We start from the raw sequence: 72,089 nt of genomic DNA, 5'->3' as shown, positions 1-72,089 counted from the left end.
CGCTAGCTGGGGCAGATGGCCGGAGCTGCCGGCGAAATAAATCTAGATGGGATAATCAGTAATGGCAGGCTCAACCCTTCCTCCTCCAGGGCGCCTTAGCCCCTAGGCTGATGAAAGGGGCGTAGACGTGTAGTCACGACCTCGCCGGTTAGCACCGATGAAGGCGCGCGGACAACCCGCTCGTGGCATTGCCAGCTGAATTGTATGCCCTACCGAAAGCAAAGGGCTAGTCCACGCTGGAGAGTGGAGACCGCGGTTTGGTTGCGATGCATCTCGCCATCCTTGGTCTCGTCCACACGGGAGCGCGGTCGGTGCACGCACGCTGCCAGGGCGGCCAAGTACGGAGTACAACATGAACGGCGTTGTGCCAGCGTCAATAAGGTGCTCCGATGCCGGCTGCAGCTAACATGACAGACGCGCACTGCTCGTCTGCTGCAATGGCTAGAGGAAGCCGATGGAATGGTTCCATTCCATCCTATGATGTGCTGCATGCGTAGCACTTGCATTTGTTTTGCAGGGGAGAGCATTTTACTTACAGAGAGACAAATGAAAAGGAAGACAAAGCAAGTTGCTTGATTGTAATAAGCTCCTGGCCTGACATCCGCAAGGATCGTTACGACCTCGCTTTGCGGTAGATATTCAGTCCCTGAATGGCTCTGCTTGTAACTGATTTTTTTTGAAAGATGGTTCTAACTCAACTAAAACGCCAGTTATTATTGCTAAGTTTAATTTTTTTTGTTACTGAATCCTTATATTAGACGGTGAATTATTATCATGTCGGAGTTTGCTAGGCTGGTCAGCAAACTCCGAATCTATTTTTATAATTAACCGTCTAAGGATTTATTTTCTTCTGCAAAACAGAGTTGGCTCGTCGAATTCTCCTGTACTATTATATTGTTCAAAAGAGGCATGCCACACCATCATAAACCAACTTTAATTTAGTATATATTCATTCTGTATCATTGGCCAGCACTTAATTGGTTTTTTTTTGAACGAGACTGTGGGGGAGTTCCCCACAGTATAAAAAGCAATTTTATAAAAAAAGCGGCCGAAGCCAAAGAGCAGAAGGTCTTACATAGCATTTAGCTGAAAGCATCTAACCAAAAGCAGAAGGCTGATCTAAGATCTTCCTTAAATCTAACAGATTGAACAAGACACTGCTTTTTGAAATTACAAAACCATCTATTACAACAGGCGTCCTACCTACCAATGACTTTATCATTTCTTATCTTCCATAGCTCCCAACTTGCTATTAAGGTTGCCTCTGTAAAGAAGTCGAGCCCACTTCTCTGCTTCGCATCTGAAATTTTGTCCTCCAAGCTAAGAGAAAGGTTCCAGTTAATGTTGATTTTTGCCCAACGTTGTCTTGCAAAAGGGCAGGTGAAGAAGAGATGGTCAGTTGTTTCTTCAGCACCTGTGCTACACATCACACAAAGGTTATCATTATGAACAAAGATATGCCTCCTTGTCAGCATAGGTTTTGTGTTCAGTCTGTCCACAAATAGCAACCAAGCAAAAAACTTGACTCTGGCGGTGCATTTTGACTTCTAAATGGATTTGAAGACCGGATGGCACTCTAAGTTGTCAAAAGTATGTTTGTAGAATTTTCTTGAGGCGTACTCTGCTCCCCAGATTGGCTGACAATGATCATCAATGTCTTCGTCATAGAAGATGTTTTGGATGTGTATCTGTAACTGTTCAAGTTAATCAGTTGCTTAAGATGATAGGGGGAGGAAGAAAATATTGTCCAGGTCAGTGGATTGTATTATTTCTTGAATTGAGGTAGAGCTTAACTTTGCAAAGGATGCAATTCTCAGGAAGAGTGTTGTGAGGGTTCCCTCAGCCCATTGATCTTCCCAGAAGCATGTTGTAGCACCATTTCCAATAGTGCACCTTGAGATTGTTCTGTAGATGTTGTTTAAACGCATGACATCCTTCCACCAGAAAGAACCCAATTCTCTAGTGGCATGTGGCACTTTATTTTGATAACATTTGTGCCAAATTAGCTGCACCCAAGGTATGTCAGCTTGGTTATAAAATTTATGGAGGTGTTTCAGCAAGGGCGCATCATTCTGCAATTTTAGGTTGATAACTCCAAGTCCTCCTTTTTCCTTTGGCTTTTGGACTGTTTCCCAAGCAACAAGATTTCCCCCTCCTTTCTTTTCTGTGTTGCCCCTCCACAGGCATTGTTTTCTGATTCTATCAATGTTGTTGATGACTCCCTTAGGCAGTTTGATTGTTGCCCCTCCACAACTCTTAATTGGTTACCAAGAAGTCCTTATATTTGCTTTGCCAACAAAATTCAAACACCATTAGTCCTTATATTTACCAACAAAATTCAAGCACCTTAAGTCCTTATATTAAGGCGGCTGGAGAGAGAGTACATTACGGTACCACACTACATAGAAAGTTAGGAACTTCCAAAACAGGTAAGTTCCAAAAGAGGAATACTCCATATACAGTAGGTCCCGAAACAGGAAACTTTTAGAAATTAAATATGTACTGTATCCATGGACCATAGCGAGGTAGCTGACCGTTTCCTTTCCTTGAGGCGTTGTTGTGGTGCTCTTTTAAGATCAACGGCCCTCCGGGTTCGGCTACCAACATTGTAAACATCAACGGTCCTATGGTTGCTGCATTTCACAATACAGGCAAACAACCATATTTCTATAAGTACATTCAAAAAACTACTGAGACATCAGCAAAGAAACTACTAAGACAACAGCAGGTTTACCTTTAAAATTGATAAAGTCATCATAGATGTTCACAGGAGCCAACTAATTTGCAAACATATCCGGTGGAAACCACAACCTTCGTGAAAACTCGTGCAGACCACGGAAAAAAAGTCGTCTAAACTCAACAAAAAAATCACAAACGTAGATGATATGATGATACACAACCTTGTAAAATATCTTGTCCAAATCTTGTCTCAAAAAGACACGGGCATCACACATATGAGATGTTTAGGAAAAGCCGTAGATGTTGGTACTACCCACATACCAACGTGCGGAACTATTCTTTAGCAAGTGTGGTAGATGACATGTTGATAGCGAGACATCTATGTCATGAAGCTGAATTTGCGATCGACCACACAGGTTCCTGAATTTACAAGGTTGTATATCATCATATCATCTATATGTGTGATTTTTGGTGAATTTAGTCAACTTTTTGCCGTGGTTTGCATGGGTTTTCACGAAAGTTGTGATTTCCACCAGACATGTTCCCCAGGAAGACAAGATGAAAGTAAACGTTAGATAGAAATATTCCTATTTTGTTTAAACATAAAAAATGTGTTTGCTTGCATTATATAATTAAATTTGAACGAAATATGTTTTTTTAATGATCATTTTGACATATTCATGGAATTAAGAATTTTTAGGAGAGAAAATTTGGATAGCTTTCTCCCGATGGAACCCGAACACTTAAAATGTAAGTATCTATGTTGGTTCTTGCATTTACAACTAATAATTGTTTCAGCAGGAAGCGATTTGCTTGTTGACGGCGAGATACTTGCTCTAGTAATTTTGTTTTAATTTTATTCAAGATCTTTCGTCCTAAATCCTTGTACAGTGGTTGCACGTCTGTTTGAGGCGTATGAGTTTTCTGTTTGCGCTATTTCTTTTAAAGAAAGGGTTTTTGGATTTATGACATTACAATTTTTAAAGTTCTCAAATATACTATTATAATTCATCTATTTTGAAACTTGCCATTACAATTCTTTCTTTTTTTAAACCGTGTCATTTTATATATCTTTGATGTTCTTGGATCCACTCGTAGACCCGTGTATTTTCGTATGGCCTAAAATATCCCTACTGCTTCTCACCTTCACTCACTGACACATGAGGCCCACATATGAGCTTCTTCAACCTCCGGTGCTTCTTCTTCCTTCTATCTCCAACACTGGGGCTGGAATATTAAATAAAATCTATTTAAATTTTTTTTGCACGGATGGGTTGTAAATCACGAGATGAATCTAAGAGCCTACTTGATCCATGATTTTGGAACAATGATGCTACAGGAACCATCCGCTAATTATGAATTAATCATTGATTAATTAGGCTCATTAGTTCGTCTCGTGATTTACAACTCATCCGTGCAAACTAGTAAGATTCTCCAAACTAGTAAGATTCTCTTTTAAAAACTTTTGGTAAAATGATCTAAACACACCTTTTACGGCTGTGTTTAGTTTGCGAAAATTTTTGGGTTTGGGTACTGAAGTACTTTCGTTGTTATTTGGCAATTAATATCCAATCATAGACTAATTAGGCTTAAAAAATTCATCTCGTCATTTACAATTGAACTACGTAATTAATTATTTTTTCAACTATATTTAATGCTCCATACGTGTATTCGAAGATTCGATGTGACAGATATTGTAGAAAAATTTTTTGGAACTAAACCGGGTCTTAGATGAGTGGTGACGCTTTTGATTTTTTGCGATGCCAATTCAGTGATTCCGTTTCTGCCAGCTGCCCAGCTGATGGCGAGATCAGCAAGACCAAAGCGTTTTGGCGGGAGATTAGGGACCTGGATTCCGCAAAGCAGACAATAAGCAGCAGCCAGCTGGGTATTCAAGCTTGCAAAAAGGATGCCGAGAAGAAATAGCCAATTTCGGTGATTTCGCCCTCCTCCGAAATTTGAAAATTTCGGAAATAATAATTTAAATATATTTAAAAGTATTTTTAAAAATAGTCTAAAAATGAATTTTAGTTGACATTTTACAAAATTTCGTGAAATTCGGTGATTTCGGCCATGTCCGAAATGTTTTGACAAACGAAATTCAAAACCCTGGATTGAGACGACCTTCGGCATGCGCCGGATTCTCTCACAAACGGGGAAGTGGGGTAAGCTCGTTGGTTTGCCATCCCCGCTCCCACTCGCGCGGGGGATGGTGATTGACCACGAGGTGGTGGCCTTCGCCGGCCGGATGTGGTGGGTCGACGTGAGCTGGGGTGCCGTCTCAGTCGACCCATTCAGCGACCGACCAGAGCTCCGCTTTGTGGAGCTGCCGAGGGGAAGCGTGACGGAGCCCGTGACGGGGCTGCGGCAGCTGGGGACGTACCGCCGCATGGGGGTCAGCGAGGGGAGGATGCGTTACGCCGAGGTGTCCCAGAGGAAACCTTTTGTGCTCAGTTCCTTTGCCCTTGACGACGACGGCAGCTGCTGGACGCTGGAGCACCGGGTGGCCCTCAGCAGACTAGGGGGCTGGGCGGATGGAGGCTGCCAAGGGCAGGACAATGAGGACGCACCGCATATTCACTACTACAGAATACATCATCGCAAACGCCCTATCACCGCCGGTTCGTAATATGACCCGGCGGTGATGTGCTCTCCACCTATTTTTTTCATTCTCCCCTCCCTCTCTCTCCGGTATTTTTTCCTCCCCCTGGCGTCCGCCCACAGCCCTCCCTCCCTCGTGGCGCCGCCCTCCTCCCCATTCCCCTTCCTCCTCCCGCGCCCTCCCATGGCGGCGGCGCCGGCCCTCCGCCCCGTCCTCCTCCCTCGTCCCCAACCCGACGACGACGGCCGACGCCTCCCACCAGCCCCTACCACAACACCACAAGCCCCTACCGCCCGGCCATGCCGTGCTCGCTCTTCCGCCCGAACCCCCACCCGCGGACATGACCCCCCGCGATGGAGGATCCGGGCCCATCGTCCGCCGCCACTGAGCCTCCCCCGCCCTCGCCCCCGCTGGAGGAGGAGGACGGCTGGGTGATCCTGCCCCCCAGCGAGGTCGAGGGCATCGGCGATCCCAAGGTCATCCACTGGGAGGACCTGCAGCAGGAGCTCGCCCGCCTCTGGAGCCTCTCCGCCGCGCTCCAATCCGGCAGGGACTGCAAGGCGCAGCTCGCCGCGCGACTCGAGTCCGCATTAGAGGTAATAATAATCACTAAGGTTGGGACTCGATTGGCGCCCCTCCTTGCTCGATCCCTAGTGGAACTGTCGGATCCTGTGCGCTCTACCAATGGGTGGGTGCTCGGATCTTGGTGCTTTCCTTTTCAGCCCGGAATTATTCCTGGGAAAGGTTGGATTCGTCTCCATACCTTCGGTTGTGCTTCGAGTGTCAAAAGGAGGGTCCTGCAGCGGTTTTGTGTTTGGAATCGTGCAGACTCGAGCACCTTGGCCGGCGACCTGCAGAGGATCCTCTCCACCATGCGCGAACTCGACGACAGGGCACATGGTGATGATTTCTCCCCATTTCTTCGTTTTTTTGAAGAATTGTGTTTGTATTTTTGCTTCTCTTCTGTTTGTGTTTGTAACCACTGATATGATCTGAGTTTTTACAGTTATTAGTTACACAAATTCAAATGCAAGTAGCAACTGAATTTATAGAAAAACGATAAGCAAGATGAAATTAAATTTGAATATGTTATGAAAAGCCTCATGCGATTCATATTATTTGATATGCCACCATATATCTAAGGTTAAATATTTATAATCATATGTTATACCCATATATGGAGGTATCTATCTAGAATCCTCCTCCCATTTGACTGGTGAGTTCAATGGATGCTATTACTCCTGAGCTTGATCCAGAATTGGAGTTTTTAGTCTTACCATTTTTTTGAGTCACTTGCTTTGTGTGGATATCTAATTATAAGCACCTTGGACATTATTGTACAGATAGAGAGCCATATCAAACGCCTTGATGAAGACCTGGGCCAGTTTGCAGAAGATTTAAAGCATGGTATTAGCAATCAAGGCAGATTTTAGACATTATTGTGGGATGCCATTCTTAGTTATTTGTCAAACGGATTATTGATCTCTCCCTCTCAATTGCAGAAGGAAAGATACCTCCAGATGAGCCTCCTGTCCTTCCTCCAGTTCCGGTGGTTAGCAGAGATGAGAAAAGGAGGCTTGGTTTTAGTACACCTCAATCATCAAAGAAATTTAGAGAGAGGGAGTGGGACAGGGAAAGGGGTATGGACTTCGATTTAATGCCCCCTCCAGGTAGCAGCAAGAAAGCAGGTACATCTATGGATGTGGATCAAATGATTGATCCAAATGAACCGACGTATTGTATATGCCACCAGGTGAGTTTTGATTTTTGAAACAATAGACCTCTTAATATTTCCTGGAACTTATATGTGCATGTTATCTAAATTCTTTTTCCACAAATGCTCGCTGAATAAAATTCTTATTAATCATTGGTATTCCAGGTTTCATATGGTGATATGATTGCCTATGACAATGAGAATGTAAGTTGTTTGGTGCCAGATAATCATGACTCATGAGTTATTTGTCAGAGTTAAATTATAGTTTCATTTCAATTATAAGCTTGTCAGATCTCAGATAAGGCTTAAAACTTTTACGGAGGTGGTTTTGCTGGGATTTTAAGACTTCTTTGTTTTCATTTCAAACAACAAAATTTAGCGTTCACTTCAAACATATATTGTTTTCATTTCATGCTCTGTGGTATGTTTGAATTTGGACTGCAAACATATATTGTGCTATTGAACCTAGCTAGCTTAGTAGTAGCTGATAGGTTGAATGCATGTTTAAGTAATGAGATGAGATTACCTAATATAATTCAGTTAAGCTAATAACTGAATCTGCTTGTTCTTGAGCAAATGAGGTGTTCCACAATGATGCAATATTATTATATGAAAATATTTTTTTATGGGAAAAAAGGTCTTCACCGCCGGTTCGTGTCTTAAACCGGCGGTGTTGATGTCCCCATCACCAACGGTTCCAGATACGAATCGGCGGTGTTGATGTCCCCATCACCAACGGTTCTGGAACCGGCGGTGATGGCCCTGCTATCACCAACGACTTAAATCCAACGGTACCCAAAACCGCTATCACCAACGACTTAAATCCAACGGTACCCAAAACCGTTGGTGATGGGGTTTAAGAACCGGCGGTGATAGGGGTGGCTGTAGTAGTGATTGGTGTTATTGATCCACTAAACTCAAGCGTCATGATTCTCACCACTACTAGAAAACACGCCAAAGGTCCTGCATCAGTACCGGTTGCAAAAGCAGCTATTACCTTTGGCCAGCGGCGATCAAAGGTATGGGGTTTGATATCGGATTAAAGCATTACCCGGTACCAAAACCCCAGTGTAGGCACCGGTTGGTGCCACCGACCGGTACCCCTCCTTGTTCTTTTGGTACCGGTTGGTGGCACCAACCGGTACCCCTCCTTGTTCTTTTGGTACCGGTTGGTGGCACCAACCGGTGCCTAAAGGGTGGACAATGGCACCGGGTTTTGCCATGACCCAGTGCCGCCACGTGCCCACAACAAAGACACCGGTTGGTAACTTCAACCGGTGCCTATGCCTATTGTTTGGCACCGATTGTTGAGCACCAACCGGTGCCTTTGAGCCACGCCTATAAATACCCCAACCCATTCCCCCTCCAAGTTGCCGTGAACTCACTGTTCATGGCAGCTGAGTGAGGGGAGGGGAGGGGAGGCGAATTTTTTTTTTCAAAAAAAGTTAGTTATTTTTCTCCATAACTTAGCAATTGGTTTTTAGAAGCAGTTATCACTTAATTTAGTTTATACATGTGATAATTATTTTTAGTTGTAGCATTTTATTGTAGTTATATGTGTTATCAATTTATTCGATATGTGAATACTATCAAATTATTGTATTTATATGTTTTACCAATTTATTTGATAAGTGAATAGTATCTATATATTATAGTTATATGCATTATCAATTATATATTTGAATTCAAATTTTGTATGGAAATATTATCAATTACATATGCAAGGGTGCTTTATTTAGTTCCCTTCAAAATTCCAAAACTTTACAAGATTCCACATTCAAGATGCATGCTGCGCCAATTCGAGACCCGCAGCTCAGCTAGGCCAGAAGGCCACATGCGTCGTTTCTTGTACAAAAATATAAAGTTCCATATAGAAAATAAAGTTTTTACATAGTCATGCAGCCAGAAGACCATATACATCATTAAAATTTTGTAGTTCAGTTTTATTAATAGCGCATTCAATATTAGTTATAAATTGGTAGTATGAATAAACTATTTGTACACTACAATGATGTATATAAATGTATTGTGGACCCAGATGAGTCGGCAATGGATGTACATGGCCGACCGGCGTTCAAAGGAGTTCATTGATGGCGTGCATGAATTCATAGAAGCGGCCGAGAAACACAAGTATGGCGGTTTCGTTTGTTGTCCATTCAAATTCTGTAAGAATGAGAAGGATTACTCATCATCAAGAATCATCCACAGTCACTTGTTCAATAGTGGTTTCACGCCGAACTACTATGTTTGGACCAAGCATGGCGAAAGAGGAATTATGCTGGATAATAATGTAGAAAAAGATGACAGGATTCCTGACTTTGCAGCCAATTATAATGCCTTTTTCAATGACACTGCAATGGGTGAGCCTGAAGAAGATACTAAAGGATACGTTGTAGAAGATGATCTTGGTCAGATGTTACGCGAAACTGCGGAAGGTTGCGAAACAGAAAAGGAATCGAGAGATCTGAAGCGTATGTTGGAGGACTACAGAACATTGTTGTACCCTGATTGCAAACAAGACCCAAAGAAGTTGGGTACGACATTGGAATTGTTGCAATGAAAGGCATCAAATGGTTTGTCTGACAAGGGATTCGAGGAGTTGCTGAAACTTATAAAAAACTTACTCCCTGAGGATAACACCTTGCCGGCGACAACATACGAGGCAAAAAAAGTTGTTTGTCCTTTAGGATTAGAGGCACAGAAGATACATGCTTGTCCTAATGACTGCATCCTATATCGAGGTGAGTATGAAAATTTGGATTCATGCCCTGTATGCAACGCATGCCGGTATAAGATCCCTCGAGATGATCCAGGCGACGTTGAGGGGATGCGTGTCAAGAAGAGGGTGCCTGCCAAGGTGATGTGGTATTTCCCTCTAATACCACGTCTAAAATGTTTGTTCATGTACAAAACGAATGCGAAATTGATGCGATGGCACAAAGAAGAATGTAAGCAAGACAATATGTTGAGACACCCCGCTGATGGGTCGCAGTGGAGAAAAGTGGACAGAACATTCCCAACATTTGCAAATGATGCGAGGAATATAAGGTTCGGCTTAAGTACGGATGGCATGAATCCTTACGGTGAGCAGAACAATGGCCATAGTACCTGGCCTGTGACACTCTGTATATACAACCTTCCGCCCTGGTTGTGTATGAAGCGGAAATTCATTATGATGCCGGTGCTTATCTCCGACCCGAAGCAACCCGGTAATGATATAGATATGTATCTGAAACCACTGATTGAGGATCTTCTATTATTGTGGAAAGAGGAGGGTGTTCGTATGTGGGATGCGCACGCCGAGGATCATTTTAACCTTCGTGCATTGCTTTTCGTAACCACCAACGATTGGCCAGCACTAAGTAACCTCTCCGGACAATCCAATAAGGGTTATAGGTCATGCACCCATTGTTTAGAAGAAACTGACAGCACGTACCTCAAGTACTGTAGGAAGATCGTGTATATGGGTCATCGTCGATTTCTTCCGATCAAGCACCCATTAAGGAGGAGGCATGCTCACTACGATAGAAAGGCAGATCATCGTACCAAGCCTAGGCACCGTTGTGGGAAAATGGTGTTTAAAATGGTCAAAGATATAAAAGTAGTATTTGGAAAAGGACCCGGCAGCAGATCAATGCAGAGTGATGACGGACGTGCACCTATGTGGAAGAAGAAGAGTATTTTTTGGGAGTTACCTTATTGGGAAGTCTAAGACGTCCGCCACGCAATTGATGTGATGCACCTAACAAAAAATCTTTGTGTGAACCTTCTAGGCTTCCTTGGTGTCTACAGTAAGCCAAAGGATACATTGGAAGCGCGGCAAGATCTTCAACGTATGAATCAACGGGCCGCCCTACATCCAGAAAAAAGGGATAAAGGACGTCATTATCTAGGTCCTGCGTGCTACACACTTAGTAAGGAAGAGAAGCAAAGTATGTTCGACTGTTTGAATAGTATCAAGGTCCCATCAGGCTACTCTTCGAATATAAAGAGGCTACTGAACTTGAAAGAGAAGAAATTCGCACACGTAAAGTCCCATGACTGTCACGTGTTGATGACGCAATTGATTTCAGTTGCACTTAGAGGTATTCTACCAGCTAATGTTCGAGCAACAATTATGAAGCTATGCGCCTTTTTCAACATAATTTCTCAGAAGGCAATCGATCCATCGAGTTTAAGCAAGCTACAAGAGGATGTTGTCCAAAGTTTAGTCAGTCTTGAAATGATATTTCATCCATCATTCTTCAATATTATGACGCATCTTATAGTTCACCGGGTCAAAGAGATTGGTATTCTCGGTCCTGTTTTCCTTCATAATATGTTCCCTTTTGAACGATACTTTGCAGTCCTAAAGAAATACGTATGTAATCGGGCTCGTCCAGAAGGAAGCATTGTGAAGGGTTACGTCACAGAGGAGGTCATTGAGTTTTGTGTTGACTATGTGGAAGAACTCTGCCCAATTGGGATTCCAGTATCACGTCATGAGGGGCGGCTGATTGGAAAGGGCACACTTGGAAGAAAATCAGTAAATGCCATCGATCATGCCATGTTGAGCAAAGCACATCTCACAGTTCTGTAACAATCAGCCTTGGTGGCTCCATACATGGAAGAGCACATGCAAATTGTGCGAAGCATATACCCTTTGAAGTCTGAGCCATGGATTACAAAACATCATAATGATACATTCGCCACCGGGTTGCAGAAGGAAGTCATGGCCAACGATCAAATTCATGAGCAGCTAACTTGGCTGGCCAGGGGTCCGGCAAATTCAATCTTGATGTACCAAGGATATGAAATTAATGGTTACACATTTTATACAAGAGCCCAAGATAATAAGAGCACCAATCAAAATAGTGGTGTTTGTATAGATGCCACCGACTCTAGTGGCCAAACGAACTCATATTTTGGTTACATTGAAGAGATCTAGGAACTCGACTATGGGCCGTTGAAGATACCTCTATTTCGTTGTCAATGGGTTAAACTCACAGGAAAAGGTGTCGATATCGACGACTACGGAATGACAATGGTAGACCTCAAAGAGCTTGGCTATCGAGACGAACCATTCATCCTAGCCAAAGATGTCACTCAAGTTTTCTATGTGCAGGACATGTCTAGCAAACCGAGAAAGGACAAGTTCAGGAATAAATCAAGTTTTGTAGGTGTCGGAGATGAGCCAAAGCGCCATATTGTTCTGGCAGGAAAAAGGAAAATTGTAGGAGTCGACGATGTCACAGATGAAGAAGAATACAATAAGGTTGAAGATATGACTCCGTTCGCAATGGAGGTTGACACAAGTATTCTTTTAACCGAAGAGGAGGCTCTGTACGCACGTCATGATCATAATGAAAGGACGATTGTAAAGCGAACCGTCATTAATATTACCTTAGTTGAATGATTATGTCTTGTAATATTTTCTGTGAACATTATCAGATTCCTTATGCAATGAATTGATTTATTGAGCAATTAAATGATTTATTATTCAATTATTTGATTTATTATGATTTATTATGCACTTAAAATGATTAGTTATCACCTAAATGATTTATCATGTAGTAATTAGAATTATTATGCATTTAAATAATTTATTATGCAATTATTTGATTTATTATGCAATTAAAATAATTAGTTATGCACCTAAATGATTTATTCTGTAGTAATTAAAATTATTGTGCATTTAAATGATTTATTATGCAATTATTTGATTTATTATGATTTATTATGCAATTAAAATAATTAGTTATGCACCTAAATGATTTGTTAGCTAATTATAAGAGAAAAAGAAAGACGAAAAGAAAAGAGAACCAATGGTACCTTAGCGGCCTATTTGCGTAAAAAAAAGTGGGGCGTCGCGCGAGAGTCGAACTATGGCCGCGGAGCCCAAATTACATCGCGTTACCATTGAAATACTGAAGAATTCCATTAAAATCCGATCAAAGTAGACAGAAAAGTTAACTTTTGTAGCCTGTAGCAAGCCCCAGGGGCCGGCTTTTGTAGCCTGTAGCAAGCCCCAGGGGCCGGAATTCCATTAAAGTCCACGAGCACCGCACCGCCCTCGCCGCCGTACATCGCCGTCGACCCCTCTGCACCGCGCCATCTTTCGTGTTGAGCCTGGTGAGCCTCGCCTCCCTCTCCTCTTCCTTTTAGGCCAGCTTTTGTAGCCTGTAGCAAGCCCCAGGGGCCGGAACACCGGACGCCGGTGCCTCGCCGCCGCACCCACCGTGGATCCGCCGTGGCGGACCTCACTATAGCACAGCACAGCGACGCGCGGCCCTTGTTTTGGCCCGCGCTAACCTTGCGCATGCTCACTGACCCGGTTACGCCCAGACCCGAGCACTGGCGTCGCCCAACCGCTTGCACCGGCGAGATCCGCCACTGCAGCGCCGCCTCCGCTGCTGCGCACCACGCTCCGACCCCTTCAGAACCCCGCTGTTGCCCTAGGAGGGTTACACATGTCGCGTACACCACCCCTCACCAGAACTCGGGTCGAATTGGACCCCTGAGCATCGGATTTAGCCAAGTCCGGCGAAGTTCGCCCAGCGCCGCCGTGGGATAGCTTGTCGGCGTCGTATCGCCACTGCCCCGCGCGCCCAACCAACCCTGGCCGCCCGATCCGGGACACGCGGCCCAGATTAGATCCCGCGTACCCCTTCGCTCAGGATCGCACAATCGCGATCCAACGGCCCAGAACCGTTTGACCCGGCCGTGTACCGGTCAGCCCATGCAGTTTTGCTAAAGAGCCCCTCTGTTTATTAGAAATCAACCCGCCGTCCAGTGTAGTTCAAAAATAATTTCAGATCAGCCCAGTTTTTAATGTTTAGGCCCCTGACCTTTTTGAAAATAGGACCCGCCATCCAGCCCCTGTCTTTTTGCATGTTAGACACTTGATCTAAGGTTTAATTACATTTTAGTCCCTGGTTTTTGTGCAGAAGCCCCTGGAACCTTAGTTTTTCTCGTAGTTTAGTCCCTAGACCTAGTTTTAACTCTAGCTTTCACATTCTAGCTCCGTTTTTGGTGTTCTTTTTGTCCACGAGATCGTTGTAACGCGTAGAATAGCTTTAGCTCAGTTTTGGTTGCCTCCTCTACTCTTTTCCTCATGTTCTCTTTGGGGATACTCTACTGCTGCTCAGTTCCCGGCGACGCAGAGGAGTTCACCCAGAGCTACCAGGAGTACGAGGACTTCTAGGCGGTCGTCTCCCAGTCGATGTCCCTGTGGCTCCCAGCTTCCGAGTTTCGTACATGTTTTGCGCTTCCGCATACTCTGTATTAGACATTTGTCATTTATGTAATAAATAACATTCATACTTGCTTTATTATATCTTTTACGTGATATGTGCTGTGATATATTGTTCATTCTGTTGTATATACATGTGACTTGATCCTGGCACGTATATGATTGCGGCTATGCATATAAAACTCACGCATTCGCTGTCCCTCGACTCTCGACCTCGACCCTCGACCCCGACTCTCAACCCCGTCCCTCGACTCTCGACCCTCAACCCTCGACCTCGACCCTCAACCCCGTTCCTTGACCCGGTTCCTCGACCCCGTTCCACGACACACACACACACACACACTGTCTAATACACTCTAACACACACACACTCACACTCTAACACAATTGTATAAAGTATCAACCCTCGACACACACACACACTCACACTAAGACACACACACACACAGAGACACACACACTCTAACACACCCTAACACATTTATATAAAGTATCGACCCTCGACCCTTGACACACACACACACACACTCACACTAACACACACACACAGAGACACACACACTCTAACACACCCTAACACATTTATATAAAGTATCGACCCTCGACCCTTGACACACACACACACTGACTCACACACACTCACACACTGACTCACACACACACTAACTCTCTCTCTCTTTCTCTATCCCACTAACACACAAACACACAGACACACACACCCACACACACTGACTCACACACTGACTCACACACACACTAACTCTCTCTCTCTCTCTTTCTCTATCCCACTAACACACAAACACACAAACACACACACCCACACACACACTGACTCACACACACACTCACTAACTCTCTCTCTCTCTTTCCCTGTCCCTCTAACATACACATACACTCTCTCTCTCTCTCTCTCTCTCTCTCAAACACGCATATTCGTTCAAAGAATTGAATTCTCCTACTTCATTTAAGGATGGACACAAACTCTAACACATTTTTATGGTTTCAGTCAACGATGGACCCCTTCGGTGATGACGAGGTTACCAAGCAATACATGTTGGATGCAATAAACGAAGATACGAGGGCCAACACAACCCAGCCAATCGTTGAAGAAGATGCTCGGACAGCTGATTCATTCCTGAATATGTATGGAGATGCCGATGAAGAAGATGATGACTTTGTGCCGCCGCCCAATCAACAGCAGCATGTTCCAGTACGAATCTTAAAACTATATGCATGGTGACTTCGGTAGATTAGTTTTGCGATTAACATATCTTTTCTGTAATTTAGTCGACCTCCGCATCGACTTCGTTGAGCCAGTCAAAAGGGAGATGCCGGCCAACCAAGAAAATGGAGGAAAGACAGGTCGTCACAGAAGTGGACGCAGAGGGCTGTCCAAGTGCTCCAGAGGCTACTAGCACAAAATTTGTCAACCAATGTGGGGTTATTGTTCGGGCAAGCATTTCGATCACCACAAGACTATGGAAAACGAGCAAACCCGAAGAACAGCAACAAGCCGTGTCTGCACATCAGAAGGAAATGCTATGGGCAGAACTCAAGGATATATTGACACTTCCTAAAGGAGTTGACCAAGAACTTGTGAAGAAATGTGCCTTGAAAAATATGACCCTTGCCTTTGCATCTTTCAAGAAGAAGTTGTACATCAATTACATCAAGAAGGATAAGGAGCCGAAATGGGATGATCTTTCTCAGGTTAAACCATATTGGGAGGAGTTCAAACAATACAAACTATCAGAGGAAGCCCAAGAAAAATCCGAATAGGCCAAGGTAAATGCAGCAAATAAGAAGTACAACCACCACCTTGGGGCTGCCGGGTACAAGAAGTCAGTTAAAAAATAGCAGAAGATGGAGCAGGACCATATGGATAGAGGCATCATGCCGACGACTTGGGATTGGCCAGATAGATCCAAGTGGTGGTTATTTGCTAATGGCGTGACACTAAACTAGTTGGATGGAAGTTTGGTCGTGCCCGAGCATATGCAAGAAGTGTCCCACGATCTAGTCGCTGCAATAGATGAGACCCAACAAGGAACATTTCAGCCTCAAAGGGAGAATGATGAGCTGACAAGGGCATTAAAGAATCCGGAACACCCTGAACGAGCCTGCAGCATCTGCGTGGTCCAATGGAAAGTTGCTTGGGCCATAGATTCCTCTTACAAGACTCACCGAAAGAGCAAAGCCGAACAGGAAGAGAAATTTCGTGCCATACAAGAAGAGATGAATAGGAAGTATGCGTCCTTGGAATCTCAGATGGACGCTAGGGTCAATGAGGCAGTGCAGCTAGCTCTGAGCCAAAGGGCCACTGCTGGGTCGCACCCGGATGTTGTGATAAGCCCAGCCTCTTAGCGAAGCAGCAGCTGTGCATCCACGGCGGCGCCCGACGTACAAGCGGAACAACAACCCCAGATTGAGCCAACGGCGGTAGATGACCAGAGGTATCCAGTGGATGATGTCACCATGCCGACACCGTGCGAGCTTCATGTGCGAGCAAGAAATATATCCATTCATGTCGCATACGGGTCAGCCCTGCCCCTGAATCCTTCTACTACAATTCATGGAAGGCCGATACCCCCTGGCTACACCTCCGTCACAGTCGAGAAGATAGTTGGAAACAATGAGGATCTTGAGCTCGACTTCGTTGGAGGGGATGGAGAGAAGACATTGGGAGACACACTGCACGGGGTCGTTCTATGGCGCAAGGCCGACATCAAACTTACTGCAAGCACAACAGCTCCCGTGCAGACCGATCGCTCGTCTCCGCGGCCTCCCTCACCGCCGTCCCCACAACCACCTCCTTCACCATCGTCTCCGCCGGTGCAAAGGGCCACGAGTACTCCAACTCCTCCTGCACCAGAAAAAGGAAAGAAAAAGACAGCATCCCTCCCAACGGCTGGACCCTCAAAGAAGAAGCAGAAAATGGTCGAAAGAAAATTAATCTACGAGAAAACCACTGAGGAGTTGGAAGAGGAGACTACTCGATATATAAAAGAATAATTGAAGCCTAAAGTCCCCCCGCCGAGCGAAAAGGTACCTCTAGAACTAGGGAAAAAGCTTCTCGCAAACCTAGACAACCCACCAAAACCGAAAAGCTTACCCTCGGACTATGATCGTACTCTAACAAAGGCACACAAGGTGAGAAATCTGAAGAAAAAATATGGCAAGACCATTCCTCAGCTTGGCTGTAACACCCTAATTTAAATTTCCTATTTAAAAATAAATCTAATTGGCTTTATTTAATTTTCTAAGGTTTTATATGCTTAGCCTTGCATTTAAATTAATTTTCTTTCACAAGTAATTAAAATTTTCTAGGTTCAACATGTTTGTGCATACATGCTGGTGCATAGGTTTTATTTGGTTGAGTGCCTAGGGTTTGAATTCAAATTTGATTTGAATTCAATTAGATTTGAGTGAGTTGAAAAAGAAAAATAAAAGAAAAAGGAAAACCAGAAAAATAGGAAACCCAGCTTCCAGCCCAACAGCTTCTGAGCCCAGCCCGTGCTCTCCCTTTCCTCCTCGGCCCAGCGAAACGACACCCCGGCCCAGCCCGCAAGACCCTCAGCTTCCCCGTGTGCATGGCCCGCTTCCGTTCGGCCCAGCAGACCCACGCTTCCAAAGCCCGCATCTCGCGCTCGGCCTGCTTCGCTCGCCCTCACCTCAGCCCACTCCCGTGCTCGCGCACCGACGCTGACAGCCGGGCCCCGCATGTCAGGCCCGTCATCCCCGCCACAACGCCCGCACAGCAACGGCCTCTGCAATCCCGCCGAGGATATCGCGACCCCCTTCCCTGGGCACGCCTTCCTGAGATCCCCGGAACTCTCTTTTTAACGCCCTGCGACCCCCCTGCATCCTCACCTTCCCATCTCCGGCCACCAAACCCTAGCGCACCGCCCTGCTCTGCTCCGCCGTGCCACGCCTCTGCGCCGCCACGGCCACACTGCCCTGCCGCATCACAGCCACCAAGAATCCCCGCTGGAGCTTCACCTGGGCAGCAGGAGCCTTACCGAGCTCGCTTGCCCCAGCTCAAGCCGTGCAGCGCCGGAATTCCGCTGAAATCGCCACCACCGGTGAGCTCGTTCTCCACCGTGATTGAGCACCGCCGGTGATCCTCCGGCCATCCTACCCCCCTGTGCACCTATTCAGCATGGACCCGCGTCGACCCACCGTACCAGGACGACTGGAGACACCCTGCAGCAGCCCCATCCCCGAACTCCATCCGTGCGCCGCCGCTCGCCATCGACGCCGCCGCCCCTACACGGCCGCCCTGCTCGATTTCGGGCCTCGGTAGGCACTTCCCGACACCCCTCTTCCTTTTGCGCACGCTGTAGTGGTGTGTAGGCCACTCTGGTGGCCAGAACACCATCCCCGGCGTTCCGCCGCCGCTGCTCCACCGCGGCGATGCCTCTGCGGCACAGCCCAGCCCCACACCAGCCTTGGCTCACCTTTCTATTGCACCCGCACGCGCACTAGACAATGTGCCCAGCACTGCACGCCAGCACGCACGCCGGCGAGCTCTACTGCGCCGAGCCGCCTCCACCGCCGCGCGCTCGTCTCCGCACCTGGCAGCACCGTGCAACCCACTCCAGTGGATTACGCATGCCACGGGCATGCTCCCCGACCAAACCCCAGCTCGATTCACCCCGGGAATGCCGAGTTCGAAGAACTCCGGCCATGCTCTGCCGCGGAGCAAGGTCGCCGGCGAGCCCCGCCGCTGCCCGCACGCCCAGTCGATCCTAGCCATCCGATCCAGCGCCCGCGGTCGAGATTAGATCGCGTACCCGTTTGGTCTGAGCCGCCAGATCCGGATCCGACGGATCAGATCTGCAGATACCTTTTCATCCTGACAATCTTGCTAAAGAGTCCCTGAGCTTTTCTAGAATTAACCCGCGGTCCACTGCAGTTCAAAAATAATTGCAGAACAGCCCTGTTTTTAATGTTTAGGCCCCTGACCTTTATAAAAATAGAACTCGTAGTCCTGGCCGGTCAGTTTTACGTGTTAGACCCTGGATCTAATCTTTAATTATGTTTTAGTTCCTAGTTTCTGCGCAGAAGCCCCTGGAACCTTAGTTTTTCTAGCAGCTTAACCCCTGGACTTTGTTTTAGCCCTAGATTTCGCGTTCTAGCTCTGTTTTAGGTGTTCTTTATGTCCACGCGATCATTGCAGCGCGTAGAATAGTTCTAGCTCTGTTTTGTTTACTGTTTTTATGTAATGTTGTACTGTTTCTTAGTTTTTGCCTTATTTGCATGTATGTGTATGTGTTGGACTTTGTTTTTGCGTTGCTATCGTGAGTAGACGTTGAGCAGTCGGAGGAGTACCAGGAGCCACCCTCCGCAGGACACTTTGAGTAGCAGGAGCAGTTTGAGGAAGGCAAGTATAACATAAACATTCCTATCACTTTTAAATACATTTTCATACTGCATTTTAATATTGTATGCCTATAAGGACTTTCCTAGCCATTTTATATCCTTTATATATATCCCTTGGGTTGCATTTTGGTTAGTTGTGCTAGGTGTCGCGCGATAACACACTTGGTCCTTTTTAATTAATTTGATTAATGGTATATGCAACTTAATTCTGAGAGTGGCCCTCTGTGTTCTGTGCTTGAGTGGCTCACGTCTCGCTAAAATTATTTTTTTCTAGAAACATGGTTTAGGTGGCCAGCACGGTGCTTAGTGCTTGGTTGGCCACTCTCCCTAAGGACCGGTTCATAAAGCGACAACCTGGGACAATAGCGCTACCACAAGACTGGAATGGGATGGTCTTGGCTTACTAATTATGTCTTTTTGGTTTGGAGTAACTTACCTGCGGGGCAAGGGTGGTAAGCTTCAATGATCCCTGCTCCTCCGGCCTGGTCTGTGCTACGTGCTTGTACCCCCGTGAGGTGGGCCCCATCGTTGCTGATCCAACTCTTCGCGGTTATGCCTTACCAACGAGATTCTTTGTAACGGCCTAGTAGTGTCCTTGCTAGCCATCTCACCTAAGGAAGTGTGATGAACAACTAGCGTAGCTCACGACTTGTGGGTAAAGATGTGCAACCTCTGCAGAGTGTAAAACTGGTATACTAGCCGTGCTCACGGTTAGCGGCCCAGATCCTCCTTTTGATTAGTGGGGTTATCTTCCTTTGATTAGGGGGGGTTCCCCGGGTGGTTTGGTTTGGTTCTCAGTAGTTCATAATTAATTTTGATTAATTTCTATGTAACTGTGTTTATGGTAATTCATCCACTTGTAGTAATTAGCTTTAATAAAATTTTGCCAAGATTAAAAGCTAATGCAGTTGAGTCAGCCAACCTTAGAGCCTCATAGTTTGTGTTATACTTGTTGAGTACAAGTTATGTACTCACTCTTGCCTACTCTACTCTTTTCCTCTTGTTCTCTTTGGGGACACCTTACTGCTACTCAGTTCCTGGCGATGCAGAGGAGTTCTCCCGGAGCTACCAGGAGTACGAGGACTTCTAGGCGGTCGTCTCCCAATCGACGTCCCTGTGGCGCCCAGCTTCCAAGTTTCGTACTTGTTTTATGCTTCCGCATACTCTGTATCAGACATTTTGTCATTTATGTAATAAATAACATTCGTACTCACTTTATTATATCTTTTTAAGTGATATGTGCTGTGATATACTGTTCATTCTATTGTATATACGTGTGACTTGATCCTGGCACGTATATGATTGCTCGGTTTATGTCCTTTTTGTAAACCGGGCGTTACAGAGTGGTATCAAAGCCAGGTCGACTATAGGACAAAAGCCTAGATAGAACTGATCGAGTTTTAGGTCTTCTTCTCTCTATCCTTGGTTGCTGAAATTATTTTTCTGTTATATTCCTTGAATTCTAAATTTTGTACTCGTCTTCCATTGATTTTTCTCTATAGAATTAGTTTCCGTAGCTTTGGCCCTGAAGTAACTCACCGATCCTTTTTAGTCTAGGATTCCCTGACCTCAGCACGATAGACCGTTTGGCGACGCATTGTGTTAGTCGAGTCGTGTGCTAACCTCGACTAAAGTGTAAAATTTGTATGCTTGTTATTATGCCAATGTTTGATTTGGATCTTTGGTTGATTTCATATCTTAGTAGTTAAATTTGTTTAGTGAAAATCAGCTCCTAAGTTAAAGTTTAATCAATTAATAAAACTGAGTTAGATCGTCGGGGTTAAACAATACACTATGTTTCCCTCTACCTTATCATGCCTTGGGTTTCTCCTGTCTTGCTTGTTGAGAAGAAGGATAGTGCGAAGAGGATGTAATATCCAGGGATTCATCGACGAGGACGTCGGTTTCTGTAAGGGGGTAGGGATGTGACACCCCGGCCTACAGATAGTACAGGAGAATTTGAGAATCTCTCGAACGAGGCAGAAGAGTTATGATATAGCTCCCTTTTTCGGAGTTATGTAACACCTATCTGGAGTTAGCAGAAGTGATGCATGGGCAGTGTTGTCTAAATAAGATAGAACCTTACATAGTGGGGTTTTCTCTCTTCTTTGACCTTACCAATCTATGCTTCCTTTTATCCCAGGTCAGATGTCGGCGAAACAAAAAGGCCTTAGAGACAGTGCAATGAGTGATGGTGTTCATGCAATAGTTTCCGTGGAGCAGCCGATAACGGTACAAGATCAGTCTTCGCAAACAACATACAACCCGAAGAATGGTGAGAAAGCTTGCCCGTGTTGCCAATTCTATGGCGTTCCTTGTCATCAAGTTCGTGCGACTGAGGAGGCAACGGGGCAGGTGGGGGCGGAAATCCCTGTCGCTCCCGTTCTTACTCCATTCCAGCATGGAAAACCTTTTGTCACTGAGGAAGAGGGGAAAAGTCTAGGCACGCAGATGTTCAATTTGCATAGATGGTACCTGCGAATGTTGAATGACGAAGGGAAAATATTTGGAGTGAAGTATCGTGACCATGATTTCTTTCGCGGGGAGGACGACTTCTGGGTGTACTTCGAAAATTTATATCACATTTACCATCGACAAGCCCTCGACACCTCTATCATCACCACGTGGGTTTTGTAAGTATCACTTACATCTACATTAATACTTTTTGTTAATAAGAACATAATTATATATGTGCATTATAAAATTTCTATTGTATCGTTTAGACAGGAGACCCAAAGAAGCCGAAAACATGGATGACACCATCAGATCGGCTTCATGTCTCCTTTGCTAGTCAACCAGAAAGAGCTCAACGAAAATTACAAGGAAACATGCCAAAACATGTACGATTCGTTGACTAGGCAAAATTACAAATCCTATATATTCATACCATACAACTTTGGGTAAGCCTTGGTCGACTCAATCCTCTGTTATATTACTAAATAAATACTAAGTCGTCTAATGCATGTATGTATATATCCTATCTATATCTGCAGTTATCATCGGATTTTACTCATACTTTCCGTAGAGACCGGCAATCTTATAGTCTTTGACTCAATGAGAAATCCAAAGTCCGCAATCCAACATATCCTAGACCCCTTGAACAGGTAAGTTCAGTTTGCACAATCAAATCCTTTTTCTGTTAATAACAATTCCTGAATATCAAACTTAACTTTGAGCGCAGGGTTTGGAAAAAAATTGTGAAAAATAACAAAGGACGTGGTCAATGGAGGCCCGAACTGAACGTTAACATGGATTATCCGGTATGTTGATTCATAAAGATTTGTCTAGTTAAGTATATAATCCCAAATTGTTCTAAATTGAGTAATTTATTTGTTTCTCCCTAAGTGTGCGAGACAACAACAAGGAACTGATTGGTGCGGGTACTATGTATGCGACTACTTGCACATCATGACTCCATGCGGGGAGGCTACTGATGAAGACACGAGAGTACGTTCAAACCGTTCACTAGTATATTTTCATAACTGTACTAATGCACATGATGTTAATCATTTTTTCCTAAATGATAGATGTCTCAAATGTGGGATGAATGTTACTCTACTGATCGGATCAACGCCGTGTGCGAGCAGCTCGCCGGATTCATTTTGAACGAGATCTTGGATCCTAGATGCGAGTTCTACCATGACGGTCACATCCATAGAGGACTTCCATCGACCTCCTGAGGGGACCAATAGTTGGACTACAAATATGACTTGTACATTTGTAAATATTTCTAAACATAATGTCTTGATGTTTGTATATTTGTACCTTGCGTCAGCGTGGCAGCCGCTTTGGCACCGATTGGTCTTTCCAACCGGTGCCAATGGAAGCCTAAGGCACCGGGTTAAATACCCGGAGTTTTAGGGAGACGCCATTAGTCTCGGTTTGGGGGAACCGATTGGAAAACCGGTGCCGAAGGGTGTTTCCAACCGGTTCCCATGGCGTGTTTTCTAGTAGTGCACAATCGGTAACCATCACTACTACACAATCCTTTATTTATCCCGGTTCCTAACAGCCTTTAGTCCCGGTTTTTCAACCGGGACTGTCTAGCCGGGACAAATATGCCAACCCTTTTGTCCCGATGAGTATGGAACCGGGATAAATGTAATTTTTGGAATAAAAAAAAATCTCAGCTTCCGCCCACCCCCCCTCCCCCTCCCCGCTGATACCTGCAGATTTCTGTCAGAGTAGTTCTTGAGGCTTCAACTCCACATGATTCATAACATCGCAATATAATCATGAGCAATATACAACCAAAGAATTAACATCGCAAACACGAGTTCAATTTGATTCATTATACAACAATTGATTCACAACACATGAATTCGATTTGATTCACAGTACAACATCTAATTCACAACACACTTAAACGAATCATTCACAAACACAAATCATTCACGAACACGAACTCATCTAATCTGTAGCTTCTCACCGCCTGGATTCGCTGCGGCCGGGCCTGTCCTCGCGTCCACCGAGGCCGAGCCGAGCTGCTACTGCCGGCCGGCCAAGACACGCAGCCGCCAGGACGTAGGCCAGCAGCGACCCGCCGCCCAGCAGCAGGAACTTGAGCAGCAGGCCCCTCTTGGTGAACGGCCCCGCGAACGTCTCGAAGAACTTGCTCTGCAGAGATAAAGTTTAATTTGTGTAAGAGCAAGCGAGGTTGCAGCAGGAAGAAATTGATCTTGATGCGGCTGCGCATCGAGTTCGTTGGCACCTGGAACGGCCCCGCGAACGTCGCTGCTGCGTTATGCCGGCCTACGCGCCGGACGGAGGGTGGCGGCGCCTGGCCAGGCCACGGCGGCCTGCGTGCCCGGGTGGAGGGCGGCGGCGCCTGGCCCACCACGGCGGCCTACGCGCTGGGCGGAGGGCGGCGGCGCCTCCCCAGGCCACGGCGACCTGCGTGCCCAGGCGGAGGGCAGCGGCGCCTGGCCAGCCACGGCGGCTTGCGCGCCGGGCGGCTCGCCGGCCGCCCCCGGGCGTACCCGCCCTGGGCTTGGAGGGGAGGGATGGGAGGCAAGAAGCTTGAGGATGGAGAGGGACGGGAAGCCTCGAGGCGAGGGAGATGAAGAGATAAGGTAGGAGAGAGGGGGATGCGAGTTAAATAAAATAGATGGATGTGAACTCGTGCGCGCGGTGGATGCAATTTGTCCCGGTTGGAGGCACCAACCGGGACAAAAGGGGGGGGGGCCTTTTATCCCGGTTGGTGGCTCCAACCGGAACAAAAGGCTTTGTTCCGGTTGGAGCCACCAACCGGGATAAAAGGCTCCCCTTTTGTCCCGGTTGGTGCCTCCAACCGGGATAAAAGGTCCCTGTCCTCCCCGCTGGCCCGGCTAGTCATTGGACCCGGGACAAAAGTCACCTATTGTCCCGGGCCCAAAAGCTACCGGGACAAATGGCCTGGAACAAAGGCCTGTTGTGTAGTAGTGCATGCTGTCTCTGTAGACATGGACATGGGTAAAGTACTTGGCTGTGTGCTGATAGATGGCTCAATTCCACATTTCTCTAGTTTTCTGACACCATGCGTTCTCCCACAGTGGCTTGGATCGACCCTGATCCCTTGTGCAGGTGATCGTCTTTCTCATGTTTTCTTTGTGTTGCATTATTTGATATATGTGGTTTGATTATGCATATTATAATTGTTGGATTGAATATTTCCTTTTACATGCCCTTTTTAATTTATCTGTGTATGCTTGGAGGCTTGTCTGTAGTTGTATGATCTGTTTTATAAGTCATCTCTCATGTTAATTGCTTACTAGTTCGGCATGTATAATTTGTGATTGTAATCTGGAAATTTAGGTAGGCATGTCAGATCTTGCTAATTTTCAAGGCCTGAAATCCTCTAATTTTAGTCAACGTGTATAGCCATTATGTTTGTAGATAAATGTGTTGTGTGATCTGTGGTATATTGATCTCTGCTAATTCAATAGGGCAAGACCGTGATAAGGAAAAAAAGTGTTTTCAGTCAACTAGGCAAAACACGGCTCGGTGTTTAAACATGGGATACACAGCTAGAAAATTGCACACTAGTACCGGGCAGGAACCCCGGTTAGTACCGGTCTCCTGCCCGGTACCAGTCCGTCGGTACTAAATGCGCCAGCATTTAGTACCGGTCAGAGCAACCGGTACTAAATAAAGTATTTAGTACCGGTCGGTACTAAACTACTCACCACGTCACGCGTATCCTTTTTTTGTTTTCTTTTTCTTTTCTCACTTTCTTTCCTTTTCTTTTTGACACAGCGACTGCCGCCACTGCATTCTCAATCACATCGCGTTCTCATATGAATCACAAAAAAATCACAATCACATGAACCACAAAAAATTCACAATCACATGAACTAGTTACAAGTTTACATGAACTAGTTACAAATTCCACGAGAATACACGAACTACAATCACATATTTCCTTCACATCGGGTGCCCCGTCGAGTTGGACCGCGGCAGCGCCTGCCGACCCGCCGCGCGGCGGTTCCTCGCGAGGCACTGAATCATGTCCCAGTCCTCCTCCTCGTCACCCTCCTCCCTGCTGGAGCCGGCTTCGCCGATCACCACGACAGTCATGTGAACGGGGGACGCTTCCGGCGACTGCAGCGGCGGCAGCATCGGCTGGAGTTCTAGCTGCTCCGGAGCCGGCGGCGCGGCAGAGCGGGCAGGTGGCGTGCCTCTCCAGCCTGAGGGCGATGCACTCGGGGTGGAACGCGTGCGGGCACGTCGGCAGGAGGCGGAGCGCGTCATCGTCGTCGTACTCGAGGAAGCAGACGGACCACTCGATCGTGTCCTCGCGCCCATCCACGACCCGGTGGGGCCTCACCTCGCGGCTGAGCCCGTCCACGACTTGGGGGCGAGCCGCCTCCGCCCACCCGTGCGCCGGCGATGGCCCTCGGGCCGCCCGCGTGCCGGCGGTGGCCAGCGGCCTCCGCGCCGCCCGCGAGCGCCGGGGAAGTCCTCCGCGCCGCCAGCTGCCCCTTCCGGCTCCCCTGTGGCCGAATCGAGGCCTCTTCGGTGGTGAAAGAAGAGAGGGAAGAGAGATGAGGGTGGAGGGGAAGGAGTGGGAGAGGAGGAGATATGGCGCTGGTGGGAGAGGACGAGATAAAAGCTATGCCGTCTGTCGGTGGCAGTCATGTTAGTACCGGGTTGTTTCTCCGTCCGGTACGAATGTGAGAATTTATGTACCGGCTGGTGGCAACAGCCGGTACTATATTTCATCTATGCAATTTAGTACCGGTTGGAGCCATCAACCGGTACTAAATTGTCTTCTGGGAGTCGTAGGATCTGTGTTTCATATTTTTAGCCGGTACTAAATGCTAAATGAGGTATTGTTTTATACGACCGGTACTAAAATCACATGATAGTACCGGCTGAAAATACAACCGGTACAAACGCTAGGGACGAATGACTCTTTTTCCAGTAGTGATATCTCTTTTTGAGTATGTTAGATATTAGGAGGCTGTGCTCTTGAGAATCTTTTACTACAATTTCCCATAGTACAGTTGTTAAATTTGAGAATCTTATACTTATTTCTAGTGGTATAATTGTTATAATCCCTGTACGTAGGAAACCATGGAAGCGCCAAGTCCAATTTTAAAGGCAAGACTTTGTCAGATATATTAGTTCGTGAAGATAGGTGCAAGAAGAATTGAGGTACTCATGTGTCATTTGGTACTTTCTTTTTCCATTCTTGTTTAATTTATCATCTATTTCATATTTTTTCATTTGTGTGTTAAGGAGATCACATTCATGAATAATTGAATAGTCAATTTTTGCTTCCTCAAATGGTTGTACCTTCATTTGTGAAGTTGTGCTGCAAGTTAGGGCAGACTAGTTCAACTAATTTACTACTTCAGTTTTAGTGCAATCAGTGACTAGTCTTGTAGTAGCAGTTTATAGTTCACTGTGCAGGAGTATGCTAAACAATTATCCCTTTCCTGTTATACTCTAGACCTTGTATCAGCTGTACAGATTAGTTATATGACTTGGTACAAACAGCATATTGGTCCACTGAAACGTATCACTTCTGAAAATCCAGAATATAGCCTGTAATCTTGTTACCATGTTTAGTTATTGTCTATATTGCTTCCCGTTTCTTGTGCAAGTGGTCTTGTCCTGAGGCTTTGCCGCAACAAATAAATGGTATATAGATACTGAACATGAAGTGCTTATTTCTATTAGAACTTAATGTAGGTCTATGGGGCTTACTTTTGTTTCTGTTTACTACTGTTTATAAATCATAATGAACCAAGCGATTCAGTTCTTTATCATATCACTCACTCCATTCACATGACCAATGAGATGTCTCTAATGTTTACCATTTGCTTTCTAGGTTTCTGGAATTTAACAGGCGAAAGCTGTTCTGAACTTTTGACGGATTAGGAGTTTTTTTTCTTTTCTTCTACAAGGGGAACCTTCATTTTGGGGAGAACATTGGCTGAACCCTGAAGTTTGATTTTCGCTGATGCTTTTTGAACACCTCAACTTCAAAACCAGCTAAGGCAGCGTTTAGTTCTCAAACTTTTCTCTACAGTACCCATCACATTAAGTTTTCGAATACATGCATGGAGCATTAAATGTAGTTGGAAAAAATAACTAATTACACAGTCTAACTGATTCCTACGAGATGAATCTAATGATGTTAATTAATCTATGATTGGACATTAATTGTCAAGTAATAACGAAACGTGCTACAGTATCCAAACCCAAACTTTTTCACCAACTAAACACCCCCTAAGCAGGGAGTCACGAGGTGAATTTGAGCTGCGGGTTCTCAGATGCAGGCATGCAGCAGACTGTAAGAGTCGCCGGGTGGGGTGGCAGGAATCTGGTAAAAGCTGAGCACAGAGTCCTTGATGATTCTGCGGAGCAACACTTTTTTTGGGCGGAAGATTCACTGCTAATATGTCGATGTGTTGTGGCTTTGTGATTCGTGCAGTTTGCATGCTCAGTCAACACTTGGAAAAAATATGTCTTTTGCATTGCTTTTTTGGGGTGAGAATGAGATAAGCCTTTTTCCGATGTTATTTTAGAGGGTTGGTTTGCGTTTTTTGTTCTTTTAACTAGGTGTATGCACGTGCGAGTGGATGCACGTACGGGTGAGATATGCCTTTTTTTCTGAGTCGATGGCCAAATTGAAACACGTTGACAAGTACAACTACAATGGCTATTCATGTAGGCATCTCTCTCCCAAACACGGGCAGCTACGACCTCCCTCGCATGGTCCTGCCACTCCGGGTGCATGATCAGGACTCACTCAGGAGCACCATCGTCCATGTGAGCTGCGACGAGGTTGTCTGTCCATTCCTGCCAGGTAGAACGTATACACCTCGCAGTGCTCACCGATCACGTCTTCGGTCGTCATCCACGGGCGAGATCAACCTCTGTTCTTGCGTGATCATGTAATCATGTTAGACCAACACACCGAGAAGATCATCGATGTCGCCCCGGGCTGAGGATCCTCCTGTACCTAGCGTCCTAGCCCACTTCTCACCTTCGCAGATGGCGAGGCCGCCGGGCTTGCCGGACAGCACGTCCCTGGGACCGGATGGCCAACCGCGGGAACGGGCCGGGCCGAACCAGGAGACGCAGGCCTCGCGGTACGGTGCTCCCGCACACGTTGCCGGCCGAGAGGACGAACACGTTACCGTGCGCGGCGGCGTACACGGTACATCCGAAACTTTTCCTGGGACGCGGAGGCGGAGCTGCAGAGGAACGAGCGGGAGGAGGTTGGTTGGTGGCGAAGCACTCGAACGTTTTCCATTTCGGCGGCCAGGGACCGGCAGCTATCGACCGACCGTCGATGACGATCCACGAACCTCAACAACAACAGCCGCTGCCACAAGCTCGTCTCCTTCCCAGCGGGCGCAGCGGCGCGGGGCTGGGCGGAGGGACGGCGAAGGAGGAGCGCGTGGTGGTTGGGATGGCGCGCGCGGCATCGGGCGGAGGCAAAGTGGGGCCGACGCACCATTGCGGTAGACGGGCCAGGGAGGAACGCATCACGGTAGATTTGGAGGAAACGTCCCCCTTCCGCTAGCGTTGCGGACGCTTTGCAGTATGCCGTTGCAGCGAAATTTTCGCTATCAGCGTCCTGCAGGACGCAGTAGGGTATGCCGCTGCCACCAGCCTAAGCTCTGTTGCTTGAGAAGGCTAGCTGTGTCAGCAATGGTAACCATCATTTCTTTGTACACTATTATGCTTCCAGTACGCTGGATGCCCCACATGCTTGGATCACATAGTTCATCACGTTAACTTTACATGCATGGTTGTACTTGTAAGACACGTTTGCTGACCAGCAGAATGTAATACAGGGAGGCAAATTATCTAGTAGAAATATTAAATATTAAATGCAATGCAGCAAACGGAAACTGCAATTCAATGTTTGAGTGTCATTGCATAGTTACCAAGACTGTGAACTAGGTAACCGAGCCCGAGAAATACCATGGTGATGACACTCCTCTCACATCCCATGACACTTCCCTCATATTAGCAAATTTAATTCTCATGATATTCTCATATACTCCCATTATGCATGTTTATGTTGATGTATCATTCATATGTTGGATTTCTAATTTTCTTTATCTCTCAACAGCCTAACAAGATAGCTTACGGTGCCAACAGACCTCTTATTTATGCTATTTATTCCCGTTCATTTAAATGTGTGAAGTTTGTAGGAGAGAATAATCTTTATATTCCTCCAACCCTAGAAGGGTGGGCATATATAGTACCTACACATGGGCCTCTAGATGGGCCTCTATACACATGGGCTCAATATACTCCAACACCCCCCCGCAGTCTGAACTACCGGCGCAGTGGTGTTCAAGACTGGACAACAAGAAAGCTAACACCCCCCGCAGTCTGAACTACCGACGCAGCGGTGTTCAAGACTGGACAAGAAGAGAATACACAGGGCAAATACCCCCCTGCAGCCACAACTAGCCACCGGCTACGTTGAGGCTGGATCGAAACTCCGAGAAGGTCGAGGAGGGCTGCCCCTTGGTGAAGATGTCAGCAAACTGGGAGGTAGTCGGGACATGGAGTACCCGAACATCGCCGATGGCGACTCTGTCGCGCACGAAGTGTAGGTCTATCTCCACGTGCTTCGTCCGCTGATGCTGGACGGGGTTGGTGGAGAGATACACGGCGCTGACGTTGTCGCAGTAGACGAGAGTGCTCTTGGCGAGCGGACTGTGGAGCTCTGCCAAGAGCTGTCGTAGCCAGGAAGCCTCCGCCACACCGTTAGCGACAGCCCGGTACTCCGCCTCGGCACTGGAGCGGGAGACAACCGGCTGCCGCTTGGACGACCAGGAGACCAGGTTGCCGCCCAGGAAGACGGTGTAGCCGGAAGTGGAGCGCCGAGTGTCCGGGCAGCCAGCCTAGTCAGCGTCAGTGTAGACCACCAGCTCAGCAGAGGAGGAGCGGTGAAGTACCAGGCCGAGGTCCACAGTGCCACGGACGTACCGGAGGAGACGCTTCAGCGCAGCAAGGTGTGACTCTCGGGGATCATGCATATGGAGACAGATCTGCTGGACAGCATAGGTGAGGTCCGGCCTGGTGAAGGTGAGGTACTGCAAAGCGCCGGCCAGACTCCGGTAGGCAGTAGGATCAGCCACCGGATCACCCAGATCAGCAGACAGCTTCGCCTGAGTGTCGACAGGAGTGGAGCAGGGCTTGCAATCAGTCATCCCAGCCCGCTCCAGAATATCAAGTGCGTACTGCCACTGGTGAAGGAGAAGACCAGACGGGCGAGGCTCAACAGTGACGCCCAAGAAGTGGTGGAGCTGACCGAGATCCTTCATAGCAAACTCCCGCTGCAGTGAGGAGATGACACTCTGAAGCAACTGCTGACTGGAAGCTGTGAGCACAATATCGTCAACATATAGCAGCAGATAGGCAGTCTCATCCCCACGGCGGTAGATGAAGAGAGACGTGTCGGACTTGGCATCGGTGAATCCCAGTGTCATCAAGAACGTGGCGAACCGAGAGTACCAAGCCCGAGGAGCCTGCTTCAGTCCATACAGAGACTTGTTGAGCCGGCAGACCATATTCGGACGACTCGAGTCCACAAATCCCGCTGGCTAAGAGCAGTATACAGTCTCTGAGAGAGTGACGTGAAGAAACGCATTCTTCACGTCCAGCTGGTGCACAGGCCAGGAGCACGAGAGCGCAAGCGAGAGGACCGTGCGCACCGTAGCGGGCTTCATGACCGGGCTAAAAGTCTCGTCATAGTCCACACCAGGCCGCTGAGTGAACCCCCGGAGAACCCAGCGAGCCTTGTAGCGCTCCAGTGTGCCGTCAGCCCGACGCTTGTGCGTCCAGATCCACTTGCCAGTCACCACATTGCAACCAGACGGACGCGGCATGAGGTCCCACGTCTGGTTGGCAAGAAGAGCCGCGTACTCCTCTTCCATCGCGCGACGCCAGTGAGGATCCGCCAAGGCGTCGCGGATAGAGGATGGTACCGGAGAGACCCACGGCTCTCCCTCGGTGGCGGAGAGAGTCGCGGCCTGGGACGCCATCCGCCGAGTCACCATGGGATGGATATGCCGAGGATCCCGATGGATGACCGGCGGTTGGTACACCTCCGGCTCGGCTCGAGAGGGAGCCGGAGGTGGCGGCGGCGGCGGCGGCTCCGGTGTTGGCGTCGCAGGAGCCTCCGGAGCAGGAGGCGGCGCCGGTGTCGACGTCGAACGACGCCGGTACACCTGCACCGGCTCAGCGTACCGCTAGGGTGTCGGGGTCGGCGCCGAGCGGCGCCGGTACACCTGCACCGGCTGAGTGTACCGCGCAGGTGCAGGGGAAGGCACCAGGGCCACGCGTGGCGCAGCGGGTGACACCGGGTCCGCGCGCGGCACGACCGGAGGTCCGTGGACCGCGCTCGGCGCAGCAGGGATCACCGGAAATGGTGCCGGCATGCCGGGAAAACCTGCAGGAAAATGACAGACAGGTAACGGTGGCTGAACCACCGGGTCAGTCGGAAATAGAGACTCCAGCTCGGGGTCAGGAGAAGGTGTAGAGGAGGTGGAGTAGAGGAAATCCGACTCGTCGAAGACGACGTGTCGGGAGATCAGGACGCGGCGAGTGGTGAGGTCAAGGCATCGGTACCCCTTGTGGTCAAGGGAGTAACCGAGGAACACACAACGAGTCGAGCGGGGCGCCAGCTTGTGAGGAGCGGTGGCGGAGGTGTTAGGGTAACACGCACACCCGAAGACCCGAAGGTGGTCGTAGCGAGGAGGGGTACCGAAAAGAGCGTGGTGTGGTGTGGGAGCAGGAGAAGCAGTGGACGGAAGACGGTTGAGCAAGTAGGTGGCGGTGTGGAGGCTCTCTGCCCAGAAGCGCGGGGGCAGTGAGGCCTGGATCAGAAGGGTGCGCACGACGTCGTTTGTCGTGCGAATCATCCGCTCAGCCTTGCCGTTCTGAGGAGAGGTATACGGACAAGACATACGCAGCTAAACACCCCGAGAGAGGAAGAAAGAACGGGAAGTGGAGTTGTCAAACTCCCGCCCGTTGTCGCACTGGACGGCCTTAACGGTGAGGCCGAACTGAGTGGACACCCAGGCAAAGAAGTGGAGGAGGGTGGGGAAGGTGTCAGACTTGGCACGCAAAGGAAACGTCCAAGAGTAGTGCGAGAAGTCATCGACCACCACCAGATAGTACTTGTAGCCAGAGAGGCTGAGTATTGGGGAGGTCCACAGGTCACAGTGAACAAGGTCGAAGGCATGCATCGCATGCGAGGAAGAAGAGAAAAAAGGAAGCCGAACATGACGACCGAGCTGGCACGCATGGCAGAGGGGCTGAGCAGGAGCCCTAGTACCAGGAACATCGGTACTACGACCGAGCAGAGCCAGAACGTCGCGGCCAGGGTGACCAAGACGGCGGTGCCAAGTGGTGGAAGACGGCGTCGCGGCAAAAGCGGCAGACCAAGACGGCCAGGGCGAAGAAGAAGACGAGAGTGGTGCAGCGGAAGAAGGAAGGCGAAGGGTGTAAAGGGGCCCCGTGCTGTCACACCGGAGTAGCGGACGCCGGGAGGCCGAATCCTTTACAGTGAGGCCAGAAGAATCAAACTCGATGGAACAAGAATTGTCAGTTGTAAACTGACGAATGGAAAGAAGGTTATGAACCATCTGAGGAGCAACAAGGACATTGGGGAGACGAAAAGAGCCAGGAGCAGAACCCACGGTGGTGACAGGAAGGCAAGACCCGTCACCAACCATGACAGAAGAAGGACAAGAGGGGTGTGGGGGTCGGACAGACGAGAGGATACCGGCATGTGGGGTGGTGTGGAAGGAGGCACCCGAGTCGGCGATCCACTCGGTGCAGACCGGCGGCGTCTGCCCCATGGCACTGAAGGACTACGCCAGTGCAGCCTGGTCGCACCCCCCCAGGCCAGGTCGGCTTGCTGGCTGGGTGGAGCGGGCGGTGTCCAGAACGGCGCGAACAAGTGAGCAGAGCTGCGAGCATGGCCGCGTTCTGGGGCCGGCGGACGAGGGCCCGCGCCGGCCTGGACAGCGCGGCTGTCCGCGGCGGGCGCGACAGACTGCGCACGTCGAGAGAGGCAGCACCCGCGCAGGGTCCCTGGGCGCGACGGCTTGGGCGCCAGTGCGCGTCGGGCGCGACGGCCTGCGCAGCGTGCGCGCGGCGAGGGAGGCGGCGGCCCGCCCCGCGGCCAGTGCGCAGCGTGCTCGGCGGGCATGACGGCGGCCACAAAGGCGGTGGGCGGCGGCCAATTCTGCGGGCACGATGGACTGGAGCCTGCGCGGTGGGCGCAATGGCGGCGGGCGCGGCGGGTGCCCGCATGGCCTGCGCGGCTGCGCGGCGGCCACGAGTCCGCGCCCGCAGCCGGGTAGGTTGGGCTGCACTGGCAGCGCCTGCTGCAGGGGAGGAGGCAGCTGGGCGGCGGCGCTCCCCTCCGCGCCTGCACCAGCGGCGGCGGCGGGCGACGGGCTGTAGGGCGGTATCAGGCCGGATATGCGGCCTCGCGGCCCAGGCAGAGGAGGGGGTGTGTGGCAGCAGGGCGACGGCAGGTCCCGCGGTGCCCGCGGAGGCAGCAGCTGTGGTGGGCCACGCGCCTTGGGCGGCCAGGGCAGCAATGGCAGCCTGGGCAGGCCACGCATGCCCGGCGGCCAGGGCAATGTCTGCCTGGGCAGGCCATGCGCGGCCCGCGCCCTGGGCAGCGGCGGTGGCCTGGGCGGCCGGAGGAGCACCGGTTCCGACGGATCCGGCGGCGGTGGTGCTGCTCCAGGCAGCTCCAGACAGAGCAGAGGAGGATTTGGCCCCGGGAACGGCCTGGGCGGCGGCGGCTGCAGCCCCGGCCTGGGCTCCGCCCGCGCCTGTGCCCGCGCCAGGGCCAGCCTGGGCGGCCAGCGCGGCGGCAGGGCGGCCCTTGGCGGCGGCGGCGGCGGCTGCAGCCCCGGCCTGGGCTCCGCCCGTGCCTGCGCCCGCGCCAGGGCCAGCCTGGGCGGCCAGCGCGGCAGCAGGGCGGCCCCAGGCGGCGGTGGCGCTGCTCCAGGTGGGCGGCGGCGTCGGAGCAGAGGAACCAGCCCCGAGCAGAGGAGGCGCGGCTCCAGGCCTAGGAAGCGCAGATCCGGCGGCGGCGACGGCCTCGTGGGCGACGGATCCGGCGTCCCCCAGGCCCCTGCTGGCGGCGGCAGCCCTGCCCTGCTCGGGATCGAGCAGGGCCAGGGAGGCGGCGGGCCTGGCAAGCCAGGGCACCGGCGCAGAGAGAGGGGAAGGGAGGGAAGAGAGGGAGGGGAAGGAGGAGAGGGGAGGAGGAGGAGGGGCCGGCGGCCGGCCATGGTGGCCGGCGGCGGCGGCGGGCTGGGGAGTGGAGAGAGAAGAGGGAGAAAACCTAGGCTAAAGATACCATGTAGGAGAGAATAATCCTTGTATTCCTCCAACCCTAGAAGGGTGGGCATATATAGTACCTACACATGAGCCTCTAGATGGGCCTCTATACACATGGGCTCAATATACTCCAACAATGTTCCTTATTGAGGTATGCCATTTTCAGCTTGTATCAACTTTATGGTTTACAGCACACTAACACAAAGAGTTACTGCATTGAATTTATGTTGAAAATGTAGGATCAGAGGCTATGGCATTCACTAATTGCACTTTACATATGTTGTTCGAAGGATTCATTTGACACTATCTTGTCTTGTTAGGCTGGTGCTGATGTGCAGGGTATTGGTACGGAAACACCCTTAGCACTTGCTGCTACTGATGGCTTAACTGACATCCTGAAGTGCTTAGTTGAGGCTGGTGCAGATCCTAATGCTCGCGATGGTGTACGTTTGGACCTCTACTAATCTACTTTGATGCTATATAGATGTTCGTTATACCTTATAGCATGTAAGAAAATCCTATTGAAGTACTAAGCAGATTTCCTTGAATAAAATTCTAGTAAAGTTCTCTATACCATATTACTATATTCGTTACACCAATGCCGCGATATCCTTGCACAAAATGACTTCCCTCTATAAGTCTATAGTTTCTGCATAATGTTGATCTTCTTAATTATTAATGTACTAGTTTTGTCATATGTTATACACTTGTGGTCAACACTTGTCTATCTACCTTTCATGTGAGTATTATTCTGCTATTTTGCAATGCCCTCGAGCAAGTGCAGCAGCTAAGTTAATTCTTCTTGTTTTTTTGGTAGTTTGGATTCACTCCAATAGAAAATGCTGCACGTTATAGTAGGAGGGAAGATGTTGAGATGCTATTTCCAGTCACTGCCCATATTCCAGGCGTGTGTGATTGGAGTGTTGATGGAATTATTAGTTACGCAAATTCAAAGCCTGCACTCAAGGTATTCTCAAGAAAAGTACATTTCTATTTATGTCAATTGTTTTGTGTGTTAATGTTTGCTGGTTCAGTGATTCTCAGTGTTTCTGGAATCAATTTTCCTAACTTGGATGCAAATGCTTGACTAATAAACTTCAATCTCCCCTTAAAGGCTTAAATGAGGCTTAACAAATGTAGACCTATCATGAATATTAAGTGTAGTGTTCTAGCTATCCAGATGCAAGAATTTATTTATAGTGATTTAAAGATGTGTGACTTGGCATTCATATATGTATTGTGGCTAAGTCATTTGTCAGAATTTATTTGAGAGAAGTATATACCTTTACCTGTCCTGTAATGTTCTACAGCTCAATAGTGCTTATGTCATAACCATTTGATGGCAATACATCTGCAAGTTTTACTTGTGTGCTTTTACCATGGTGCCTCTCTCTGTAATAAAAAAGGTTTTAGCATTGCAACTTGGACTATATATGATTTTTGTGCCTACTGTATATAATGGTTGTGTTGTGGAGTCTTTTGATTTTTTTTGTTAGCCTTACCCCTACGGTAGGTTTGGCAAGCCATGGGAAAGAACATGGAAAATTAGAGATGAGAGTTGACATATGGAATTCCCATGGGAGTTAGACTTCTAGTCCCAATATCTTTTTTTTTGGGTTGTGATGGGAATTAAGATGGAGAGTTCAAAAGAGAATTTTTATTCTCTGTTAGGTTTTGTGTTTGAGAGTGTGAAATTGTACCGTAAGTAATGATGAATGGTTGTGATCCATCGATCTTTCACTTAAAGCACAATTCACACCCCTCCCCCTAGTAAGTCACTGATGGGACTAAGCTCCCATTCCCCATCCCACTAAAACTCCTATTCCCACCAAATAAAAATTAGATGCTCTCACTTCTAAACTTGCATACCCTCTCACCAATTTGCCCCAACAAAATGAGCCGCCAGAGTTGATTACCTGATCTTGATGCAATTCTGATGGAGTTGACCATCCAGTAATTTAGAAAAAAAGATTGCAGAGGAGGAAACATATAGTAGTCATATGATAGGGTAGGGTAGGGATGTAGGGTAATCGAGATATAAGATAAGATTGTAGGGGAGGAAATATATATTAGTCATATGTTAGGGTGGGTTGGGACTTGGGACATAGGTTTGCTTGCTCTTCCCTATTATGTCGTTTTCCAATGCTGGTTGTGGCTAATTCACAGGGTTTGTATTTAGGTTTTGTAGAATCTGTTTCTGGTTCCTTCAGGTGTTGAGACTTGTGAACTCTGGCCACTAATAAATTGGCGGAGATGTTAATACTTTTTAGCAACGAGTTGATTGTTGAGATTCTCTAGAATATAGTAGACCACATGGGAGGTAATGTGGATATGCTGATTAAGCAAAAAGAAGCAAAACTAGTCGAACAGTACTACCATAGTTTTCAAAGCGTTGAAGTGAAGCAAATTGAGGAGATACTTGAGGTGCTATGTCAATATTCATAGCGATTTCACAAGTGATTAAATTATGAATTGACTTCTTGCAAAGATTTCGTCAGGGTGGTACGTACTTAGCAAGGTTAGAATGTTGCTAATGAAATTTTTTTCTTTAATTTTTTCTGTGTTTTAGGGCGAGGATATGTATAAAGTGATGCTTGCTAATTTAAAGTTTCAAGGACATGAAGCAGTTAAGAACAAGGATTATCTTTCAGCAGAAGTTTACACTGAGGTATTTTTTGCATTTCACTTGTTTAATCTTTCCTGTGTTTTTCCTGGTTTAGTTTCCTCTCCACGTTTCGGACTAGGACAACAGAAAACAAATATACCAATAATTGTCACTGGCAGTAGCTTAGTAGGGAACCTGAATGGTTTATACAGTTATTATTAGCGTCAGTACAGGGAGAAGTGTTCGTAGTTAGTAACATTTTCTCCAATGCAGTTTCCAATGGTGGGTTTCCCTCTCTCCTTTAGACATTTCTGACTTAAAACAATTAGAAAACAATAAGAAAATCCTTTTACTGGCCACTGGTGGTAGCTTGGCTGGTGCTGAATTCTACCTCAAATAGTTTGTGTGGTTATTAATTTCTTGTGGTAAGGAAAGTCGATAGTCATGCTGAGCATATTCTTGTGGTGAAACATACTCTTTAATGTTGACGGCAACATGTTATGTCTGTTGGGATAAAATGAAACCAATAACATTGTTATAACACTGACAACTTATACTGGTGTGGTTTCAGGAAGATCCATATACTGCAGTTGTTTGCTTCCTACACCTATACTTCCATCCATTTTGCACTCCCTTTTTTTTGAAGCAGAAGAGCAACTAGTCCTAAGACAATGTTGCAAGATTTTTAATCTTCAGCGATAAGACAACCCAGAAGCATATTTGTTCGGTAGGCTGATATAAAGGCCATGAGGCTTGCCAATCAGCTCACATAAATCAACAACCGAGTTCTTGATTTATTTCCACTTATTTCCTTCCTTTATTTTGTACTTTTATGTCCATGGCCTATATTATGTGCTTGAGCGATATTCACCAACATACTAGTTTTTGTAAATTAAGAACTTTGACTCAGCTGATCTGTTTTCATCTGAATATGCTTGCAAGTATCAATGATAAGCTGCCTGGCGTACATTGCACAAATTTTTATGAAGTTACATCACATTTAGTGATGCAACTAGTTATAGGCGATTCTGAGCAAACTTGAGAATGATTGGCACAATTTTGCTAATTGCTACTCCTTTTTGCTGGTTATAGGCGATTGATCTTGACCCCGATGATGCAACCTTGTTCTCAAATAGGAGCCTTTGCAGGCTTCGTTTGGGTAATGGGAAGAAGGCCTTGACTGATGCTGTAGCTTGCAAGTCTATGCGACCTGGCTGGTCGAAAGCCTGCTACCGTGAAGGAGCTGCCCAAATGTTACTGAAGGTTAGTTGAAATAATCAGTTTCTGTGCCAAATCATTTTTCATGTTCTTAATCTTTTTATCTTTAGGATTATGAAAAAGCATGTGGTGCTTTTCTTGATGGTCTGAAACTGGAGCCAGAGAATGTAGAGATAGAATCTGCTTTATGGTAATCTCTGTTCTCAAGGCGTCGCCTAGGCGACACCTAGGCGTCCATGCGCCGTCCACCGATTTGCGCCTTGCTCGCCTAGGCGCCCGCCTTGCTCGCCTAGGCATCCAGCCGCCCCACCTTGCTAGGTGTCCGCCTTACCGCCTTGAGAACAGAGATGGTAATCTACCTGTCCCTTTCGTCTACATGTATATAGTTTTGCCACATAACCTCATGTTGAGCACTCATATTTCCTTTTAATGGATCTCATCCATCTATACTGTTGTTCTGATTGAAATTTGCACGAAAGCTGTTGAATCCTTGAAGATATCTCGCAATAATGAGAAAGAATAGCTAGTGTTTAGGTGTCAAAAATTTGTACAGAATCTGCCCTACTCCTTGAGAAGATGGAGCTTCCCTCATTAGCTGTTGCCCAAGCTGTATCTGAAGTATGTGGGAGAGGCAAATGGTTTAGAGTTAATAGATGTCCTTTTGCTAATTATGAGCTAGGTCCCAAGGAATTATGAAGTGCCCAAACTGTTTGAGTTTGCTCCTGTTCTGTCGATGTTGGTCTAAACTTTCAGTGCCAGCTGCCCTTGTTTTTGCCTCCTGTTCTTGTATTGGATCACATCCATCTATACTGCCAGTTCATTCACGAGCAGCTCCCTAGAAGAACTTGATCAGGGACAATGCTTGCTCAGTGTTCTTGAAGCGTTCTGTAATGTTAGTTCATTCACGAGCAGTTCCCAAAGTTCATCTATGCAGTGATCTTGGAGTTCTTCAGTTTGGTTGTGTGCTCAGCAGGACGCGACCGCACGAGCACGACTGGCCAATCACGACCCTGTACATCTGTCGTGTTGCTCGCCGTGTCTGTGGTGCGGTAGCTACCTAGATCAAATGCTGCGGCCTGCTCAGCTTCATTCTTGCGGTCTTGCCTTTGGGAGTTTGGGGGACCAAGTGAAAATGCAGTGGCAAATTGTGCTGATGACGTATGGCACCATCACAAGGGATGATTAAACTAGTCTTAGAATATGCGAATATAACAATATAAAATGTGAGTTTTTAGATAAAGAAATCTTTATCCCATAAAAAATAAGGAACTTGTTACTTCGGCAAGAACTTTCCAATGCAAGAAGGGTTCTCTCCTTGTCGTATCTACTGCTACCGTGCTACCAAGGTATGATACCCTCTAAGTGTACATAAAAATTTCATAGAAAATAGGGATGCATAGAGCATGCAAGCATCTATCATCATGGAAAATTCAAAGTTGAACAAAAAAAAATTGTGCAAGAGCAAACATTAAAGAGACACCAATGTATGAATAGTTGCGGGTGCAACTCTTTATGTCTGAAAACACAAACTGCAATTATTCACATGCTGCTTGCATAGTTTGGGGCAATTGTGTTTCTGCCCTTATTTTCAACCCCAATTGCGATTTTACCCTCATTTTTGTTCACTTTGCATTCTTACCCCTACTGTTTCAAAACGAAGCCTCGTTTTACCCCTAGTCTGTCAACAACACCTAACAGTGTTAAAGAAGACAATTTTGCCCTTTGAATATACCCCTATTTTTTTTAGAACTTTGTGAATATACTCTTATTTGCCACTATATTGCAACAACATTTCAATAACAATATGAACAAGAAATTGACAGTATTTTTTATTGAGCAATTAGGAGCAAGCCTTTTCATTAATTGTAGAAGAGAGAAAAGTTACACGTATACTCTATCTGCACTTGGCTGACGAGAGAAACAAACGAAAAGAGTTGCTGACTAACACCTATATGTATGATGAAAAGGAATTCATCAAGCGATTCCCCGAGTTACATGGGCTGCTCTCTAGTTGGAAATGTCGATCTTGATGATGCTCACCAATTGATCTATTGATTGACATCGCTTTGTTATCAATTGATCTTGATGATGCTCACATTGTATGAAGTACATATCTGATTTGAGCATATTTGTCATAAGACCGGAGGCATTCCCAAAAATCCTGGCCGCCGGCGCCGCAGCCCTGGCCGCCGGGCGCGCAGCCCCTCCTGGCCGGCGCCTGATGCTTCTGCTCCCTGCTGGCTTGGGATATCGCGCGAGAGAACAGGGGCGAGGCTGGCCCGCAACAGCAAAGCGACGGGCGACGGCCGGGGCATGCAAGCGTCAATGCCGCTGGCGACTCCTCCCTGGCAGCCGAGCCGCGCGACCCTTCCTGCCCCCTGCTTCTTGGCCGTGCGCGCGCCCGCTCCGAAGGACCGCCGCCACCACTGCCACTCCAGGTTCCAGTCGCGCGAGAAAGGAGAGATGAGAGAGAGTTCTGACCAGACCTGCGGGGGGAGAAGAGATAAGCATAAGGGGTATATTTGTCTTTTCTCATGGTTTTAGTTATTTTTTTAATTTTTTTATTTGGGATGCAGCTCACAGTGTCACAAATAGGGGTAAACGGCAGCTTCGTTTTGAAACAGTAGGTGTAAGAATGCAAAGTCAACAATAATGAGGGTAAAATCGCAATTGGAGTTTAAAATAAGGGCAAAAACACAATTGCCCCTTTTTTTAACCTTAAAGTTTGCATGGCGACAGATCACATATGTTTGGATGCTCTATTTATTCATATTTTTTTGATAAAGTTGTGATGGACTGTTAGAGGTGTTTTTTCCCCATGTGGTAGCACGGTATAGCCCAGTAACCCATGGTAACATATTAACACTAGATCTTCTCTTTGACTAGGCCACTAGTGAGTGGTGACTGAGTTTGAAAGGACAGAACGGTGCTTCTCTCATTTCTTTCACAAGCTAGCAGCCTAGCAGACTAACCCTAATGAACTCTTGCAAATTTTTTTGGCAACCTTCTGTATGTTCACTTTTCAAGGTCAATGATACAGTCATGAAAGAAAATGGACAAGTACATGATACACTCCTTATGGAGAGGGCCCAACATTAATGCAAAAAAGACCGTCGATGCTGCTTGGGCAATGCTTTGTAACACTACTACAGTATCCATCATCGCAAACACCCCATCACTGCTACTTTTATTCAAACCAGCGGTGATGGTGCACATCACTGCCAGTTTGTATTACGACCCGGCGATGATGCCGAGCATCACCGCCGGTTCAAATCAAATCCGCAGGTGATGTGTTCACCATCTATTTTTAATTTCCCTCACCCTCTCTCACTCCTCTCCCTTAGATTTTTTCCCACTCTCTCAATCCTTCTCTCCCCTCTGCAACCCCCCTCTGTGGGTACGCTGCTGCCCCCTTCCTCTCCTCTCCCGTACCTTCTCTCCCCAGCTGCGTCGCCCTCCTCCCGTTCCTTCTCTCCCCCGTGCCCCTCCCCTCCCCTCCTCCTCTCCCCTCTCTTCTCTCCAGGCGGGAGATCCACACATGGGCGGCCGCCGCCACAGGAGCTCGACCGTAGGCCGGCGCGAGAGCTCGGCACGTGAGATCCACATGCGGGAGCTCGATCGCATGCAGCCACGGCCGGAGATACATGCGCGAGTGGCTACCGCCGGGGTCGACTACGGTTGCGGCGCAGCAGCGTGGAGCAGTGAGTGGGAGGGTGCGTGTGGCCGCAGTGGTAGGTGGGCGCGGCGGTGTGACGAGCGGGCAGCAGCGAGCGGGCATGTCTTTTTTCTTTTTTTTTAGCTAGCACAACTGCCGGTTCTAGAACCGGAGGTGATGGCATTCCCCATCACTGTCAAGTTAAAGCCAACATGTCCTAAAACCGGCGGTGGTGGCTGTTTTCAATCGGTGGTGATGGGGGTGTTATAGTACTGTAAATCCAGAAAGAAAGTAGCTTGGGGGCAATAATCAAACTGTCTACTTGCAAAAATAATCATGAAAAAAAATTGAATACAAAAATTGCTCTTCTATTAAAGAACCTTCAAAACTTGTTCATCAGCAGGTTGGGTTGAACTGGTTTGGGAAAATTTGTACTCAAGTGGCAGCATGCCCACTTCACCAATAGAGGTTCATTTCTGTGAAGGGATATTACCAAACTCTTTGATGTGTTCAAAGGAATTACATCACAAAGGTTTAAGGTTGTGTAATGACAGCACTATCCTCCTCTGGCAATTCAAGTTAATTATGTGAAGGATCCATTCCTCATCAACAGAAAATTTCTCTTCAAAATCTCATGAGTTGGGCAAGCTTGCATGACATCTTTCACTTTCACTTCCCTTTTCAGTTCCAATATGTGACCAGTACCTTTTTGAACCTTTAAGAAAAGATCAATAATCTTGTCGAAAGATAGTGATCAGTGGCAACATATTTGGAGCGATTTGGCTTATTCACCAGCAAAGGCTTACACAAGGTCCTCGTAGGGGCACATAGAGCCGCCACCAGCATCTTGTGATCTGGGGGCTCCAGGCTGCTGTGCACCCTCACAGGTCTCATGCTGCAACATTGATATCAATTCAGACAACCTGCTTCTTAGCCTTACAAGTCCAATTTATCATTTCAATGATGGTGATTTCAAAACTTCTAAACATTAGGTATTTAAATTTTATGTATGATTTGAAATGACTATAACATCGACTTTCATGATAAGGAAATAAATTAATGATATATATTTTAGCTTTTTCCCAGCAGCGTCTTTTCCATTCATGTCTTTCTAACCGTATAGTTGCTGGTTTTATTTTATATTTGCAGCAACTTGTTTCCATCCCTTATCATAATCAGTGGAGCCTTAAAGGCTCACCAACTACCAACTACTCCCTCCATTCACAAATGATAGTTTTATTTTAAAATCTGAAAATTTTAAGATTGATAGTCTTATTTGAGCCCACCCACCCATTGCCTCTTGAACCCAACGCCCATTAACTGCGTAGGTGTAAATTCGTGTCTTGGAAAATGACGTAATACTTTGACTTCACGTGCCTGTGGATGAAAACCGGCTGCATGCACGAGGGGTATTAATACATACCATTTGTTTTCTTGAGGTTTAATCATTAAGATCGCTTCTTTTCACTAGCTAAATAATGATAGGATAAGGCCCTGTTTAGTTCTTTACAGGTAAACGCAAAAAAGCTGTAAACGCATTAAAGTGAAAAGGAATCTTGCTAATTTGAAGTACTAAATAAAGTCTATTTACAAAACTTTTTGCATGGTTGGGTTGTAAATCGCGAGACGAATCTAATGAGCCTACTTAATCCATGATTTGCAACAGTGATGCTACAGTAACCATCCGCTAATTATTGATTAAACATGGATTAATTAGCATCATTAGATTCGTCTCGCGATTTACAACCCATCTATGCAAAAAGTTTTGCAAATAGACTTCATTTAGTACTTCAAATGACCAAGATTCCTTTGTAAAATTTTTTTGCAAAATGAACTAAACAGACCCTAAGTAGGATTGATAAGCAACGTTTTTTTACCTTGGTCATTGTGCCAATCCCAAATAAGACTACCATATGTGATTTATTTGCATGACATAGTTGGTTATTAGCATTGAAGTTTGTAGATTTTTTGGAACTATAGAGAGGTAATCACTAGAGACAAACATCACATAGGGTTATGCAAAAGCGAGTGACTAGGGAGATTTTCATATGGTGGTAGAATGCAACATCGGTTAGAGATGCCTTGCAGCAATGACAAACAATGTGGCAACATCATATCTGATTTATACATGAAATGTTTGGGACTTTGGGTCGAGGGGAGCAGCATCTAGTGACAAAACCACTTTAAACTGAATTTCTTTGCAGTATGCACTTGAAAACCTATCAACAATGCAGGTGGTAACAAAATTGTGATTCTTGCCAAATTAAACGTGTGACAAATTAAACGGTTGTAGACCCCATGTTTGATTCACGCACCCTAAAAGTCTGCTTTATTAGTTCTCCACAGCAAATTTTAACTATTGCCAAGAGTTTCCATTGAATGGTGGTCAGGAACTCCATGTGGTGTTTGGTTGGCAAACCGCAACGTCAATGTAAATGGTAACAGAAGACCCTGGCATTGGATGTGATGTAATAACAGAATACAAACTTTGTTTGGATGCAGGAATTCGAGCACCTTGCTTTCAGGGGGTAAACAACTTTGTATTGGACTGTAATCCCTTAACAGGATACCTGATCACAACAAGTTCATATACCAAACAAATTAAATAAAATATAATGAAAACGAATCACAGTGGAAAGGGATCACACCTATTTTCCACCGATCCAAACACTATCCAAGTATTATTTATTTTCTCCTCTCCAATGGGTGACCGTATTTTAGTATCAAAGTAGTATTTCCCGAGAGTAAAACTTGAATTCCCATCTAAGAATTGCGGACCACCAATACCAGACCTAGTGGATAAGATAATTGAATCCTAGTCAGCCACTTGTTGACAAACTTTTACCATATATTAAAAATCTTGTAGTGTCTATACAACATAATTGCATCGAATATAATCAAAAGGAAAGAATTTATCTGAATGAGCTAGTTATATTCTAGATTTCTGCGTTATATAAATCTAGAGCAGAAATGAGAGCATGAGCGGTCATGAGCCATGAAGGAAGAAGCATCAAGACATGTGGCACACCTGCAGAGATGGCACGACCTGAAGGCAATTGCATCCTCCCACTTCAAATTCGAGAGTGGATACTTTTTTGACAAACAGATATTACTGGTTGCACATCTGTCTTTTACACAGAAAATGGAACAAAGATAGAACTATCTTGATTGTTTATCATAATTTTTTTTTGCTTTTATTGATTTACCATTCATGAACAAAATATTAGCACACAAATTGAAACCTAAATCTTGGTCATATAGATTTCACAACATATGAACACAAGAAACAAATGTGAGAACATATTTATGGTATTAACATTTTTCGAGCTCACTTATACTAAACTTCTAAGCAAGCAGAATGGTGATGTGATCTGATTTTGATGGAGTTTCTTCGGTCAAATCGGTCTGGAGATGCACTCATCAAGTAATGGCCACACAACCAATCTAATCATGTACACCTGCCGTGTATCGCTCTCCATGCCCATTGATGCTATCTAGATAAGCACACCATATCAATTACCACGCCCATATCAATCTGAGGGTGTGCATCACTGTTACCGCTCCAATCCGAACTTACATATATCACTTGAATGAATGGAAAATGGTAGTTTCTTTAAGTTAATTTGTTTCCTCTGGGAACCAAGTGAATATACAGGGTAAAGTTGTGCTGATCAATTTATAGGAAGGGGAAAAAGGTTGAGGGCTTTCTTTGGAACACATGATTACCAAAATGCTGGAATAAGAAGAACACATGAGTTGAGATGCATGTGACATCGAATCCTACAAGAATTAAGAATGTAGGAAAATTTCTAAAACAACTTTTGGATGCAACACAGAAAAAACAGATGAATCCAGACACACACACACATACACACAAAGAAAATTTCCAAGATGTTAGATGTCACGCTTGATTTCCTCCTAAATTGCAATGGATTGAGTCATTTCATTGGAATTTTAAAGGATTTTAGGATGGCAATCCTTTGTTCTCTTTGTTCCAAAGGGAGACACATAGGAAAAATTCTTGTAGGATTCCAATCCTTCAAATTTCTTCATGAATCTTATGTTCCAAATAATGGGATCTGAGATGGAGATCTAACGGGGACATACTAGCTCACATCAGCCATGTAGCAATGATACTAGAGGCTGAGAATGTTATGCAAAAATATAGGTATACCCGAGAGGATGGAAACTGGGCCGACACTATAGCTGTAAATTCTGCATAATATTCAAATGTCAAGTAGGTTTATCCATTCTGCAATCCCAAAAATATTTTTCAACGGAGCTAGACAGGCATGCTAGCTAGGCGGTTCTGGGAAGAGAAGAAAAATATGAAAATGTGATAATAATTCATTTGGGCTTTGCTTGCTCTATAGGCCAAGAGTCTGACTGCGTAGTACTTCTGCCATGGGTTCTCTTCGTCTTTAAGCACATTTATTTTCATGAAGCTACTAGAATACCCCATCTAATTTCAATGCATTTATGCATGAGTAAGACAAGTCTCAATGGGAGTTTCATGACATTAAATATCATAAATTTTGCTGACATAACAAGGAGAGAGAAAGATAGAGTTTCATGAGATGTGTGGAGAGTTTCATCACCATAAAACCTATCTGGCATAGTTATCTAGTTTCCAGTTTAAGTTTAAGTAACTGTGCCATGAAACTGTCCACTGAGACTGGCCTTAATAAACAAAGTTCAGATGCACCTCTAGTGAAAAAAACTCTATAAGACCCCACCTATGAGGCGGTCTAGGCATCTAGCATGCTCTCTATCCATCTTGTTTATCCTCGCTACATGCGATTGATTTGCCTACTGGCCCTCCTCTAACCCATAGTAAATGCCAATTGGCAGGCCAGGAGTTAAAAGCTCATGAGCATTTACTAATATATCAGATCTCATGTGCTACAAAAAATAATAGATAATATACTACCTTTTTGTCGGGTACCATGATTAGGGGCACCCTAACCAGGGGACTAAATCACATCTAAAACGCAAAACACATACCAGGTCATTGGGCCCACGAAGGCCTACAGCCTCCTTCCAATCCGGAAGAAAGGAAAGGACTCAAAGAAGCCCAATCCACGGCCCATATATACAGCGCGGCACCTCCGAGCCCCCTCGAACCCGCGGGGCAATCTCCGCCTCGCTCGAGAGCCTCCCGCCGAGACCCTCGACAAATGCCTCACGTTTCCGCTTCGCTCGAGGGTAGTGAGCCTACCCTCGGGGGAGCGGATCGTCTCCGCCTCGCTCGAGGCCACCCCTCGATGGAAAGGACAAGCGGCCCTTCCGCTCACCCGCCCGCCGTACGGAGGCATTAAATGCCAACCACTCCGCCGTAGCTCCCGGATCAGACGGCGTCAGGCCTCCACTCCGCACAGTGGCTGTGACCAAGGTCTTATCCGCCAACTCCGGTCACTGCTCAGGCCATCCTCGGCGCTGTGGCGACACTGTGGGAACCTGCGACGCTGTGCGAGATGTGCTCGGCACTGCTCCAGCCACTGTGCTGCCAAATCCCCGTACTTCCCTTGTACTTTCCCCTCCGCAAAACCTTCGAACGGCATGGGCACGGCCCTCGGAAGCGGCCCCGACCTTGACCAGGGCAGGACCCCCGCCTGCAGGACCCTTGGAGTGCCGCCACGTCGAACGCGGGGGACGGTACTCTCCACAGGGACCGCCACGCCACCCGCTGGAGCTGCCAGGATGCCGGCGCGATCTCCGCAGGGCCAAGGACGACTGTCACGCCAGGCGCCATACCCCACAGTGTACTTTCTACAGTGCTCGACCACTGCACCCCCGCGATTCAGGGAAAAGATGACGACTTCCGCGATCTCCTCCCGTGCATGTACACCGCCCCTCCTTGTGTCTATAAAAGGGGAGGCAGGCTCTATCTTATCCATCTGGGCTGTTCTACACACTTAGCACAACTCACAAGAGCACACACGCTCTTCTGAGCCCCGATATTGGCACTCGCCTCAATCAACTTCTCCTCTAGTAGAGACTTGAGAGCTTCCCTCCCTCTCTCGCCTCGCTTGTACCCCCTACTACAGGCACCCCAGGTGCAAGATAGTACAGTGCACTCGCACACCCCTTTGCTGGACGTATGGCCCTGCGGCCGGAACCAGTATAAACTCGTGTGTTACTGTGTTGCCTCTTGCATCAACCATCTGGGACTAGGGACACGCATCATCATCATTAGTTGGTGTCGGACCATCGGGTCAGGACACCGACAGTTGGCGCGCCAGGTAGGGGACACTGCGTGACATTTCTCTTTTGTTCCCATTTGATCTCCAGGGATGGCGAGCAGATCCAACCCATTTCCCATGGGCGCCTCGGATCCGCTCCCAGCGGGATACGAGATTTGGTTCGGGAGTCTTGAGTTCAGGGCAACCGGCAACGTTTACCTCATGGAGCTCCTCTCGCCCAGACGCAACCCCGACACTCCGACTTCACCAGCCCGGCGCAACAGGAGCTCGGGCCAGCGCTCGCGACAAGCGCGCATGGAGCGGCGCAGGGCGGCACGCCTCAGCTCCCCAATGTGGGTTGAGGTTGGCATGTCGCAGCTTAGCGTCGCGGCCGACAGGGCCACCACTTCGTCATCATGTGCTCCGGCGCCATCTGCGCCGGCACCACCATCGACTGCAGCCCCAGTGCCTCCCAGGGAGGGCGCGACTACGCCGTCACCCTTTCCCTTCGGGATGTGCAACACTGCCACTTACGCCTCTTCATCCAGCACCAACTTCACCGAGTACGAGGATCTGCCGAGTCATCACCTCTTCTCGATCTGCAACCTCATCGCATCATCTCCTAACGACTCCTACCCCGAGACGGCGGGCTCAATCGCCGAGTAGGAGGAGTCCTTGGACAACTTCACGGCCGAGGAGGCCGAGGACTACTCCGAGGTCTGTGACCTCGACGCTTTCCGCTTGTTCCAGCTCGCGGCGGCGTACTGCCTCACCTGCTCCGAGGACTCTAGCGAGGGGGATTACGATTCCACTCGGGAGTGCTTCATGGTCGAGCTCGCGAACGGGCAAATCGACGACGCTCCGGGCAAAGACGGGAACGGCGGGGCAGACCCGCAGGCAAACCAAGCGGTGGTGCCTGCCGCGAACCATTCTTCTTCGTCAAGCTCGGTGGTGCGGCAAGCACAGCTGGCGCAACTCAAGGAGCTTCAAGCCAAGCTCGACGAGCAGCGTCAGCATACACAGGAGCTGCGCACCACACTCGAGCAGCAGCGCACCGCGCGTGGCGCGCATGCCCAGGTGGTGGGGCGCGTCGCCCGGGAGCGGATCCTATCCGACGACAATGTCGACAAACCACCGGAACTGAATACGGCCGATGAAAAACTCGTCGTTGTGGCCTACCTACTCCAAGCAATGCCCGAGCCATCGACGACTTCGGGTCGCTACCTGCGCCGTAAGGCACAGGTGCTCATCGAGCAGGCTGCGGTGCAGCAGGCTGAGAGCTCCGCGTCTTGAATGCGTTTAGCAGCACCGGCAAAGGCCGGTGGGACTGCACAGCAGGACCGCGAGGCTTCGGTGCACACTCCACCAGGAGGGAAGGGAAAGGCAGCCGCAGCGGATGGCGTAAAAGCACCCTCGGTGCATGACCGCATCGGAAGGACTCCCGCAAGGGAGCGACTCCACGACACGCGTGGACACGCCGGCGACGGCGACGCCCGTAACATCATCAATGGCAGGAAGTACACCCCTCAACGGGGTGGTCGCTTCGACCCCGAGCTCGACACGGGCGAGTCACCGGAGCCTCCGGGCACCCGTGTGTTCAGCCAGGAGATTCGTACCACTCCCTTTCCCCCGCACTTTTGACAGCCCACCACCCTCATCAAGTACTCGGGAGAGACCAATCCAGCGGTCTGGCTCAACGACTACCGCCTAGCATGCCAGCTGGGCAGTGCGACGGACGACGCGGTCATCATCCGCAACCTCCCCCTTCACCTCGCCGACGCCACACGAACGTGGCTCGAGCACTTGCCCGCAGACCAGATCCACGACTGGGCCTACCTAGTCAAGATCTTCGTGGGCAACTTCCAGGGCACTTACGTGCGCCCTGGGAGCTCTTGGGACCTCAAAGGGTGTCGGCAGAAGCCCAATGAGTCCCTGTGCGACTACGTGCGGCGCTTCTCCAAGCATTGCACCGAGCTCCCCAGCATCACCCACGTCGAGGTCATCACCGCCTTCCTAAAAGGCATGACGTGCAGGAACCTGGTGCACGAGCTTGCGCGAAGCTGTCCCGCCAGTACCAACGAGCTGTTCGATGCCGCCACCAACTACGCCGCCAGCGAGAAGGAAGTTGGTGCCATCTTTGACGGCAAGGCGAACAAGCGCAAGGAAGATGCGCCCGTAGAGGGCAGCAGCGCCAAGACCAACGTCCCCGCCAAGAAGCAAAAGCGGGGGAAGAAATGAAGAAGCCGGCCCCACCGAACCAGCACGGACCGGGACATGCGGAGGACTCCGACGAGGCCTTCGTCGCTGCCCCGGACCGCAAAGGACCTTGAGTCCCCCCTCGAGGCGGTGGTGGCCTGTTCAACGACATGCTCAAGAAGCCTTGCCCTTACCACAAGGGCTCGGTCAACCACACCCTCGAGCAGTGCGAGATGCTCTGGAAGTACTACAACCGTGTCACGAATCGCGACGAGGACAAGAAGAAGGATGTTGGCGACAAAGGTGAAGACGACGAGCCCCCCCCGGTGGAGAATGCCTTCTTCATCTTTGGAGGGCCATCGATGAACATGACCTCTCGGCAGCGCAAGCGTGAGCGCCGGGAAGTCTTCTCCGTCACCAAGGCCACGCCATCCTTCGGAGGACACAATTTCCTTCGACCACGAGGACCACCCCGACTACGTCCCACACCCGGGACGGTATCCACTCATTGTCGACCCCATTATCGGCAACACTAGTTTCTCCAAGGTGCTCATGGACGGAGGCAGTAGCCTCAACATCATGTACGCCCACACCTTGGAGCTCATGGGGATCGGACTAGACAAGCTCCGCCCCAGCAAGTAGCCGTTCCATGGTGTGGCGCCGGGGAAGCGAGTCCAACCGCTCGGCAAGATCGACCTACCCGTCTGCTTCGGCATGGCAGCCAACTTCCTCAAGGAAGTGCTCACCTTCGAGGTGGTGGGGTTCCGGGGAGCCTACCACGCCATCCTTGGTCATCCCTGCTACGCCAAGTTCATGGCCATCCCCAACTACACCTACCTCAAGCTGAAGATGCCGGGCCCAAAGGGTGTCATCACCGTCGGCTCCTCGTTCGAGCATGCCTACGAGTGCGACGTCGAGTGCGTCGAGCACGCCGAGGCTCTGGCGCTCGACGAGGCCCTCGCCGCGCAGCTGCAAGGAATGGCCGAGGAGGCCATGGACTCCAAGCAGCGGATCGCGGGCACCTTCGAGCCTGCCGAGGACACCAAGGACGTTCCCCTCAACCCAAAGACCTCCGATGGCAAGACGCTGAAGATCAGCACCACCCTCGATAGCAAATAGGAAATAGTGCTCGCCGACTTCCTCCACGCCAACGCAAGCATCTTCGCGTGGAGCCCCTCGGACATGCCTGGCATCCCGAGGGAGGTCGCCAAGCACTCCCTTGATATCCTGCCGAACTCCAAGCCGGTCAAGCAACGCCTGCGGCGCTTCGACGAGCTTAAGCGTTGCGCGATCGGCGAGGAAATGACAGCGCCCACGTGGCTGGCGCACCCTTTTGTCCCGGTTGGTGTTACCAACCGGGACAAAAGGTCCCCTTTTTTTCATGTTTTCCTTTTCTCAATTCTTTTTCTATTTCAATTATACTTTTGCATTTCAATTAAACTTATGTATTGGAATTCAGTGTGTATGATCTCCACTAATATATACATATATGTATATATATAGTTACTTATATAATATTTGTCCTAGATAGTTTTCATATATAAATTAATTCACTTATATATATATACACTTATCTATACATGTGAATTCCTTTACATATGAAAAATGTCTAGGACCAATATTATATATATATATAGACACACATATATATTATTGGAGTGCTTATATATATAATACATACATACTCCATCATATTTGCATAGGTATATTCGTTCTTAATTACATAGTAGAATTCGCCTTTTGGAAATTTAATACATACATACATACTCATAAATAGAAATTTAATACATAGCCACACATATATATTTACATAGGTATATTCATTCTTAATTACATATATACGCGTATATTATCATATTTGCTGCGATTGTCAATATTAGATATTCCATCGTAGTAGAATTCGCCTTTTGGATCGAGGACTTGCTCAACAATAAATCCGGAGAATTGTTCTTGAATCGCCATAATCTTTTCCTCCGGTATGAGTTTATTGCGCATCTCCTCGACCTATGGAAAAAGGGGATAATTAATTTCGACTAATTAAAATACGAGTTCAAATATTAACAAGTTTTTTACTTACTTCCTCCTCCCAATCTTTCCAGCCCTTTGGAGGACCTACCAGATCATGGATGTTCTCGCATACATAGTATGCGCACAATACAGTGCCTTGTTTCTGCCTCATACACTTTAAGAGAGAAGAAATTATCAGGTATTTACATGAATATATAATAAAACTAATGAATCGTGCAACGAATCATCCAAGTGCGTACCGCAAAATCTGTCTTGATCTTCAATTCCTTGTCAAATTTGCCTAGATGATTTTTAGCGAATTCTTTCCAAATCCTGTGCATGATTAGAACAATTATAGTCAAGTAATAAAGTGATTCAAATTATCGGTCATCGACGGAGTAGTGGTAGAATTACTTTTTCATCATGTTAAGAAGATTTTCGTATTGTTCTCGAGGTCTCCTCAATGATTCCATAACCACGAGTAGGCTCTTCTCGGGAATTATGACAATTAGGACCCAGTGTTCACTGCAAGATTATACGGAGGCAGTTCTTGGTAGTTAAGGTTTAAACAATTCGATTACATAATAGAAAGAGTTAGACGGAAGGAATCACTCACGCAAAGTTGTAAAGAAACAATATCATTTGCTTGTTGTGATGAACGCTTATGTACTTGAACAAGTTTTGGTATAGCTCATCGGCATTGTAGCGTAGAATCCTCCAATTACAAGTAATTGGGTCGATCAAGCCGAGGTGAGAGTTTCCCTTTCTCCTGCAAGTATGTATCTCCATTCTACATGATACCGAATAAATCAAGAGATCAGTATGTTGAGATCATGCAAAACAATACATAAGGAGAGTAAAATACTTACAGAACCCACAAGCCGACCATGGAGATGTTGAGGTCCTCCTGATGGAATAGTTGGTAAATTTCTTCCCAGTTTATCCATATAATGGCCTCCCCCCGTAAGAAATCGTCATCTTTAATCCTTGCGCCCTGCATCAAGATGCAATCGGCCATCGCACGCATGTAGTGCTGGTGCAGCTTATACATTTGCGTTTGAAGCACGGACACTACTTCGGGGTGTACAAGAGTTTTGCCGATCTCATACGTCCATTTGACGACCACATCGGCCTTTGGAATATATTCTCCCCCTGCAATCTGAGCCGCCGTTAGGTTTGATTCTTTCAAAAATGTAACTAAGTCTTGTTCTTGCGTCGTCTGTCCCACTACAAGAGGCTCTATTGATTGTTTCTTTTGGGCTCCGAGCTGTGGAACGTCGGACGACGACGACTTTTATTGTCTCTTCTTTTTCTCAGTAGTTTTGATAATTGTGCGTTCGTAGTCTGAAGGGGGGTCTCTCGGAATGAATTTTCTCTTATTTGCTTTGCACATTCCCTTAAAAAATTTCAAATCTGTCGGATTTATCACTTTCTCGGGCTCTGGCTTCGGCTTCGGCTTGAAGTGCTCTTTAACTCTTTCTTGAGTTATCCGATCGCATTCTTCAAGGCTCATGTCCGAGGTTTTAATAGGAGACTCCTTGGTTTTCTTCTCCTTTTCCTTCTTCTTTGGAGGCTCCTTAGCCGGTGCAGCTACCTTCTTTGCCGGCGGCCGTTTCTGCTTCTTTGCCTGCGGCGGAGGGGGTGACCATGGAGGCGACGGTGACGTTTGAGTGTTCATCGGCGCATGAGATGATGGTGATGGAGAATGTGCCGATGAACCTTGCCGAGACAGTGCTGCCCTTGGGGAGTTTTGCGGAGATGCCGGCCTTGGAGAGGCATGCTGAGATGCCGGTCTTGGTGTTTGATCATCCGACTTTAGGACAATGTAGCGCTTATCCCATAGGATGTAGCCATGAATGGCCTCTGCTAGTGTCCTCTCCCCATCGCCTCCAGGAATATCAAGCTCGAGCATCTCCCAACCCTGGCACACCTGCTCCACGCTAACTCTTGTGTATCCAGGCTGAATTTGCTGCCCGTGGTACACGTCGCCTGGTTGGGTTGGCATGGCGGTACCGTACGCAACAGTGAACATTAAATTCTTAACGGCAGTCTGCAGGTCACAAGGTGTCCGCTGGGTGATCTAATCCACCGGAAATTGCTGCGGGGCCGACGCTTCAACTGCGGCCTGGATCCCCGTTGGCTCGGCGACGGCGATGTTTGTGGAAGCGCAGCTGCTTTTCCGCTGAGACAGATGATCGGCTGCGACATTAGGCTCTGGAGGCACCGTTTGCGCTTGCTGTTGCTAGCTCATTGCTATGGCCACTTGGCGTTGAACCTCTTCCTCCAGTCTTTGATCGTGTGACATGAGCCGTTCCTCTAGCCTTCGCAAGTGCTCCCGCTCATCATTCTTTCTTCTTTACCGGCTTCTATATGATTCAATGTAATCCCTTAACCCATACTTCCACGGAACCACGCATTTGCCTCTTGTGCGGCCCGGATGCTCTGGATTCCCAAGGGCGTAAGTTAGCTCGTCCCTCTCTCTATCCGGCTGGAATGTTCCCTCGGGCGCTGCTTGTATGGCCTCCTGTAGTCTCTGGGCTGCTCGCTGGATGTTTGGCCCATAGATGCAGTCACCAGTCAATGGGTCCAAGCTTCCCCCGTGACCATAAAACCAGGCCCTTGACCTTTCAGGCCAGTTCATGGTCGCAGGTTGGATGCCTCTGTCAAGCAGATCCTGCTCCATCTTCTCCCATTTGGGTATTGCAAGCTTGTAGCCTCCTTGGCCTAGAGTGTGATGGTACACTTTCTTCGAGGCGTTGTCTTTGGCCTTCTGCACCTTCTGAAGCCGAAGCTCTGAAGACTTGTATTCCACAAATGCATCCCAGTGACCCTGAGCTTTTCGAGATCGCCGGTAAATACGGGTGTGGTCCCAGTCTTGATATATTTCTTCGTCAAAATTTTCTCGAATGATTGCAGCTGTTCGGCCATCTTACTCAGGGTCCAGCGCTTGCATATCTCTTCGGATTCAGCTGGAACTGTGAAGTTTTTCTTAAGCTCCCGCCAGCACCATTCTTTTTCTCTTTCGGGTACCGCATCCCGTTCCTCGCTTGGATTGGAAGCTTTCCAGAGCCTGAAGCTGATCGGGATGTGGTCCCTGACAATACATCCGGATTGTCTTATGAATTTTTTGGCGGTAGCTTCTGGAGCGATCGGTTCGCCATCTGGACCAACTTCCGTTATATTGAACCGCCCTTCTAGTTTTTTTGTTGGGCCTCGCTTTGTCTTTTTCTACTGCGACGATGATCCAGATGGCTATAAAAAAACATTCATACTATTTATATAGATTCAGATGAAAATATGATTGTCACTACAAATAAGTATAGTTGTGATATGTACATTAGCACTTTGTTCAGCAGCAGCGTCATCCTGAATAGATGGTGCCTCAATTCCATCACCGGACATATTCAAATATATGTCGGTATTGCTGCCATCATCAGCTTGTTTAGGGACATCTCCTTGACCTTCGCCAATCATATTCAACAGGAACTGTTCGTCTTCCGCGTCTGTGTCGCGGGTCCATCGTAACTAAAATATGAATACAAATAAAACCCTTAAAAAAATTCTCTAAATAATCCACATATTTAGATCGGTAACGATCGGAAACTATCGGAAACGATTCGGTCGGTATCGGTAATGATCGGAAACTATCGGAAATGATTCGGTCGGTATCGGTAACGATCGGAAACTATCGGAAACGATTCGGTCGGGATCGGTAACAATCGGAAACTATCGGAAACGATTCGGTCGGGATCGGTAACGATCGGAAACTATCGGAAACGATTCGGTCGAGAAGTAATATAAATGACATAATTAAATAATAAATACATGATAAATTAAAGGCTTCGAATGATATAATTAAATAATAAAAACATGATAAATTAAAGGCTTCGAATGACATAATTAAATAATAAATACAAGATAAATTAAAGTCTTTGAATGACATAATTAAATAATGAATCTTTGATAATTAAAGTCTTTGAATGACATAATTAAATAATAAATACATCATAAAAGAAATTCTCTCTAATTCTCTATTTCCTTCTCTATTTCTCTATAAATTCTCTCTAATTCTCACTATATCTCTATAAATAAAGAAAACACTATATCCATAATTGCATTCTAATAATGTCTTTATAAATCAATTCTACTTAATATATAATAAATAAAACACTATATCCATAATATAATTCTAAAAATATCTATATGCATAATTGAATTCTAGTTAATATAAAACAGAATTACATAAACATAAAATGGAGAGCGGAGGTTCACCGTGGGCTGCCCGCGCGGGCGCCTCGCCGGCGTGCTCGCCGGCAGCGCGTGGAACTCGCCGCCGGGGTTGAGAGGTGGTTGCCGGGGTGGAGGGTGATGGCGCGCTTCTCGAGGTCCGCTCGAGTCGGTCGGCGGCTTACTGGAGCGGACGTGCGGGGCGGCCGGAGTTGAGGCCAGAGAAGGGGCGTGAGGGGGAGAGGGAAGGAGGGGGTTTTGGGGCTGGGCTGCGCGCACGCGCGCTGGTAATTCCTGAGCATGCTTTGCTGGGCTAGCATTGCAGCCACGATGGCCGGCGGCACGCTGCTAGGTCGGCGGCTCGGGTCACATGCAGCTAGGGTGATTAGGGTCACGGGGAAGGCTGATTGGCGGTGCGAGGAGGATCAGGGAGGTACGGTGGGGCTTACCGGTGCTCTAATTTAGGTGGAGCGGCGGTCAATTCGTGCGGCGGGGCAGGGATGGCCGGAGGCGGCGAAGACGAGGTGGCACGGGGCCGGGGACGGCGGCGCACCGGTGAGCGCCCTGGTGGGGTCGTCGTCCAAGGCGGCCGGGGCGTGGAGGCGGCGGCGCTCAGGGGCGGCAGCGGAGCAGGAGGCGCGATGGTCGAGACGACGGCGGCTCGGCGCAGATCAGGAAAATGCCCAAGTGTTGGAGGAAGGTGGAGGTTGAGCAACATATATAGGAGGCCCCCCTTTTTGTCCCGGGTGGAGCCACGACCCGGGACAAAAGGGCCTTTTGTCCCGGGTCGTGGATCCACCCGGGACAAAAGGTGTTTTTGGGCGGGCCGGGAAAATTCCCAGCCCGCGGCCCACCTTTAGTCCCAGGTGGATCTACCACCCGGGACAAAAGGGGCCCATTTTCCCTTGTTCCCGCCAAATCTTATGTTTGTTTTTGTTTCTTTTTACTTCTCTTTTGAAATTGGCTTTTATTTGTTAATTTAGTTAATAAAATTATGATTCCAAAAATTATGGAACAAAATTTCTTATCTCTATATAAACTTGATACACGCAATAAAAATAATTAATTTTCATTCAAGTGATTGGGTCAATGAAATATCTAACTTTTTTGAAATCATATTTGTTATTTTGACCATGCAAAAATATATTAGGTGAACAAATTTTTTCAAACTGTTGCTTTTCGACAGAAAGTGGATTCTATCACGATATTAATGTTTAAAAAGTGAATTTTAGATAAAATTAAGCAATTTCATGATATTAATGAGTAGTGTGTGAGTTTGAGAGATATTGTGTGTGTTAGTAAGATTGTGTGTGTTAGTGAGAGAGTATAGTGTGTTAATGTGAATGTAATTTCATGAAATAAATAAAATTAGTTGAGTAATCCATTATTGAATGAAAATTATAATTGAGTCTGGTAATTAAGTGAAAAATATATAAAATAATATATATAACACAAAGTATAATTGTACAATACATATATAATAAAAGTATTCGAATTGCGATTATGTTTTTATACAATAATATAAAATGATACAAGTATATGAAGGATTAGCGGTAATAGACTTTCTCTTCACAAATGTCCCTTGATTATGATCACGGCGCAAGTATGGAGCATCATCATTGGCTAGCAGGATGCATGGATCAGCATTTACTTCGAAAGGTGGAATGGCAACAAAATTATTATATTCTTCTAACAAGTCTGTCTTGTCCTCCACTCCAACGATGTTTCTCTTTCCTGATAGAACTATTTGTCGCTTAGGCTCATCCTTTTGCTTGTTTATCCCCTTCTTTGGCTTGCTGGACATGTCCTTAATGTAGAAAACCTGAGCGACATCCTGGGTTAGGACAAATGGCTCGTCTCTATACCCAAGATTGTTGAGATCAACTATTGTCATCCCATACTCATCTTTTGTTACCCCTCCTCCAGATAGCTTAACCCATTGGCAACGAAATAGAGGCACCTTGAAATTGGGACCGTAATCCAGCTCCCATATCTCTTCAATGTAGCCGTAATATGTGTCTATTTTTCCATTATTGTCCGTGGCATCCATACGAACACCGCTGTTTTGGTTGGTACTCTTTTTATCTTGGGCTATCGTATAAAATGTGTTTCTATTTATCTCGTACCCTTGGTATGTTAAGATACTCCAAGATGGTCCCCTAGCCAATAAGAATAGTTGTTCACTTATATCCATGTTATGCATTAGATGCTTCCGCAACCAGCTGCAGAAAGTGTTCATGTTCTCACGTGTAATCCATGCCTCAGACTTTTCCGGAAAATTGGAGAGCAGAATTTTCTTGTGTTCCTCGATATATGGGTCAACCAAGGATGATTGTTGAAGAACCGTATAATGCGCTTTCTTGAATGAGAAATCATCTGTGCAGACATAAGATTTCTTTCCTAATGTACCCTTTCCAGTTAGTCTCCCCTCATATCGCGATTCAGGGACTCCAATCGATTTAAGATCATTAATAAAGTCAACACAAAAGTCAATAACCTCCTCAGTTCCGTAGGCACTGGCGATGCTTCCTTCTGGACGAGCTCTATTACGAACACATTTCTTGAGAACCCCCATGAACCTTTCGAATGGGAACATGTTGTGTAGAAATACTGGTCCGAGGATATCAATCTCTTTGACAAGGTGCACTAGAAGATGTGTCATGATGTTGAAGAAAGATGGTGGAAATATCAGCTCAAAGCCAACAAGACATTGCAAAACATCGTTTTGCAGCTTTATCAAATTCTCCGGGTCAATTATCTTCTGAGAAACTACGTTGAGGAAGGCACATATCTTCACGATGGTTAACCGGACGTTATCAGGCAGAATCCCCCGCAGCACAACCGGATGAAGTTCGGTCATAAGCACATGGCAGTCATGGGACTTGAGATTTGTAAATTTCTTCTCTGCCAAATTTAAGATTCCTTTTATATTGGATGAGTATCCAGATGGAACCTTTATACTGCTCAAGCAGTCAAACATGGTTTCTTTCTCTTCCTTGCTAAGAGTATAGCTGGCAGGACTTAAGTATTGTCGTCCATTATCTCGCTGTTGTGGATGTAAGGCATCTCGTTCTTCCATACGTTGCAATTCTTGACGTGCTTCTACTATATCTTTTGTCTTTCCATACACTCCCAAGAATGCTATCAGGTTGATGTAAAAATTCTTCGTGAGGTGCATCACATCAATTGCATGACGAACATCTAAGACTTCCCAATATGGTATCTCCCAAAATATAGATTTCTTCTTCCACTTGGGCGCCATTCCGTTATCGTTCGGAACAGGTTGGCTACCAGATCCTTTCCAAAAATAACTTCTAGATCTTTTACCATGTTGAAGACGTCTTTACCACTACGGTGCATCGGTTTTGTTCGGTGGTCCGCTTGGCCTTTGAAATGCTTGCCCTTCTTTCGTACCGCATGCCTGATGGGAAGAAACCGACGATGACCCATGTATACAACCTTCTTACAGTGAGTCAACCATATATTATCGGTATCATCTAAACAGTGTGTGCATGCTTTGTATCCCTTGTTCGAATGTCCTGACAAGTTAGTAAGAGCAGGCCAGTCATTGATCGTTATGAACAGCAATGCTCGTAGGTTGAAGTTTTCCTATTTTATTCATCCCACATCTGTACACCTTCATCGCCCCAGAGCAATAAGAGTTCTTCGACCAATGGTCTTAGGTACACATCAATGTCATTTCCGGGCTGCTTTGGACCCGGGATAAGCACTGGCATCATGATGAACTTTCGTTTCATGTAGAGCCATGGTGGAAGATTGTACATACAAAGAGTCATAGGCCAAGTGCTATGACCACTGCTCATCTCACCAAAAGGATTCATGCCATCCGTACTCAAACTGAACCTTATGTTTCTCGCATCCAAATCAAATTTAGGGTACATTCTATCTATTTTTCTCCACTGCGACCCATCAGCGGGGTGTCTCAACATCGAGTCTTTCTTGCGTTCCTCTTTGTGCCATCGCATCAACTTAGCATTATCTTTATTTCTAAACAGACGCTTCAAACGTGGTATTATAGGCGAATACCACATGACCTTCGCATGAACTCTCTTCCGGGGAGGCTCCCCCTCGACATCTCCAGGATCATCTTCTAATCTTGTAACGCAATGCACTGCATACGGGACATGCATCCAAATTCTCGTACTCGCCACGGTAGAGGATGCAAACGTTGGGGCATGCATGTATCTTTTGCACTTCCAGTCCTAAAGGGCAAACAAGTTGTTTGGCTTCATACGTTGTGGCAGGCAATTCGTTGTCCTTAGGAAGCATTTTTTTAACAAGTTTGAGTAATTCACCAAATCCCTTGTCGGATACACCATTTGTCGCCTTCTATTGCAGCAACTCCAAGGTAGTGCCAAGTTTCTTCAATCCATTTTGACAATCTGGGTACAACAACTTATGGTGGTCCTCTAACAACTTCTGAAACTTCAACCTCTCCATTTCACTCTCACAGTCTGCCTGCACATTGTGCAATGCCTGCCCCAGATCGTCACTGGGATCATTTTCTGCTACATCTGCTTCGGGCTCTTCCATGGGAATATCATCATCGAATGCACCGATTCCAGCATTCCCGGGAAAGTGGTCATCAAAATCTTCTTCTTCATTGTCTTTCATGGTAACCCCCTGTTCTCCGTGCTTCGTCCAACAAACATACTTCTCCATGAAACCATTTGCGAAAATGTGGCTGTGTAGGGTTCTTGAAGATGAGTAATCCTTATTATTGTTGCAATGAACACATGGGCAGCACATAAAACCATTCTGCTTGTTTTCCTCAGCCACAGACAAAAAATAATGCAGGCCATCAATGAATTCTTTCGAACGTCGGTAAGCATTGTACATCTATTGCCGGTCCATCTGCATTTTAAATAAATCGATTTGAATTCTTTACACGTATCGAATAAATAAAATATATCAAACCTAAATTAAACTAAATGTAACATAACATGAATAATTAAAAGATATGCAATATCCATCATACATCATGATTAATTAAAAGGAGTACTTAATCCATTACAGAACTTAACAAAGGAGTACTATACATGAAACTTAAAAATTCGGTCAACAACACATAGGTTTTCAACTGTCCTTGCGTTGGAACGCAGAATGCTCTAACGGATTTCTTGCTGGCGCAGAAGAAGATGGCGGAGCTGAAACCTCCGAGTTTGGTGGTGACGAACCGTAACGCCACAATAAATCCTCAAGATCAAACGGTGGTTCCTCGCCCCATGCCATGTATTCTCTATATTTTTTTTCCAAATAACGGAGCGCTGTCGTATGAAAAGCACTAGTTTTTTTTGGACCGACGACCTACTCGAGTTGTGCCCTTCTCTCCAAAAGGACAACGGTCACCCCCACCGGTGCCACTCCCTCCAGCTGCTGAAGCCATATTTTCTGAAAAATACCTTTATTTTCCACAAAATTATAAATTCCTACCATTACAATGCAAAAATTATTTACTATTACAATTACAATTACCAGGTTAATAACTCTTGCAAATAACAATGAAATCATATAAAAAAGGCGAAATGTATCATTAATCCTCAAGAAATCTCTAATTAATTGAAGAAATCTCTATAACTTCTAATTACTTTGACACCCTTCAGTTCCAGGAGTACACTCTTTTCAATATCCAGAAACCCCTAGAAGAAAAATAAACCTTTATTTCTGAAAATGAATATGTTAGTAATCTCAACCCTGCGGTGATGACACTGCCTTTCGGGGGGACACGGTGCGGTACAAGGATGTCACCAATCGGCTAGTCGCAGCACCAACATTTACGATTAATAGGCACAACACTTGGCACAGGCAGCATGCTCGTTGATATGCTCTCAGTACAACAACGGCCATGCTGACTGCGTCAAATGCTGTCTTCTTCTCAATCGGAAGTGCTGATGATGCGACCAACCGATTTGCGACGTCCTTATAGCGCATCGTGTATCCCCGAAAGGTAGTGCCATCACCGTTGGATGGAGATTAACGATGTATACTTGTTTCGAAATAAAGATTTTTTTAGCTTCTCGATGGTTTCATTGTGAGCCTGATTAAATACATCACTAGAGTGTCAAAATAATCCATTCATAATACAAAAAATTCTAATATACTCATTTCATTAATTCATTCATGAATACAAAAATCAACTATCCACAATATGGTCATATATACAAGTACATCACATGAAGTGTCTACACTCATTCTAAAAATTTCTACTATCCACATACTCATCTAAATCTAAAAGAAAATCACACCTACATAAGCAATCTAGCTAAATGTCCAAGAAATGAGCTAGCTACACATTTTTTCTATTTCTAAAGCATGAAATGAGCTATACAAGCCAAGGAAGAAGAGAAAAACAAGCCCCAAACCTTTAGCACCGATGGATGGATGGGGAATCAAAGATCTTCACAAATGTGGTGAAGAAATGAGCAAGAACTCCTCTCTCCCGAGCCAAGAACAGCAAGAAAACAAGTGAGCTGAATGGCTCGGGCGGGGGGAGACGGAAGGGGATAAGGGGGGCCAAGGCCTTTTGTCCCGGTTGGAGACACCAACCTGGACAAAAGGGGGGCCTTTTGTCCCGGTTGGTGGTTCCAACCGGGACAAAAGGCTACGCGGGACAATTGCCCTCTCACGTTGGACACCGAGGCGGAAAGTGCTCTTGGCATGCTCGGTGATCCAATCACCTAGCGCTCGCAGGCGGCTGGCCACCGAGCTACCAGACAAGGCACCGGCCCCCTCAAGCTCCTGACACACGCTCACGCCGGTCCGCTCCAACTCTGTGTACTCGTCATGCGCCGCCATGAGCGCGGTGTTGACAGCCTCCTTCGCCGCGGTCTCGTTCGCCACTACCTTCTTCAGCTCTGAACAAGGGAACCAAGATAAGTTGTGATAAAAAAGAATCGAACAACAACGAAACCCTAGATACTTACCCGCGATAGCTCCTTGCGCCTCTTCCTGCTGGACCCGCGTGGCTTCCTCGAGCGTGGACAAGGAGTCCTCCTTCTCCTTGAGGGCAGTCTTCGTGTTTTGGAGGGCCACGACCTTTTCCTCGAGGGCTTTGCCCTTTTCCTCAAGAGTCCCGGTGAGCGTGGCGACAATTGCCCTCTCACGTTGGAGCTCGGTCTCATTGCGTTGGAGCTCGGCCTCCTTCATTTCGAAGGCTTGCTCCTTCTGCTCGAGCGCTGCTCTGGCTTGCCACAGCTTGGCCTCACGTGCCTCGGCCTCATGGGCCTTCTAGTCAGCTGTGGCTCGCTGGGCGTCGCGCTCACCGGTGGCTCGGGCCAGCTCCTATTCCAGCTCGCGGATGTGCGCCTCCAGAGGTGTCACCTGGTCAGCTCATGCGTTGGCCTCCTCCAGTCGCGTGACCAGGGTGTCATTGTGCGAGCCAAGCCAGTGCACCCTGGAGTGCAGCCGCGTCAGCTTCTCGTTCTTCTCCCTCGACAAGGACATCAGTTGCTTTAAATAGGGAGGCGTGTGAAGAGACATGAGAGGAAAGCAAACTCGCAATATCGAAAGTGGACGAATAGAACACTTATGTTACTGGAATCGTGGTACGCCTTCGAAAAGAGATCCACGATCCGGGAAAGCCCCTTCTCGATCTGGCCTCCGACGGCCATATGGTTGCGCCGGGCGTCACCCTCCTCCTGCTCGGCGTCAGCGAAGTACGAGGGGATTGTTGACGCTCCTTAACGCCCCCGATTTATATACCGCAAGCGCACGGTTTTGTGTAGCTTTTCCCTTAGAGTATTCCCCCAAGGTTTATCAATCCACGGAACCAGATAGACAAGAAACAATCTACTAGCATAGAAATTCCTTTGTGTTGAGATGGTGAAAACGAATCTAATCTACTAAAAACGACAAACACCGAAGGTAGCAAGAGAAAGTTAGAGATAACCAATCTAGATCACCTAGATCATGCATATGTTGTAATTCCAGCTAGATGAAGTGAAGTAAGGTAGATGTGAATCTCAATGAAAAGCCTCTTTAAACCCAAAATCTCCAATCCGATCCCTCGATACTCCGCCTACTCTATGGAGACGACCTGTCACGACGCCCCCCTTTTGAATGAAATACTCTGAAGCAAGTCGAACCCCCTTTGGTAGTTCCGCCGTGAACCTCTAGCCACCATGACTACAAGATCATGCTAAGCGATCTATCTCGATAATAGATCTAGGATGAAGCAAACCCAAAGAAAAGAAAGAAATCGAAAGAGAGAACATGGTCGCTAAACATTCGGAATCACAAATAACTTCACCATGAATGATTGTACATCACAAGATCACAACCGGGGCCCTACCTTGATCTTGATGATCCTAGCTCCAGAACTCCGACGTGGTCTTCCTTGCAAGGTTCCCACGTCGGCTAGGGCGAACCCTAGACAACTAGCACGACCCTCGGCTCTCCGAGAGGTGTCCCTCTATCTTCTCTGCTCCTTGACGTCGTCTCCCGAATTGATCTCTGCGTGAACCTTGGGGAGGGGTCTTTAAATAGCCTCAGGGAACCCTCGGTCAAAGGGGAGGTCGAACCGACCTAAAAATGGGCGGGGCTGGCCGGCCTAATGAGCCTAGGCCGGCCGGCCTGGCTCTTTCCTTCGCCGGCTAATGTTCATCTTTCTCCCCAAGTCTCCTGGAATCTTCTAGAGTTTATGTCTTTCACGATTGCACCCCATTAGACGTCGTTATCTTCGAGATTTCTTCGAGGAGAAGGATAGGATGGAAAATCCTTCCTTAAATATCTCTTTGCTTTGCTTAGCCCCGAAGTATCTTGATCTTATCTTGTGGGCTTTGTCTTTTGGGCTTCATTGGAGGGTGGATGTGCATGAACGGGCCTCTAATCATCATGGCCTTCGATCCTTTGTTCGGGCTTTGGCCTTTGTCTTTCTTCGTGTCATCGCGTGATCGTGGGCCTCGCCATTTCATGCTCCAAAATTGATCAAAAACCTGCAAAAACAAAGTACCTCCAAAATATATGTGCAAACACGAAAACGACCAATAATTGGGCCGAGGTTAGGATGGTTAGTGATTTTGATATTAAATTTATGCCATTATTAAAGTTAAACAGGGGATAAAATGGATACTTAAGGAGCGCCAACTTTCCCCCCATGCTTAAACCTTGCTCATCCTCGAGTAAGTCTTTGATAAAAATCAGCGCTGCCTTTCAGTGTCCAATCCCTGCACTTGATCACACACAAGAAAACACAATGCTCCCAAAAAAATATTTTGTAGTTAATAGTTCAAGTTGTAACCAGCTTTTTCAATGTGGAAGGTAGATACAAGTTAAATGCTTCCCCACAATTATTAAGCACATGCTCTCAAAATTAAACAAGTCTCAGAATTAAGAAAGTAAGTTCCATAAGTAATGCTAAACCAAGATCAATAATTCAAACCTCATTGCAATTTGCTCATGGAAACTCTCAGCTCATCTTGTCTCTCAAACTTGCTAGAACTCTCTCCTTTCTTTCTCTCATATGTATGTGTGAGGTTTTATCTGGAGCTCTGGAAAGGTTAGTCCTAACAAAAGATATTATAATCAAGATATTATCAAAACAAGAAATACTTCTTATGGATTTACCGAGACTCGTCAAAAAGACCATTGGAAAATAATTTCTTTGTGGAGAGGGAGAAAATGGAACACACACTTTAGATGGTGGACATGTGCAAATGGCAACGGTTGATCCCAAGGCACGACTGAAGTCCTTGTTATCAGATTGTACATGGTTGGAATAATTGAGTATAGAATAATCTTCAAAGTACCTGGAGTTTAATGAAGCTAAAGGAACCGAGGAGCTTTTCATCATCATTCATTTTTTTTCTTTTCTCTCTTCCTTCTTTCTTTTTGCTCCTTAGAACCATTGGCAACACAATGCACTTACTCCACCTCCCCCCATGCTTGAACGTTTGCTTGTCCTCAAGCAATGAAGTGATGATAACTTGATGGAGTGAGTGCACAAAACCTTTGGAATTCAATGGAGCATCTCCTCGTGAAAGATTGAAGCCAACAGAGGAGGAAAAGGGGCAGGCCGGCCGGCCTACTGCCTGTAGGCCTCCACTTCTTCGGATTTTTCTTCTGCGAACTCTTTGATGCTTCCCAAGCTTATGTTTTACTGAATTTTGCTCTTGATTCCACTGTTTTGCCGTCGAAACAAATATATACTCAATATATAGGTTGTGGTCAAGGAGGTGTTTCACAAAAAGATGTTTTTGGTTAGGGGTGGATATCCAGCGAGGTTTGCGATGTTCCCGGTATAGAAACTCTTAATGCATGCATAGAATGGCTAGCAAAAGAGAGGTACGCAAAAATACGGAATGGTCAGCTTCTTAGTCTCGTACCAAAGAAGATAATTCCTGAATTAATTCACCTGAAAATAATTCTTGCTCTATGGTTTGTTATGATATATCATTTAGGCTTGTAGAAGGGTAGAGCAATTGCAAAAGGTATCATTGACAAGGTTAGCTCAGAATTAAATCCAAATTAAATTTTCCTTGACAAGCTTAAGTAAGAGAGCAAGAGTAAAAGATATGGGTCTTAATTTATCATAACCTCCACAATTGAATTAGCCGGCATTTAATTAATTTTCAGATCATGTTAGAGAGAGCATTAGTTTAACATGCATAAACCAAGCACAAGAAAGTAGACAAAGCGGCAACGATCATCATATTTTAACATGGCACAAACTTTCTATCATCATTACTAACCATAACATTAAAACGTGGGTGATGCATTTATTTATCATTGGGATGAAAACAAAAGAAAGCAAATTGCACACATGCTGAAATAAATAAAATAGAAAATTGCTACGCACACACAAGCTTGCACACATGCTGAAAATAAATGAAAAGAAATAGAAAAATCCAAACCACACGTGCGAGCATTTTATTCATGGTCTTGCCGTCGATCACTCTCCTTGATTGGCTCTTGCGTTGTATCCTTGGTCATAATACTGCTGAAATGCTCCTCCATCAAATTGTTCCTGTGGCGTCAGGTCTAGAAGTCCCATTTGATATGTGATTCCCGCGGTTCCATCTTCTAGTTGGGTTGTATGCCTCCGGATGGAGTCTATATCTTCCATGTTTCTTCTCGCATAGGCACCCATGATTCTCATTCCTTGTTCCGGTTGAGGGAGGTCAAAATATTGTGCTCCAAATGACGGGTCGGGCATCTCTCCTTGGTATGACGAGGGTGGGTAGCCGTAGTTGCTAAATGGTGGGGGTGCCGCCGCAGTGTGCCCCCATGCTTGTTCTTGGCTTCCTTCCCATTGACTCGTCCATCCTTGCGGGTATCCCTGTCCACTTGATGCACCTTGAAATTCATTCCTCCAATAAGCGGAACTTGGCGGTGGAAGGTTTACTTCCAAGTCTTCTTGTTATGCCGATGCCGATGTCCCTTCAATTAACCTTCCTCTTTTTGATTTCTTCACCTTTTTTTCAATATTTTCAACTCGCCAATCAGTCCTCCCTCTTGCAAATAATTTCAGCCTTTGATCGGGGAGGGAAATATCCATCTCAGAAATAGTGAATCCCTTCTTTTCATCCCCTCCGATATAATGGCCTTGCCTTAAATGTTCAATCCCAATATCTCTTCCCGGGACATAAAATTTTTGGATCACTCGTAACCTCGGATTCATGGCTCGGGCTATCATTGTGAGATAACATCCCGAATCAACTTCCCCCGTGCCGGATGATGCTTCACAAAGCCACCTTTCAACCATGATGTAGGTGGGATCAATTACTTGCTTCTTCACCAATGCAGCATATATCCAATTTAATTCTTGGTCGGTGACCTTCGATTCTCTCATCCTCCCGAGAATTCTCTTGCTCAACCAAGAGTGGAATATTTGGAGGGTCACATTACTTATATTTTTCCTTTGGCGGTTGACATCTTTTGCTATCTTTCTCCAAAATTCATCAAGCTCTCCATCTTCAACTTGCACCATTTCATATGCATTACTTTTGAATCCGAGCAAGCTTCCTATTTCTCCATAGGTGATTACTTTCTCTTCATTCTTGAGCCGAAATTTTAGACATGGAACTTCTTCATCATCCACCACTTCCGTTGATTTTTCTAATGTCATGAACATCTCAAGAGCCACTTCTTCTTGCATATCAACCGTGACACCGTCGGAAAATAACTTCCAACCGATGTTCTCCAAGAGCTCATAGATGTCATGATGAAATCCCAGCTTCACCAATGCTTCATCATCAAAATCATAATTTGCTCGCAGTCTTCCCTTCATGAACTTGAGCCTTTCTTCTTCTTCCTTCGACAAGATAATAAACCCATATTCTGAATTCTTGGGTTTGTATGGTGGTGGTGCGGATGACCTTGTCGAACGCCGTGGAGGAGGTGGCATCCCTTCGGTGAATCGCATGGAGGAGCTTCTTGGGTCTCTCATCCCACCAAGGAGCAACATGTCGCTCCTCGGTGCGGGGTTGTCTTCCTTCATGCTCCGCAGAGACTCGAAAACCGAGTGCCTCCGCGAAGAACTTGTTGATGCGTCGGATGTTGATGAACACGTCCTTCTCCTCCAGGCGATGAACTTCATGAGGCCACTCATTGTGACTCCTTGCTGCACACACTCAAAAACAAACACACCGGGGGTTTCTTGCCGGCGGGAGAACAATATATCGAAGAGTGGAACAAACTAGTAATTGTGGTGAATTTTCTGAGATTTTTGGAGTAGATTTTGGTGGACAAATTTTTCAGGGCTCTAACTGATGTTTCTAGGCAAAGAACTTGAAGAACATAAGCAAGGAATTGAGTGAGGAGTATACCTGCCAAAGGGGAGCACCAGATGGGTTAAATAGGGGCCAGGCCGGCCGGCCTAGGGCCTTGGGGCCGGCCGGCCTAGGGGATTCCTGGCTCCTCTCCACTTCAATTTTCTCTGGTGGCTTCCTGGTGCAATTATTCGCTTCTGTCCAGAACATCTTGCATGCTTTGCACCGTCCAAATCCCGTGAACCACTCCTTCTTTGCCTTTGATGTCCACTTGCAACATTATTTCTCCACTTTGTGTCATTCACCTTGTCCCATGCTTCATCATGCATCACATGGTGCCATCTTTGCTGAAAATCACATGTCCTTCCATGCATGGCTGCTCCCTCCTTTGAATTATTTGCATGTGGTGGTAGGTAGAGAGCACAACTCTTTCCCGTGAACTCACTTTGATCAATGGATGTTAATCAAGCACATAAACCCTTTCCAAATCATGCTTAGATGTTTAATCCTCCTCTAACTTCAAAATTTCAGAATTGACTCAAAGCATGCAATGAGTTTAAATGAATAATTAGAGGGGAATTGAAACATCTTTACATTTGTAAGTCGAAAAAAATATTTCCCGACTACATTAATTTTGGTTGCACCGGAACCGTTCACTTTCATGAATTGATAGCGAACAATCTCAAATTCAACCGTGGGTCTTGGGTTTAGGTTCTAATTTTTGCCAAAATGAGAGAGAGAATATTGAAAAAGAGAATAATTAAGGTTAGGAAAATTCTAGTCCTATGGTAATGAAACTGAAAATTCTCTCTATGTTTGTGCGAACCTATGCATCAAGAATTTAAGTAATATAAACATAGCGCGGCTCTACTCGTGTGTTTTATCTCAACTTGGTCCGGCCGTCATGGACAGGATGGTCGCCAAAAATAGGTATGGAATTTTGGATGTGGCTTTCTCAAGAAGAGGCAAATAAATCATAGGATGGCTCATGTCATTGGTTTAAAATAAGAAATAACATCCGAATGACCGAGCGAATAAAATCCAAATCGAATTGTTCGACCGAACGACCAATTTTTCAAAAGTTTATCATGTTCTTGCGTAGTAAAATTCTCGACTCACTTACCTAAACTTTTCGCGGGTTGTCCTCCCGGCAGCTTATTCTTGACTCGACGAACGGGTTGCCTCCCGCAAAGCGCTTCGTTTATAGTCTATAGCTAGACTTTCTTCTTCTTCACTTCGGACCAACGCTCGGTGATGGCGCTGCAGTCTTGGGTACCCACTTCCGCACAATCCGTGGTGCGGGTTTGTCTTCTACGTTAGTCTTCTTTTTGGTCTTCATAGGCGGGCTTTTAGCTTTCTTCTTGATGGGTGCAACGATCTTCTTTGTCGCGATGGATGCGACGACTTCTATCTCCTTCTTTGCGTCCTTCTTGTTCGGCTCCTCTTCTTTCTTTGGCTTATCCTTTGTGACACGGCGGTGAGGCGGAACATATTTGACATTGATCATGTTGCATACCTCGAGGCGTGGACGAAACTTGAATTCGCTTGTGGTGCCATTGATGTCGAACTTTATCTCCCCCTTGCCAACGTCGATGTTCGCCCTTGCGGTCTTGAGGAAAGGCCTCCCAAGTATGAGAGGTGCCTTGCTCCCTTCTCCCATATCAAGAATCACAAAGTCAATGGGGACTAAGTGTTCTCCAATCTTCACAGGCACGTCTTTGGCAATTCCCAAAGGATAGCGAATAGAATTGTCCGCTAACTCTAGGCACATGGCGGTGGGCTCCGGCTCTGGTAAGCGTAGCTTCTCGAACACATTCTTTGGCATGACGCTCACACTT

The 72,089-nt window shown here is 46.8% G+C and overlaps 3 protein-coding genes across 3 annotated transcripts; all 3 read left to right on the top strand.

Moving 5' to 3' along the window:
- Positions 1 to 4,810: 4,810 nt before the first annotated feature.
- LOC120653497 lies at positions 4,811 to 5,308 on the top strand. Its single transcript, XM_039931231.1, has one exon. It carries the CDS (start codon positions 4,811 to 4,813, stop codon positions 5,306 to 5,308), a length of 498 nt encoding a protein of 165 aa, XP_039787165.1.
- Positions 5,309 to 5,634: 326 nt separating this feature from the next.
- On the top strand, positions 5,635 to 7,611 carry LOC120653496 (PHD finger protein ING2-like). The gene is made up of 5 exons (XM_039931230.1): positions 5,635 to 5,877; positions 6,004 to 6,174; positions 6,553 to 6,688; positions 6,784 to 7,034; positions 7,161 to 7,611. Exons 1-5 carry the CDS (start codon positions 5,635 to 5,637, stop codon positions 7,233 to 7,235), a joined length of 876 nt encoding a protein of 291 aa, XP_039787164.1. The 3' UTR covers positions 7,236 to 7,611.
- A 27,958-nt stretch (positions 7,612 to 35,569) lies between these two features.
- Positions 35,570 to 40,185, top strand: LOC120653495 (hsp70-Hsp90 organizing protein 1-like). The gene is made up of 6 exons (XM_039931229.1): positions 35,570 to 35,584; positions 35,754 to 35,876; positions 36,251 to 36,400; positions 38,003 to 38,101; positions 39,131 to 39,301; positions 39,367 to 40,185. The coding sequence occupies exons 1-6, from the start codon at positions 35,570 to 35,572 to the stop codon at positions 39,448 to 39,450; spliced, it is 642 nt and encodes a 213-aa protein (XP_039787163.1). The 3' UTR covers positions 39,451 to 40,185.
- Positions 40,186 to 72,089: the final 31,904 nt, after the last annotated feature.

The sequence above is a fragment of the Panicum virgatum genome, chromosome 1N (genome assembly GCF_016808335.1).
Source record: "Panicum virgatum strain AP13 chromosome 1N, P.virgatum_v5, whole genome shotgun sequence".
Classification (NCBI taxonomy): Eukaryota; Viridiplantae; Streptophyta; class Magnoliopsida; order Poales; family Poaceae; genus Panicum; species Panicum virgatum.
Note: the sequence above shows the minus strand (reverse complement) of the source record. Positions and strands in the feature narration are given on the sequence as shown.

Excerpts from the sequence above, each read along its gene's own strand:
- LOC120653496 (XM_039931230.1), top strand. The coding sequence starts at position 5,635 with ATGGAGGATCCGGGCCCATCGTCCGCCGCCACTGAGCCTCCCCCGCCC. Across the intron at positions 5,878-6,003 it reads GACTCGAGTCCGCATTAGAG|CCCGGAATTATTCCTGGGAA; the intron begins GTAATAATAATC and ends TTTCCTTTTCAG. Across the intron at positions 6,689-6,783 it reads TGCAGAAGATTTAAAGCATG|AAGGAAAGATACCTCCAGAT; the intron begins GTATTAGCAATC and ends TCTCAATTGCAG.
- LOC120653495 (XM_039931229.1), top strand. Across the intron at positions 36,401-38,002 it reads ATTCAAAGCCTGCACTCAAG|GGCGAGGATATGTATAAAGT; the intron begins GTATTCTCAAGA and ends TCTGTGTTTTAG. Across the intron at positions 39,302-39,366 it reads CTGCCCAAATGTTACTGAAG|GATTATGAAAAAGCATGTGG; the intron begins GTTAGTTGAAAT and ends TTTTATCTTTAG.
- LOC120653497 (XM_039931231.1), top strand. The coding sequence starts at position 4,811 with ATGCGCCGGATTCTCTCACAAACGGGGAAGTGGGGTAAGCTCGTTGGT.